The 72,089-nt window shown below is 37.0% G+C and overlaps 2 protein-coding genes, 1 long non-coding RNA gene, 1 other non-coding gene and 1 pseudogene across 8 annotated transcripts; all 5 read left to right on the plus strand.

Moving 5' to 3' along the window:
* Nucleotides 1-15,666: 15,666 nt before the first annotated feature.
* Nucleotides 15,667-28,192, plus strand: LOC114290390 (labd-13Z-ene-9,15,16-triol synthase, chloroplastic-like). The gene is made up of 4 exons (XM_082895628.1): nucleotides 15,667-16,149; nucleotides 16,220-16,526; nucleotides 24,749-24,894; nucleotides 27,806-28,192. Exons 1-4 carry the CDS (start codon nucleotides 15,667-15,669, stop codon nucleotides 28,190-28,192), a joined length of 1,323 nt encoding a protein of 440 aa, XP_082751754.1.
* LOC114269627 (uncharacterized) lies at nucleotides 19,983-21,518 on the plus strand. Of its 3 annotated transcripts, XM_082896007.1 has the most exons (3): nucleotides 20,010-20,349; nucleotides 20,442-21,103; nucleotides 21,188-21,510. In XM_082896007.1, the coding sequence occupies exons 2-3, from the start codon at nucleotides 20,687-20,689 to the stop codon at nucleotides 21,263-21,265; spliced, it is 495 nt and encodes a 164-aa protein (XP_082752133.1). In that variant the 5' UTR covers nucleotides 20,010-20,349; nucleotides 20,442-20,686; the 3' UTR covers nucleotides 21,266-21,510. The 3 variants fall into 3 exon arrangements, with proteins under 3 accessions (XP_082752132.1, XP_082752131.1, XP_082752133.1); XM_082896006.1 differs by having other exon boundaries at nucleotides 19,983-20,349; nucleotides 20,678-21,518; XM_082896005.1 differs by having other exon boundaries at nucleotides 19,996-20,349; nucleotides 20,442-21,514.
* Nucleotides 22,398-24,369, plus strand: LOC114258979 (uncharacterized). 2 transcript variants are annotated; one of them, XR_014344910.1, is made up of 3 exons: nucleotides 22,398-22,850; nucleotides 23,307-23,522; nucleotides 23,620-24,369. It is a non-coding gene; the product is annotated as an uncharacterized LOC114258979 (long non-coding RNA). The 2 variants fall into 2 exon arrangements; XR_014344909.1 differs by lacking the exon at nucleotides 22,398-22,850 and adding an exon at nucleotides 23,110-23,229.
* Nucleotides 25,190-26,902, plus strand: LOC114278858 (uncharacterized). The gene is made up of 2 exons (XR_014344908.1): nucleotides 25,190-25,777; nucleotides 25,990-26,902. It is a non-coding gene; the product is annotated as an uncharacterized LOC114278858 (transcript).
* A 22,808-nt stretch (nucleotides 28,193-51,000) lies between the features above and the next one.
* Nucleotides 51,001-53,427, plus strand: LOC145802839 (uncharacterized; annotated as a pseudogene). Its single transcript, XR_014344639.1, has one exon. The product of XR_014344639.1 is annotated as an uncharacterized LOC145802839 (transcript).
* The last annotated feature ends 18,662 nt before the right edge of the window (nucleotides 53,428-72,089 follow it).

Raw genomic sequence — 72,089 nt, forward strand, 5'->3', positions numbered from 1 at the left:
GCTTGGGCCTAATTTTTTGGCCCGTGGGCCGGCCCGGGAAAGGCTCGTTTGGGCCCAGGCTCGAGCCTAGTCCGAGACCCTAGGCTAGGGCCTGGGCCATCACTTTGAAGCCTGGCCCGGCCCGGCCCATTGGCCCCGTTAAGGCCCATTCAAGGTTCGGTCCGAGGCCCGACCCGCGCTGAGGCATAGTATCTTTTTTTGTGGAAAATAATAAAATTTTGGTAGAAAAAATTACAAAGAATTAAAAAAAATGGTCAGGCCCGCTCCGGGCTGCCCACGGGCCATGGCCGAGTTTCAGACACCCACAAGGCACGGGCTAATTTTGCACTCCTATCAATGTGAATATTAACATGTCAATGTGAATATTCACATTGTCAACGGGTCGGGTCGGGCCGGGCCCGCCTTGGGCCGCTGGCCAATTTTATACTCTTATAAATGTGAATGTTAACATGTCAATGTGAATATTCACATTGTCAACAGGCCGGGCCGGGCCGGGCCGTCCACGGGCCGTGGACGGGTTTCGAGCAGCCACGAGACGCGGGTTAATTTTACACTCCTATCAATGTGAATATTCACATTGTCAACGGATCGGACCGGGCCCGCGCCCAGGCCGTGGACGGGCTTTTGGCCGCCTATGGGCCACAGGCCAATTTTATACTCTTATCAATGTGAATGTTAATATGTCAATGTGAATATTCACATTGTCAACGGGTCGGACCGGGCCCGTCCCGGGCCGTCCATGGACCGCGGGCGAGTTTCGCGCCGCCACGGGACGTGGGCCAATTTACACTCCTATTAATGTGAATGTTAACATGTCAATGTGAATATTCACATTGTCAATGGGACGGGGGCCCGACTCGAATTTTTCCGGGCACTCATGGGGATCGACATGGGCCGGTCCCTACATATGGACGATATGAACATTCACATTGACGATGTGAGCATTCACATTAGGGGTATTTTGGTAATTATGTCACCCATAGGACTTATTGGAACATAAGAAATTAATGTGAACTAAATGGAACATAAGTAGATGAAAAGGGTATTTTGGTCTTTTTATCTCAAATAGGACCTAATGGAATAGTCAAAAAAAATATGGGTTGGATGGAATAAAACTCTTAGAAAGTGAATTTATCAAAAAAATTCTCATTTCATTTTTTCCGAAGAACTCATAATAATAAATATTGTGAATAATTTTAATTTTTAATTAAAAAGTTATTTAACATTAAAGTTATTTTAATGTAAGAAGTTATTTTACATAATAATAAAGTTATTTTACATTAACTTTTTAATGTAAAAAGTTATTTTACATTAAAAAGTTATAGCAAATAATAATATTTAAATGCAAAAAAGACTTCTTGTTGAAATTTTGTCTTAAACCTCAATTCAGGATTGAGCTTTCCCTATTTCATATATTGAATATTATTTCAATTTTAAATAAAAGTATATATTTTAATATATTTATGTACAATAATTTCTGCATCCACCACTACTTGCTAGGTTGTGGATTGTACTTCTCCTTTTTCTTTATTGATATATAGTATTTTTTTTTTTTTTTTTTTTGGGGATTCAACATTGATAAGTATTGATTATGAACTGAATGCGTCACAATGGTGTTTTTTTTTACCTTAAGTAATAGTACATTTTATAAGGATAGGTTAAAGTAAGTTACACTAATAGATAATTTATTATTATTTTAGTGAAATAAATGTGGTTCAATATTAAATGGGTCAGGAATAGTTCCACAATTTTTATGTTTTTAATAATTTAGATATCTTTTAAATTATTTGGCATTTAAAATAAAAATTCCACTTAATTCTTTTTATTATTAATAATTGTTACTATTATAGACTATATAAGGTTTGTAGGTTCATCAGTAGTATTCTAGAAAAATGAAGAAGATATGCTTACGATGTTCTATGCATGGTCTCTATTTGAATTGAACCGTAACCAATGAGACTAGACGAACTAGGTTCTTATCTTTAAGATAATCTCCATTCGAATTGTGCCGTAACTAGTGGAGAAAAGTTAGGGATTATAAAAAAAAATTTCATGAAAATGATCATGAAAGTTTTATAATCTTTGGATTACGTTGATTAGTGTATGGTGTTTTATTCTATGTGTAATTCAAGAGTCACAAAACTTTCATGATTATTTTCATGAAAATTTTTTCATGATACCTAGCATTACTGCAACTAGTGGGTTCTTATCTTTGACACTTCAATCAAAAAAAGAAAAAATTAATAAAAATATTTTCTTAAATTTTACAAAATAAATTAAATGGATTTATTATGTGAGTTTCTATAATTTTTTAATTAGATCACTTATGAGGTTAAACACATTGAATAATATTCAAACTTTGATGCAGTTTTTTATTTGTTTATAAGATTAAAGTTGATAATTAGAAGATCAAAAATGTTATAGACCCACACAAATTATTAAATATTTTATCAAATACTCAAATGGGTGTGATACCCATTGTGAATCTTATGTGGTGTGAGTTTCATATTGTGTGAACATTCTCTTTCTAATAACATGAATTGAATTTATTTGGAAAAAAACAATTCTAGAATTTGACCTTATAAGAAATTAAGCTTTGAGTTTTTAATTTTTTTTTTTATCAGCAAAAAAAGAATTTTATTGATGACATAACAAACAAAATTATATCAATAATGAAGGGAGATGCAACAGCAACACGGCAAATTACGTCAATCCCAACTAAGTTGGCACCGAGGAAAAGCTTGACCACAAGTTCTTAATGTTATCAATTTAAACCTTAAATTTTTGTTTTGTTGTCAATTTAAACCATTTGTCTATTTTGGTTAAGTAAAATTGATGATAAAAATGATATTTTAGTCATTAAACTCATTGAAAAAGCTATTTTAGACGTTTGATGTATACATATATTGAATTTAATGATTAAAATATTCTTTTTTTGTCAATTTTACTGAACAAAAATAGACAAATAATTTATATTGAAAACAAATAAAAATATTAAGATTTAAATTGATAAAATTGAGAAGTTTGATTTTATTTTGTTACAAGACTCAAATCTAAAAAAAAAATTAGGAGGAATTATATACAAGTGGGAGTTGGAGAAAAAAATTACAGACACATGAGGGTGCAAGTGTGTGTAAGAGGGGCTAATTTGAGCCCATTAAATTAATTAGGCTCAATAGTCCAAGATTGGTGGGCCCGAATTTATCACCATCAAACGGGCTAAATGGCTCTAAGCCTCGAAAGGGTTCGGATCCACGAACCTAGAGACTTACGTGGGCCCGGACTCGAAAAGGTATTAAGCAAGCCTAGAGATCCGAGACACTCGGACTCGAAAGGGTTCGGATCCACGAACCTAGAGACTTACTCGGGCCCGGACTCGAAAGGGGATTAAGCAAGCCTAGAGATCCGAGGCACTCGGACTCGAAAGCGTTCGGATCCACGAACCTAGAGGTCCGAAACACTTGGCTTCGAACGGATTCAGACGCAATCTAGAAGTCGCTCCATTAATGAGTCCCAGAACACTTGCGGGCTCGGAGCTTTCCGGGGTCTACGTACCAGAACCATGGGCGTAATGGAGTCCGAACAAAGGACCCGATCCCGAGGACGGTGAGTGGAGATAAATTCACTCTTCGGTTAAACTAGCCTATACCCGGGTCGAGGTGGCACGATCTAGGGGGTCCCTGAGACTCGGCAATATTTGCGGCAGGGCGTTCTCTTGAACTACCCCTGACCCTTATGCGGCAGGACGTCCTCTGGGACTACCTCTGACCCTTTGGGATGATTGGGGATCATTGGTTAGGTGTGGCTAAGAAGAAGGGTTCGCCGAGGGAGTGATCTCCTCTTCGGGGTTTTCTCATCCTCGGAGAGGTCACCTCCTCGGACAAGGTGGTTAGAGAGAATATCCCCCATGTGCCTTGCACATGGGCTCCATCCTACATCATGAGGTGCCTATAAATAGCACCCACCCATAGCTTTACAAGGGATGAATTTTTGGAGAGATGACTCTTGGGAAAGAACTAATTTCCCATCTCCATTATCAACCTTGAGAGTGAAAGTGGGAGATCCCTGGGAGAGCCTTGCCATTATTCTATTCTCTAGCCATTTTGCCTTCTTCTTCACCCAATCTCTTATCTCCATCATCTCCTTTGTTGTTGTGTTCCTAAGTTGAGATTATTGAAGAATCTAAGCCTCTCATCATATTCTAGAGAATTCGATCTTCGAATTTTCCAACTCCTTTCTTGAACCCTCTCCTACATTTTGGCGACTCTGCTGGGGAGGCGGATTGGTTAATGGTCTCAACGAGATCTGGAATCCACACAACTCCAACAAGGATGGCGGGAGAAGATGAAGTTCACCAACAAGGATCCTCTAATGGTGGTGATGACAGGACCATGGCTCCAGATCAACCACTTTTGCTTGAAGCCATTCAAGGACTTCAGAATACTCAGCAAGAGATTCTTACCACTCTTCAGAATCTCACTCACACCATGTTGGTGATGAGTTCTAACTTTGCACCGGCGCCAAACGGAAATCAAACTGGTGGTGGAGTTATTCCCGCCGGAGCGCAAAATCAAATCCAAGGAGAAGTAGGCCCCAATCAGCCTATGGCTCATGGCAACACGGCCACAGTAACACATGCTCAAACCACAGTAGGCGGCGGCAGTTTGCCCATACCCGAGCTCCATGGCGTGCCAAGCCAAGATCCAATGGTGACTAGGGGAGTTTCTGGTGTAATGAATGGTGCTCCGGCGACTGTTGGTGTCCAGGAAAGCATAAGGAGCATGATGGCGCAAAAGGGAGCTCTGCCCGTACCTAATCTTGTCACGCCACCAGTAAATGTTACCCAAGCACCAAGCGGGCCTCCTTTGGTGCCGACAACAAATCTGCAAGCACAACCCGATATAGCGGCGCCGTGCGGTGGACTCTATGGGCCTCAATTCAATATCCCATCACCAACTGGCTTCTCTATAGGCGCTGATGGCCAGTATCATCAAGTGTCCTCACCAATGATGAATTCGCAGCACCAGAATGGCCAAGTCGCCCCTAGCTCAGTCTTCGAGTCCATAGGCCAAGTCCCGGGAATACCACCATCAAACTCTCTCCCTCAACAGTTTCTCACTCTCGCCGATGTGCAGGCCATGTTCGACCTCGAACGGGGCAAGAGGACCTTACCCTCTTTGCCTGATCCAGACGTCAAGCCACCTTACCCCATTGAGATGCTGAGCTATCCATACCCTGAGGGGTATACAGTGCCAAAGTTCATCAAGTTCGACGGCAAACAAGGAAATGCCCGAGAACATGTTGTGCGATTCATCGAGACTCTGGGTATTCACGGTTCAAACCACGTCCTTCGACTGAGAGAATTCTCTAAGTCCCTCACCGACCGAGCATATAGTTGGTATGTTAATTTGGCCCCAAACTCTGTCCGAAGTTGGGAGGAAATGGTTAACAAATTCCACTCCAAGTTCTTTCAAGTGGCGGAGAGGGTGACCACACTTACATTGTGTAAAGAGAAGCAACAAGAAAGTGAAGACATCCTTGACTACGTCAAAAGGTTTCAGGACAAGGCCGTAGATTGTCATGAAGCAGTCGAGGAGAGTTATCTGGTTCAAATCTGTCTAGAAGGGGCATTGAGCAGGTACAAAATGTTTCTAGTTAATCACAAGCTACCCACCTTCTCGGCATTAATGGAAGCAGCTCGGAACATTAGCATTCCTCAGGCTCAGGAGTCCGGATTTAAGGCCAGTTACAAGACTAGTTTCAAATCATCTCGTGGACCTATTGTTGCTGCTGCCTCTGCCCCAGATACCCGAAATTCACAAGGAGGAAGTCATAGAGGCCAGAAGAGAAAGCAATATAATGGTGAAAAGGGGAATGTTTCTTATCCATGTGGAATCGAGGAAGTGAAAGCTCTAGTTAAGGAATGGGTAGTTGACGGAGAGCTAAAATTGCCTTATGTTGAAGAAATGCCATCAAAAAAGGACCGTGAGAGCCCTGAATTCTGTGTCTACCATCGTATATTGAAACATCCGACAGAGAAGTGTTGGACTCTCAGGAAAATCTTCAGAGATAAAGTCGAGGCAGACGAATTGAGGTTCAAAAAGCAAGGGACTCAAGACATCCGAGAACAACCATATCCTCAACACCGAGACAAGGGCAAGAATGTTGCTATGATAGCTTATGAAGGCCCGATGATCGAGGCTATCGCCAACCTCGATGACGATGATTGTTATCTGGACGACATCCTCGAGCCAGAGGGTGAGCAAGTTTACTATGGAAGTGCTCTCGATCCAGAGGGCAGAACATTTATGACTCATAGCGAAGATCCCTTTGATCCAGAAGGAGGAGCAGAGTACTACGGAAGAGGAGGACACCATGTTTATGTGGCATCGTATTTTGAAGAGACCGAGGAGATGGTTAACTACGAGCCTCCAAGAGTGGAAAAAGATCCGGATCACTATGCCAAAACCTTGCAAGACTGTGTAAAGTTCAAGCAGTTCTTTGACCAGCTTGGACTTTCCAGGGAGGCAAGAACGGAAATCACCAAGACTATCATTAATATAGCCGAGGCACACCATGAGGAATGCATGTCGACTGAGGGGTCTATCCCAAGGAAGGCAAAAGAGCAATCTAGTGCCATTACTTTCTCCGAGGCTGATCGGAGGTATCCTTTTTCTCACAATCGCTCGCTTTATGTGATTGCTTTTATTAACGGGGTTGAGTTCAAAAGGGCCTTTCTAGATAGTGGAGCCTCTATCAACGTTATGACTCGCGCTACTCTAGAAAAGACCTGAATCTCTGAAGAACGCATTGTGAAGCAGCCGATAGTCATCACTGGCTTCGGTGGAGAAAGGAGAGTTACTATCGGATGCGTAACAGTTGATTTAGCCGTTGGAGAGATTCGCTCGGCCACCAAGTTCCATATTATCGATTCTGAGACAAATTATCACATCATTCTAGGGAGAACCTGGATGCATAGATATGGGGTTGTACCATCGAGTTATCATCAGTGTGTTAAGGCAAAATGGGGAAAGAAGACGGTGACAATTCAGGCTACAGAAAGGCCTTTCGAGATCCATGAAGCTCATTATTCTGATGCCATCTACTTCACCGAACTGGCTGTTGAAGAAGTTCCCACCACCTCTAAGCCTCGATGGGTCAAAATTCCTCGTTGAGAGGATATCAAAGATGACAAGGAGCCGATGGCAGAATCAAGTAAGCGGGCGATGTCTGGACCAGAAAGTCCGCCTATTCTTCGGAAGGTGATGAAAGTTCGAGAAGGAGGCAAGATGGTGTACTATTTATGAAGGTGCGGGGAGTCGGTTTCTTCAATCACCGACTCCGAGTCAAAAGAAGAGCCTCCTGACAATGATATAGTAATAAAGCCTGAAGTGGCTCCATAATGTATGCAAGATGGGCCGAAGCCTCAGCCCGAACAACTTATTGAAATAGATCTGAGTGATGGACAAGATGCACCGAGGCCGGTATTCGTAAGTTCGAGCCTTAGCCCAGAGAAGCGGGAACAGTTGTTAAAGTTGATAAGCCGATACTCAGATGTGTTTGCTTGGTCATATAAGGAAATGCCCGAACTAGATCCTGACTTAGTCTCCCACTATCTTGATGTGTTCCCAAACTCCAAGCCAATTAAGCAAGCTGCTCGAAAATATCATCCAGATCTCGAAGAGAAGATTAAGGAGGAGATTGAAAAACTTCAACAGGCTGGTTTCATCCGGCCAATACAGTATCCCACGTGGTTAGCAAACATCGTGCCAGTAAAGAAGAAGAATGGCCAAATCAGAGTAAGTGTAGACTTTCGAGATTTGAACAAATCTTGCTCGAAGGATAAATTCCCTCTTCCTCACATCGACACCCTCGTGGATACTACATCGGGACACCAGATGTTCTCATTCATGGATGGATTCAATAGATACAATCAGATTAAGATGGCTGAAGAGGACGCAGAAAAGACTGCTTTTAGAACACCTCTCGGAAACTTCTTCTATACAGTCATGCCTTTCGGACTCAAGAATGCCGGTGCAACTTACCAAAGGGCTATGACTGCAATCTTTCATGACATGATCCATCATAAGGTGGAAGATTATGTTGATGATCTAGTGGTGAAACCCAAGAAAGAAGATGACCATCTCCGAGACCTTGAGAAGGTATTCAAGAGGTGCCAGAAATTCAAAATGAGGATGAATCCTCTCAAATGTGCTTTTGGGGCGATGGCCGGGAAGTTCCTCGGGTTTCTTGTACATAGGCATGGTATCGAGGCAGATGAAGACAAGGTCAAATCTATCAGAGCAATGCCTCCCCCGCATTCTCAGAAGGAGTTAAAGAAGTTCCTCGAGAAGGTGTCTTATATTCGGAGGTTTATCCCAGCACTGGTAGAGATCTCTGCGCCTTTCGGCTCTTTGCTAAAAGGAGATGCCAAGTTCGAGTGGAACCAAGAGCACCAAAAGGCCTTTGAGAGAATCAAGGCGGCCTTAACCTCGCCTCAGACCATGATAGCCCCGCAGCCCGGGGTCCCTCTAATGATTGTACTTAACTTCAACTCCCAAGTCCATAGGGGCATTATTGGTCCAAGATGTAAATGGAGCAGAACGCCCGGTGTATTACATCAGTCGGAAGATTCGAGGAGCAGAAGTCCGATATACTCCAGTAAAGAGACATTGTTTAGCTTTGGTATTCACTGCCCAAAAGCTCAGACATTACTTCCTAGCACATCAGATTCAGATTGTTACTAGAAGTGATCCAATCCGATACCTCCTCAGCAAGCCTGCTCTAACCGGGAAGGTGGCAAGATGGTTGTTAGCACTGGGTGAATTCGAGATCACATGTGTAGCCCCCAAGGCGATCAAAAGCCAAGCCTTAGCTGATCTCCTTGCCCAATTTCCAAGTGGTGACTATGAACCAGTGAATGAAGAATTAAGAGGAGAAGTGCACACAACTATGGCTTCCGAGGAAAGCTTCTGGACATTGAGCTTTGACGGAGCAGCAGCCGGAAGGAAGGGAGGAACCGGGATAGTCCTTACAAGCAAAAGTGGGGAAAAGTTATATTTGTCTTATAAACTGGATTTCCATTGTTCGAATAACGAAGCCGAGTATGAGGCTCTTATTTTAGACTTGATAGCAACTGAGAAGCACAGTATCAAGAAGATTTGGATCCGGGGGGACTCAAAGCTGATAGTGAAGCAAGTTTCAGGACAGTTCGTCTTAAAGGAGCCTGCCTTGGCCACATATCGAACAACAGTCCAAAGGCTTCTTGACAAATTTCAGAAGGTCGAAATAGAGCATGTGCCTCGCTCCGACAACAAGTTTTCAGATGCCCTCGCAACATTAGGGGCAAGAGTTGACATTCCAGAGGAAGAGGCAACAATTGTTATCAAGAAGAGAACAGAACCTTCAATAATACCCGAAGACAAAGGCCTTCCGGAGGACTGGAGAGGAGAAGTCCTCGAACAACTCAGAAGCAAAGTTGGAAAACTGACTATGGCCAAGCTTGCCCAATTCACAATTATTCAAGGTGAACTTTACTTCCGAGGAGGTACCGGATTCCTAGCCCGGTGTGTTGGCCAACAAGAAGCAAGCTTCCGACTACAACAGATTCATGAAAAAATCCTGCGGGGATGGGGATATCAGTCTGTATAGAAAGATCCAAAGACATAGCTATGATGGTATATGACGGCCACAACCCGAGCAGCTAGTGAAAGCTTTCCAAATGATCTTGCAACTCTAGGGGCAAATGTCAACATTCCGTAGAAGAAGTCTACCTATGACATTTATAGTTTGCATTTACTGCATTGTCCATGAAGTTCTATCTTTCTTATGTTATGAAGAAATTTATTTCCTCCATATTATGTATCTCCATTAAAAGTTATTTTCTCTACATTGTATATCTTCATTGTGTTATGTTACTTGAAACAGTTTTCAATTTTTGTTGCCTCCCAAAGAAGAAAAAGGAATGGTAGACTCAGTTACCAACCTGAAGGGAGTTTTCTTGACACAGTAGAAGTATACTTCCACTCGGACCTCCGAAGAGCAGCCATGGCTTCCATCAATGCAAGCTTCGAGGGTCTCTCTTATTGAAGTAGAGTGTGTGTTCCCATCTCGACTTCCGAAGAATAGCCCTTACTTCTGTCAGTTCAAGCTTTAAGGATCTTTCTTGTTGAAGTAGAGTATGTGCTCCCACTCAAACTTTCGAAGAACAGACCTCGCTTCCATCAGTGCGAGCCTCAAGGATCTTTCTTGCTGAAGTAGAGTGTGTTCTCCGCCTCAGACTTTCGAAGAACAGATCTTGCTTCTATCAGTGCGAGCTTCGAGGGATAGCCTTTGCTTCCATTAGCTGCCGAAGTAGAAGTACGCATCCACTCGGACTTCCGAGAGACAGCCTTGTTTCTGCTCAGACTTCTGAGGGAGAGCCTTCCGAGGGACAACTCTTGCTCTCATTAGTGCAGGTCCGAAGAACAGCCCTTGATTTCATCAATACGAGCTCCGAGGATCTTTCTTTTCAAAGTAGAGTGAACTCTTACTCGAACTCCCGAGGGATAGCCTTTGCTTCTATTAGCTGCTGAAGTAGAAGTGCACATCCACTCGGACTTCCGAGGGACAGCCTCGTTTCTGCTCGGACTTCTGGAGGACAGCCTTGTTTTCACTCGAACTTCTGAGAGACAATCTTTACTTCTGTTGGTGCAAGCTTGGTAGACTCGGTTATCTTCCAGAGGAATCTTTCTTGCCAAAGTAGGGTGTGTGCTACCTTCGGACTCCCGAGGGACAGTCTTGCTTTTGTTCAGGACTTCCGAGGAACAGCCCTTGCTCTCATTAGTGCGGGTTCCAAGGGCCCCGAGGTCGTGGATTTCAATCAAGAATTCATTTGCCTGAAATAGCAAAGCCAACAAATGAGACAAACAATATCAATTTCAGATCATGATTCAGGCATTATCAGAATGAGGCAACATCAACAAATAATAATTATCTATTTAAGCTACAACAATTTTATTACTCTGAGCAAGTTCATGAACAACAAATATATATATATATATATATATTCAAGAATGGGTTTCGGCAATCTGAAATAGCAACACAAAGAGGATGGGCCGATGACCGATGCCGCGTTGAGAGGGCGGCATGGTCGGCATTGGCTAGATCACAATTGAAGACAGTAGGTCGGCGGTGGCACGAGCTGTGTAGTGCTAGGCAAGACCACACACGTCGCGTTGAGTGGGCGGACGTGTGTGGTCAATGTCGAACAATCCGAAGCCGGAGGCAGCAGTGATGTTGCAGCGGAGTTGGTGACCACACACGACGCGTTGGAAGGGCGACGTGTGTGGTTGGCACTGGAACAACTAGGCAGACCGACACCACGTTGAATCGGTGGTATGGTCGGCGTTGGCAGGTCACGACTAACAGTGATGGATTTCAATGGGCGAGAAGGCATATCGACAGACCGACGCCACGTTGAGTGGGCGGCGTGGTCATCACTGGTCAGTTGCGGTTGGGCACGAGACAGACAAGCCGCGTGAGTTGAGGTGGTCATGCACAGAGCAGCGCCGTGGTGGGTTCGCACAGAAGCCGACGGTGGCACTCGAAGGGTTCAACATCAGACCTGTATGCACGTCAAAATTATTGTCAAAATTATCGGCACATGACAAGTTTCAAAACATGAATTTCAAGACTACATTTATCATGCAAATCAAGATTCAAGTGGGTCATTCTCTCTCAGATTACAGTATTCAATATTACCCAGTTTATACAAGACTTTGACTCTAAATAAACAGAGTAAGTTAGAGTAACAAATTTCAGGCCCAAGATCTCAAATATTTTTTTATTTGGATATTATATTTCTCAGTCATACCAATTTCAAGAATATCTCTTCCAAATCAAGATTCAATGGAAGCTTCAGCTATCTCAAGTTCAAAATTGGTATACAACAATGCTCACAAATCTCAAAAGCCCAAATCAAATTTCCAGCAAGGCTCACAAATTCACATTTCATCAAAACAAGAGGTTAGAGAGTGGGTTTCGAAAAATATACTTACAGATATGAAGGCCACACCCGTGAGAGAGAGTGGCAAAAAACAGTACAAACCCAAATAGGGCCTTGGTTTTTTTTTTTTTTGATGAAAAAAGGCTCCCTTTATCTTCCTCTCCCCCTAGTATGGTGACCACTGTGTGGGCTGAATCTACTATCTGCAGCAAACAGAATAACCAGACGCTTCCTTACACCATTTTTCCGACTATGAGCCTTGGAAGTTTGTGCCAGAGGGAATCATCACCGTTGATTTTTATTGTGCCTTTCTTTGACTACGCGCCACACTGCTACTTCTATCAAATGAAGACGGTGGCATGTTAACAAGTAGCAAGAGATGCCCGTTATTATTGGAGAGATGTAAGAATGTGAAACAGTTGAAGCAATCTCATGCACAAGTAATCATGTGCGGGCTTGGAGATAACAACTTTGCCTTGAGCCGATTGTTGAGCCGATTGAAGTCCAAAGATCAATAAATCTGAAACAGTGAAGGGAATGGAATTAGTTGAAAGGAAGACCAAGGCTCACCAAAAATGAAGGTCCAAAAATGGGTTTCAGAGCAGGTCGGTGGAGGCGCAAGCAGCATGCGTAGGGCCAGCACAGGCAAGACCGCAAACGTGAGACGCATACACCTAAGGCCGACGCCGAGCTAAGCAGTGCTAGGCAGGCCCACACACACGTCGCGTTGAAAGGGCGACGTGCATAGTTGGCGTTGGACGATCAAGTCCGAAAGCGGCATTGGACGATCGAGTTCGGATGCAGCGATGGTGCCGTAGAGGAGTTGGTGTCGGCCTCTGTTAATTGCAGAAATAGAGCCTCTGGTTTGTTGAAGGAGAGCACCACAGTTTGCTCTAGTATTGTAGAAGCAAAGCTTTCTTGAGGATGAAGCTGGGTCTCTCAATGTAGAGAGAGAGAGAAAGGTATACCACTGGTTTCAAAGAATAATAAAAGAAAGAGGAAGGTTAGTGATTTCGGCGGCTATGAGCAAAGAAAATGGGTGAGATTTAGGGTTTTACACCTGCCCTTAAATAAATAAAAAAGGGAGGCCTGATGCTAGAATATTCTGAGAATGTACTATTTATATATATACATATATCCATATATGGATGGATTTGTTGGGTTGCCTAACCAGAAAAGGAAAGGTGTGGTTTGGGGTAGCCTCTCAAAAGTTTTTTTTCTCTCTTTCTATAACGGTTTGCTAAGATTTGTTTGGCTGCCATAAAATGGGTTCACGTTGCTAGAGAGAGAACATGTTTTGGGTGTGTAAAAAAAAAAAAAAAAAAAAAAAAAAAAAAAAAAAAAAAAAGGAAGCTTGCTTCGTTTATGGCTCTCAAACTAATATACTCTCTCTCTCTATATATATATTTATATATATAATGTGTCATTGAATATGCTTCCTGGAGAATCTACAAATTTGAATTTGTGTACATTAAGCAAAGCAAAGTCATGTTTGACTTTTAAAAAAAAAAAAAGGCCTTATGTTTTTAGAATAAAAAATGAGGGTGCGTGTGCTTCATTTTTATTTGGAGTTGAGTTGTTCTATATTAAAAAAAAAAGTTAAAAAAAAAAAAATGATTTATTTATTTTTTTATTATTTGTCGATTTTATCTGTAAATTACGGTGAATCTTCAGTTTTATCCTTAGACTCTGTCAAGATCAAGTATTCCCGAAGACGTAATGCGGAGCATGGCTAACAAAGTGAAATTATGCATGTTCGAGAAAATTACAATTTCTCATACATGCAAGGGGCAAATGTAAGAGGGGCTAATTTGAGCCCATTAAATTAATTAGGCTCAATAGTCCAAGATTGGTGGGCCCGAATTTATCACCATCAAACGGGCTAAATGGCTCTAAGCCTCGAAAGGGTTCGGATCCACGAACCTAGAGACTTACGTGGGCCCGGACTCGAAAAGGTATTAAGCAAGCCTAGAGATCCGAGACACTCGGACTCGAAAGGGTTCGGATCCACGAACCTAGAGACTTACTCGGGCCCGGACTCGAAAGGGGATTAAGCAAGCCTAGAGATCCGAGGCACTCGGACTCGAAAGCGTTCGGATCCACGAACCTAGAGGTCCGAAACACTTGGCTTCGAACGGATTCAGACGCAATCTAGAAGTCGCTCCATTAATGAGTCCCAGAACACTTGCGGGCTCGGAGCTTTCCGGGGTCTACGTACCAGAACCATGGGCGTAATGGAGTCCGAACAAAGGACCCGATCCCGAGGACGGTGAGTGGAGATAAATTCACTCTTCGGTTAAACTAGCATATACCCGGGTCGAGGTGGCACGATCTAGGGGGTCCCTGAGACTCGGCAATATTTGCGGCAGGGCGTTCTCTTGAACTACCCCTGACCCTTATGCGGCAGGACGTCCTCTGGGACTACCCCTGACCCTTTGGGATGATTGGGGATCATTGGTTAGGTGTGGCTAAGAAGAAGGGTTCGCCGAGGGAGTGATCTCCTTTTCGGGGTTTTCTCATCCTCGGAGAGGTCACCTCCTCGGACAAGGTGGTTAGAGAGAATATCCCCCATGTGCCTTGCACATGGGCTCCATCCTACATCATGAGGTGCCTATAAATAGCACCCACCCATAGCTTTACAAGGGATGAATTTTTGGAGAGATGACTCTTGGGAAAGAACTAATTTCCCATCTCCATTATCAACCTTGAGAGTGAAAGTGGGAGATCCCTGGGAGAGCCTTGCCATTATTCTATTCTCTAGCCATTTTGCCTTCTTCTTCACCCAATCTCTTATCTCCATCATCTCCTTTGTTGTTGTGTTCCTAAGTTGAGATTATTGAAGAATCTAAGCCTCTCATCATATTCTAGAGAATTCGATCTTCGAATTTTCCAACTCCTTTCTTGAACCCTCTCCTACAGTGTGTCTATGATAGACTGCAAATGAAAGACTGTGGGAGGTGCAAATGTCGCTTGCAGCCCTCCATTTGTTGATAATTTTTTTTCCCAACTCGCTACTAAATGTAGTTCCCTTTTTTTATTTTTTATTTTTTATAGAGCATTGTTATTCAATATTAAAAATTAGGATATTAACGGAAATACTCTCTCTTATCTTCTCTAATTATCAACCAATCATATCACTTACATATCATTAAATTTAAAAAATAAATTTGTGTATCATTTTTATTTTTTATAATTGTCCCATTTTATTTTGACTGCCAATTAGGCCACATGAAAGTAAATATAAATGGAGCGATTCTCCACAATCTTTACCAAGTAGTAGAGTTCTTTTCAATCTATTTCCTAAAAAACATATTGTCATTAGCTTTATAGTTCTAAAAATCGGCTGATACGCTATGTAACGGCCGATATGTATCGAAAAAATAAGGCACTGCGACGAATACAAGCCAATATATCGCTAAGATTGAAAATCGCAGGAGAATCGACCAAGTCCCAGTACGTATTAGTCTTTAACCGTTACACAAGTTATTACACAAGTCGCGACGGGTCGATATTCACCGGTTCGAACCAGTACAGGAAAGAAAAAATTGAAAAACCTGTGAAATGATTTTTAAAATTTCACCGTTGCGACACCTAATTCTCGATACGTACTGATTGATACTACTAATACCGATACTCCGCAATCGATATCATTACGTTACCCAATATCGCGATTTAGAACCATGGTCAGCTCGGCAACTATGCTTTCACTTTCAGAACCCAGCAACGACTTCTCAATTCTCATACTAGCCATCTTCTGGTACCTATGGACATTCACGAACCCAAAAAAGGGAACAACAATGGTGGCTGCACTCCCACCAGGACCCCGTGGCGTACCGATACTCGGATCCATCCCATTCCTCGGCACAAACCTGCACAAATCGTTCTCCGAATTGGCTCACCGGTACGGCCCAATCTACAAGCTCTGGCTCGGGGAAAAACTGTGTGTCGTGATAACCTCACCATCCCTGGCAAAACAAGTGGTCCGTGACCAAGACACTGTTTTGTCCAACAGAGACGCTCCTATTGCGGCGCTAGTCGCCTCGTACGGTGGAATTGACATCGCGTGGTCCCCCAGTGGGTCCCACTGGCGAAACATGCTTAAAATATTTGTCAGAGAAATGCTCAGTAATAGCAGCCTGGACTTCTGTGATGAACCGAGATTCGCAAGATAGTTACAGAAGTCCAAGAAAAGACTCGTCGATTCGCAAGATGGTTACAGAAGTCTAAGAAAAGACTTTTGTGACAGGGTTTAACGCTGTTTTGAGCATGTTGTGGGGGAGCACATTTGACAGCCAGAGGGTTAGTACTACTAGTGGTAGGCTTGTTGCCAAGTTTCGAGCAGGGACTGGGAAAATTATGGAAATTCTGGGGAAGCCGAACGTTTCGGAATTCTTTCCCGTGCTTGCTAGGTTTGATTTTCAGGGATTTGAGAGGGAGATTAAGCTGGTGCTCGTCGATGTGGCGCGGATTTTTGATTCTGTGATAGATGCGAGGGTGAAAATGGGTACGGGGGATAGTGATGAGGCGGTGGGTGAAGAATAAAGGGAAGAAGGATTTTCTGCAGATTCTGTTTGAGCTCAAGGAGAAGGAAGATGGAGCAGAACCAATGACTATGGCATATATAAAGGCCTTGTTGATGGTATTTTGCTTTCTCTCACAAGATTTTTATGATTTTATGAGTTGTTTGGATGATGTTCTTATTTATTCCAATAGCATATCACGTATACGTTTTTCAAAAGGAATAGCTTGGTATGATGATTGTAGCTAGCCAAGTGATTATGATACCCATACACTTGATCCAGTAGATAGGATGCACAAGCTTGGGTTCACCCTTTCCATGCAATTCCGCTATGATACTAGTATCTCATTATTTTTGGAGAAATTACAAAAATAAATTCGGAGTTTTTTATTTTTTTGCAATTTAAGCTATAATATTTAGATTTGTTTTTAATTTAAATCATTCATCTATTTTTGTTAAGTAAAAAATTGACAGAAAAATGATATTTCAAGTATTAAACTCAATGTTAGGTATACGTAAAATGTCTAAAATATCACTTTTCATTGAGTTTAATGGCTAATTTTTTTTTTCTAGTCTGTTTAACTTAACGAAAACAGAAAGATAGTTTATATTGAGAATATTAGGTTTTAAATTATTAAAATTAAAAATTCAAGATTTATTTTGATATAATAATCAAATTGTAAGATTGTTTTTATAATTTTTCCTTTATTTATTATCACCGTTTTGTATAATAATTAAATTTTTTAGAGATAATTATTAAAAAATTAATGCATAGAAATAATGCTTTACTATTGTTGAATATAAGCCAAAATAAATAAATAAATAAAAAGAAAAAAGGAGGGAGAAATTACAAATCAGGGTTAGTTTAAGAAAATAATTACAAATTCATGAAAAAATATATATATAATTTTAATTATTAAAATTTATAAGATTTATCCTTGATTAATATTTATTTTTTATGTGATATTTCTCTCCTTCTAAACAACAAAAAAAAAAAAATTATATTGAGGACCTTTTGAAAGACCCATCATGATAACATTTCCATGGGTGAAGGATAAGCGGCCATGATTTTGGTGAAAAGATAGAACTCATTACGGTGCTCGCGGTTGGTTGGATTTTGAATGATTCGGTTTGTGATTTGGACGTGTTTGTATATGTATAATTTTAAAAAAATTGAATCCGTAATCGTCTCAATGCGAAATGTGTTTTGTGCGAATAGGATTGGCGGATGTATAGACAGTTTGCGGATTAGACTTTTTTCTTTAAACATTTATTTTTCGGCCTTTTCTTTTCTATTTTGTAAATATTTATTTTGGACTATTTTTCTCATATTTTCTAAAATGCTCAACATTAATAATTAATGAATTAAAAATTATAAAATTAAAAACACATCAAAATCAATAGCCCCAATAAAAGGAACAACTCTTCAGATTTCAACATATAGGGAACAAGTGAAAAATTGGAAAGAACAAAATCCATATTTATTTTTTTTTTTTGCATTACCTTAAGTTCCGATCAACTTCTTTCAATTCCGATCATCGGTTGCCAGAGAGAGAGAGATAGATGAACGAGTATGAACAAGAGTGAGAGAGCGAGATGAGAAGAGAGAGGCTACTCAATGCTACTCTTGTTAAGAGATTAGGGTTTGGTTTGTTGGGGCAAAAATATTTAGGATAAGATGAATATAATCAACTGTCCAAGTTGTAAAAAAAAAAATTAAAAAGTTTAAGTGTGGGTGGGTTCTTGCAGGTTGCGAATTACCCGCAATAATGTCATATTTCAAACTGCATCCACCCTCATTATGTCTGTAAAATCACCCATTTATATGCGGATCAGTTCGAATTGGACGGGTTGTGCAGTTTGGATAACTTTATGCCTGGCCCTAAAACTCATGAAGCACAATTACAAAGTTAATCTAAGTAGTGAATTTAATTTAATTTTTTTAAAAATTTTAAAATGCCATAACTTTGTATTACGATGTCCATTGTTTACAAAAAATGATACTGTTAAAATTCTCTCTTCTGAAAAAAAAAAAAATCCACGTCAATTATAAAATTTTGAAAACAAATATATTAAAAAACATGATAAAATTTTATTATTTAACGTTAACATAAGACAATAAAATTTTGCGGTTTATATTTAGCATTTAAATGTAGAATTCCAAAACCATTACATTGAAAATATTAAAAGAATATTTTATTGATAAAATGAAATTGCAACCAAAACATATTAAACTTATTTTTTTTTATAATTTTTCCCTTATTTATTATCACTGTTTTGTATAATAATTAAATTTTTAGAGATAATTATTAAAAAATTAATGCAAATAAATAATACGTTGCTATTGTTGAATATAAACCCAAAAAAATAATAATAAAAGAAAAGAAAAAAGGAGGGAGAAATTAAATCAGGGTTAGTTCAAGAAAATAATTACGAATTCATGAAAAAAAAAATATATATACATAATTTTATTTATTAATATTTATAATATTTATCTTTGATTAATAATTATTTTTTATGTGATATTTCTCCCCAAAAAAAAAAAATTGTATTTAGGACGTTTTGGTGAAAGACCCATCATGATAACATTTCCATGGGTGAAGGATAAGCAGCCATCAGTTTGGTGAAAAGATAGAACTTATGAAGCACAATTACAAAATTAATCTAAGAAGTGAATTTAATTTATTTTTTTTTTAATTTTAAAATGCCATAACTTTGTAATAAAGATGTCCATTTTTAACAAAAATGATATTGTTAAAATTCTCTTGTCAATTATATAAAAAAAAACCACATCAATTATAAAATTTTGAAATCAAATATATTAAAAAACATGATAAAATTTTATTATTTAACATTAACACTAGACAATATAAAATTTTGCGGTCTATATTCAGCATTTAAAAGTAGAATTCCAAAACCATTACAGTGAAAATATTATTAAAAGAAGATTTTATTGATAAAATGAAATTGCAACCAAAAATATTAAATTTATTACCTTAATGTTTGCTTGGATAGTAAAATTTTACTATCTGAATTACATATTTAAAAACCAAATTCCACAACCACCACCACCACTAACCACCACACACTCATTGAAATTTCACAATTGCATATGAAATTATTTTCAGACAAATTACGGCAGTAGTCCATATATTTTGATTTTTATGTTATTTTAGTCCTTGCAATTTCAATTGGCTCAATTTTGACCTTGAATTTATGATGATTTTGTCTCAATTTGGCCCAATTAGTTATAATTCTTAACATTTTTTTTTTATGAAAAATATGCACATAAGTGTCTTGTGTCATATTTTTAAGAAAAAAAATTATAAATTTACCCAACTTAACAAGTTAACTGCAACCAACACTACAGGAAATAAGACAATTAACGGCGTTTAATTAACGGCGTTTTATTAAACGTCACGTTTGTTAATTTTTAACGGCGTTTTATAACCGTCGCATATTTTTTAAAACCAAAACGGCACCGTTTCCAATTGAAGGCGTTTAAAAGCGCCTCCGAATGCTGTAGCTACACGCGCCCCTTTATGAAACCCTTATTTTTTAATCTGAGTGCGAAGTGTAATAGCAATTTCGCGCACATCTCTCTCTCTCTCTCTCAGCGACGAAGAAGACGGAGGAGATCAATCGGCTGTTCTTGAAGCTTGAATACGCACACATCTATCTATCTCTCAATCCGTATACGCACACATTTCTTCATCGAAGCTCCATCTGCACCTGCGATTTCAAAGATTCAGAGCGATTTCGAAGCGATTTCGAAGATTCAGATGGATTTCGAGATTCAGAGCGATTTCGAAGCTCCATCGCCACCGTCATCTGCACCGGCGAGGTAGCGAGCTCCACCGTCTCTCTCTCTCTCTCTCTCTCTAGATCTATGAAATCAATGTTTTGAAGGCATTCTTACTTGAACCTCATTTGCAGAGATTCAGAGAGAGGCATTCTGACTTGATCCTCATTTACTGAACTTTAATCGATACTCTCTCTCTCTCTCTCTCGAATTTTACTGCATGTATAACATTTGTATACATCAATATTTGTTGAATTGTTGAATTGATCTGTTAGGTTCTTTTTTGATCTCTCTATATACATATACATACAACACACCCTATCTCTCTCTCTCTCTCTCTCTCTCTCTCTCTCTCTCTCTTTTCTGGAAGTTCATTTTGATGGCGTCTGAAACCCTAGAAGACAAGAAACAAGAAGAAATAGCTAACGTCGAAGACAAAGGTGAAGTGAAAGAAGAAGGGAAAACAGAGGAGGGTGAAGAAGAGAAGGAAGCGGAAAAGAAAGAAGAGGATACGGAAATGGCGGAGAAGGAAGAAGAAGATGAGGAGAAGGAAGAACCTGAGGTGAAAGGTGAAGAGAGTAAGGAGGAAGCAGAGGAGGTAAGCAAGAAGGCGAAGAGAGGCCGAAAGGGTAGTTCGAAGAAAGCTGCAAAAGAGGAGAAGGCGGCGAAGAGTGGGCCCGGCTCAAAAGAGCCTGTTACGCCAATTGAGAGGCTGATCAGGGAGAGGAAGACTGCCGAGCGGTATTCGGAGCCTTCGACTGGGAGAAGTGCAAGCAAAGCATTGTCCATTGAGAAGGTGTTGACAGTAAATTTATGCTATACTTTTTTTTCCCCCTTAGTAATTGTGAATTTTCTCACATTGTGTTTTGTAAATATGCAGGGTCAAGGCACACAGCTTAAGGATATACCAAATGGTATGTGTTCACACATAAATTGTATGGGTGTATTAGAAGCTTGAATAATATTTTTGCCTTGAACATCCAACAATGCACTAAAATGTGGAATTATTTTATCTGCACTATTTGAAATGTCCAATCATTTCAGTTGTCTGACCTGCCTATTGAAAACCAAAAAATTTGTAGTGAAGTGTATAGTTGATAAAATCATATTGTGAATCAAAATATTAATTTTGCTAATTGTGAATCAAATTGAAATGAGAATTGTAAGATTTGACACAAAATATAAAAATGATATTAAATAATCGGATATATGAAAAATTAAAATAAATGGATTTTGGTAATTTTGGAGCTTTGTGATTTAAAGTTGCCAGATGTTGAAAGCAAGTGGTGCTTTGTAATATAACTCTGGTATAACGGTGTTACCCAAACTGTAAAATAGCTTTTGTTTGGACTTGTACTTACTGTTTAGATGTGCACTACTGTATGGCTCAAGGAAAGAGGGGGGGGGGAATTCTGCGTCATCTAGTGATAATTGCCTACAAGCCTTGATGCATTGGAAGCAGTAACTTTGCCGGAGGATGAGGCCCACAATTTGATGTTAAAACTACTCACCAGAATTACGTTAGAACTTTGTTTACATATTTACATTTGCAGTGATCCCTTTCATTTCAGGGGAGAAAGGAACTGGAAAAGGAGGGGGGGCTTTGCTTGTCTGCCATTGGAACTTATCTTTTCATTCTTTCGGCGTCCAAAAGCTGTTATCACTCGTTCACAGTATATTAAGGTACCTTTTGCATTGTGCTTTATGTATCCATATGAAATTACCTATTTATGCCTTCTGTATCAACGTAATGGTTATTTGCATGTTCAAGTTAAGTTCATCTCTTTTCTTTTTCTTAACTCAATTGTGACATTGATGTAGCCGTAGGTGTAACAATTTAATCGCAACTGTTCAGCTAATTTTCAGAGTTCAAGAATGAGAGTGTGAACCCTGCTCTATTTCTATTAATTTAATCGCAAACATCCTAATCTCTTTTGCTTTATGTTTGATTTTAAACCTATGAATTACTGGTTTGGCTTCTTTGTTTACTTCATTTCTATATCCACTGCAAAGTCTCTGTATGGTTCCATGTGGAAGAGTTTGCAAAATAAGCTGTGTAAATTGCATTCTTAATTAACCACTAGAGACCATCTATCAAGATATAAACAGAATCCTCTCTCCAGTTCAGCAGGATTCTTCTAGTATAGAACCTCAGATACAAAAAGCAGATTCACACTCGGAAATGCCAACTGAAATTGCAGGACCCAATTTGCTGTCAACACTGCAGGGAGACGAACACAAGTCTGGTCCAGAGGCAACAACAGTGAAGTCAGGCCCTGAAACAGAATGTAGTAATAGATCAACACCAGGGCCAGATTTTGAAAAAGGAAAGAGTAATTCGCCTGCTTGTGAAGTCGTTCCTGCTGCTGCAGATTCATTTCCACCTCAGACTGAACCTATATGTTCAACCAATGGAACTGGAGAGTGATGTGGAAATGAAAGAGTTGTGTGATGCTGATTCAAGTGCCGATGAACCAACTGAAGAAAGAGCCGATAAATCGGACCCTGGGGTGATTGTTTTGGATGATTAAAACTAATACAAGGTTACTAGCTAAATTGATAAACTTTTATTTCTTGTTTCTTTATGATGATAGTGATTAGTCTGTTTCAATCTAATTAACTAGAAATGTTCTAAACTCCTAAAGTATTGTTTTACAGCTGAATTTTTTTAATAGAAACTTAGTTTCCTTCAATTTTTAATAGAGAAATCATTCCTTCTGTGTTCTTGCCTTCCATCTCCAATTTGAAAGATTGCTAATTGAAGTAGTATTGTCTAGCCTAATTGGACTAGTCTTCTCTAGCCTAGTTACCTGATCGAACCAGTCTTGTCCAGCCTAATCTCTGGGACTTACCTGATCAGTTTTTGTAAGAGTAATGCTAGGGATAAGAAACTCAAACAAAGAAAAATATGAAGAAACACAGGTGTGGTTTAGTTTTTAAATTATTAAAACTAAATTGACACTTTCCAAATTTAATTTATTCAAGTTCTTGTGAAGCAGGTGCTGAATGCTGGCAAAAATAAGCTTAAATCAATGGATGAGGTCATCATCCCTTTAACTAGGGAATAGATGTTGTTGATGAAGATGAGGATGAATCACAGACTACCCTTGCTTTAGTCTGTGGAAACTCTGCTACTAACAAGAGAACCAGTCCCAAACTTCTCTCTCTTCTCTCCTGCTGCTTGATTTTTGTTCGTTCAGACTTGTCTCTCTTATGTAAGCTCTTCCCTCTTCCATGCCTTTCCTTCTTTTTTCCCCTTGATTTCTCATCCTATTTCTGTCTCCTCATGTTTTTTTCTTCTGGGTTTTGCAGATTCATTTGGACACGAAGATGCTAGCATTGTTGCTGAGATCGATGTAAATGCTCCCCTTTGTTCCTTAATCCCAAATGGTTTGCTCTCTCTACCCATCACCATTAGCTTCAGGGATTTTAGGACTTCCTTTTTCCTCAGCATTCCAAAAAGTCACATTTGCCTTTTGTTCTCTTGGTCAAATAAGTAGTGTTTGAATGGGGAGCATCGTTATTGTATTATATCTTTCACAAAGTTTTCCTTTGATTTTTGTTTCCATGTATGAACCGTTATGCAAATATAATAGTCTGGTCTCATGCATGCAGTTTCAACTTGACATTTGTTTTTTATGTATAGCTTGAGTTATTGTATGCTTATTGCAGCCTAGACCCTGACTCTCCAAACTTATTGCTGCTTTACTCAATTCCATGAAACAATTATTTCAATGTTTCATCTCTCCATCATGAGCAGATTTTACAGCTGATCGCAATGTCAATGAGGAATCTTGAGACACACACAATGTTTTGCCTTGCAGCTGCTGCATCTAACTTCTATGTTCCATGGAATAGTATGGTAACATTTAATTTTCTTGAAATGTTGTGATTTTTCCTTTTATTGTTCAGAATTTGGTACTTGATATATTTTGGTGGCGGTTTATGAAAACTTGCTACTCGTGTTTGGAGCGCAAGGAAGTTGATAACTCTTGTCGTGGTAATTGGGATCATCACTATGTGTTGTGTTCCTTTTAGGAGAATAATTTAGGTTTTGCACATGTATTCATCTCCTATTATGTATTATCTCATTCACACTCATGCACTATATGATGATACACACCTCATCTAATAGCTTTATCCTTTTCCTTGATTTTTCCGTAGCTTATGTAAATGGAATCTGAGGCTGCTTTCAGAGGCAATAGGAAGTAGATCCAGTATTTCAAACTTCACCCACTAGCAAGCCTAAGCAAAAAAAATTTGATAATGATTTCATACTTGTTTGTTGGACCTTTGTCATTTGCTGTCATATATGATCTCTACTTAAAATTGGTAACCATATGTGAAGATCACTCATGACACAGAGAGACATCCAACCTTGTTCGTCATGAAACTGGAAAATATAGTTTAGTTATTTGAGTTAATCGTGGTGTCATTCCAGCTGGTGCTTTTCTAAATGTCGAACAGGTGGAACATAAACTTCAGTCTGGATCCGGTCCTTTGGATATACAACTTGTTCAAGTCCCAAAGACGTTTTCCGTGTTGAGAAATGATTGGGCTCCCATGGCGTTCTTCATATCATTCAAGGTTAGATATTTTGTCCTAATTGTTTAGATGAAAATTGCTACATGATTTACCTGCACTGTTAACATATATATACAATGTATTTATGAAAACATTAAAATTTGCTAGCACTTGTTTATGCATAGATGCACTCTAGGTGTAAATATCCACTTTTGCTAGTCTGACTGTGGGATACATTCACCTCTATCTCTCTCTCTCTTAACAGCTTGAGACAGATTCCAATATTCTTCTACAGAAGGCTGACATGGCCCTTAAATAGCACAAGATGCATGTGGTAGTGGCAAACTAGCTTTCACCTAATTAATTTGTTCTTGCTCACTTCATTAAGGAAGTTTCAAACACTTGCATTTATAATCAAAGTTTCAGTTGAAATTACGTTTTAGTATTAATTTGTGTGATTGAATCAAGTTTCACAAAACCATTGGATCACTCTTTTTTGGTTCTTTGATTAGGAGAGAGAAGATTCGCTTGAAGAGGCTTTATCTGATATGTCGCATTGGGTGTCTGGTTTTGAAGGTTTGTCCTGTAAAGTTCTGTTCTGAGATGAATAGGTTCTTAACATTCATACATGTTTTTTTTTGTCTTGCTTGTTATAATGTGCTTAACAAGGAAACATCTGCAACTGGTCACGAGGGCCTGGATCAGTCATCTGAGGGATGGCTAGCTGATTGCTTCAATAATGATGAGATGCATTGCAGCCCTGATGATCTGTATATATCTCTCAACTTTTCAATTCAGTCTTCTTCATCTTCTCCCTTATTTTATTAAAAAAAAAAAATTATGTTTCTTTTTTGTTTATTATGTATATAAATTATGATTCAACCACTATAATATGTGGAACACAGAAATCTGTCTGGGCCATCCGATGTTCAAATTGATATTTCAGGTAAATGAAGTAGTATTTTCCATTCAATGTGTTGATTATTTTTTAATTTCTATTTTCCTTGCACTTTTATTATTAATAATTCTAGATTATGTTTAAATAAGTCCTCAATTTATTATTTTTTTTATTCTGCTTTCAGTGCAAGCCTTTTCTGGTATTTTTTATGTAGTCCTCTTTGCAATTTAAAATCACTGTTAAATTGTGAATTTCTTCAGAATGCAGTTGGTTCTCATTTATACCCTCAGAATCCAGTCCTCCGCCTTGGAGTCAGCTCAACTTCAGTGTAGAAGGTTGGTGTATGATAAAATTTTACATTAATTTTTAGTTGGTCACAACTAAAACTCACAAATCCATTTCGGAAATCTAGATCTAAAAGACAACATTGAATTAATGTTTAAAAAGCCATACTAATTGTATATGTCAGGTAGAAATCTTAGTCTGAAATTGATGAATAATTCAAATGCTATTTTTTTTTGTCTGAAATCTATACTAAACCATTGGAACAGCTTAGCTCAGCTAACTCTAATCCTTAAGTTGGATATGCCCAGTAGTTGCAGGAATGCCATCAAGGATTTATCCGTTGGGTTAAGCTTGAAAGCTCAAACATTGAGTGTTTATATTTAAGAGCTTCTTCCTTCCATGCTATTGGAGAATATAGAGAAGCGGTATTAGGGATTCTTTTTCTTGATTTTCCCATTTAAACTACTGGGCATCATGCTCAATTCTTCTTTGCTTTGGTTTACTAAATTTCATTTTATGATAAAGGTGAAGGATTATGATGCAGAAAATTACAAATTATATGAAGAAGTTGGAGAAGGTGTCAGCGCCACTGTTCACCTGGCTCTCTGCATTCCTTTGTGTTGACTGGGATTTGGGAATGTATCCTGCTCAAAATTGTCTTTGTTGTACATGAACCTATTATGATTAATTGAATACGAATCCCTATTCTGCAGTGTAATGATGTGTAATATGCTTGACTATTCCATTGCATCTGCATGTGCAAGCAAATGACTTAACCTATTTTTTCTTTTTATTTTTTGATTGTGTTTGTTGTTTGATTTTGGTTCAGACACAATCATGTAATGTTTATTTAGTCAATATATTGAAGTAGCTGTAAAATTTTATTCATATTATTGTTATTTTTCAGCTTTATTACAGGTATGTTTTTTAGTTAAATATAACAGATTCAGAACAATTTTTTTTAAAAAAAAAAAGAGCTATAACGGCGTTTTTTCAAAACGCCACTACAGTGCCAACGGACATTTTTTTTAAAATAAAAAAATCTATCACGGCGTTTTAAAAACGTCGCTAAATATTGGATGACGTCATTTTATCATTATTTATCGCATTTAGCGGCGTTTTTAAAAACGCTGCCTATACTAATTTTACGACGTTTTTAAAGCGTCATAAACTTATAGCGACGGCCGCGTCCTCGACGTTTGGTGATAAGCGTCACTAAAGGAATTAGCGGTGTTTTTCATACATATAGCGGCGTTTTTAAAACGCCGCTAAAAGTCATTTTTCCAGCAGTGCAATTTAATGATTTTTTTTATTAAAAGACACTTACGATGTAATCAATTGGACAAAAATCAAGTCAATTGAAAGTGTAAGGACCAAAATGATACTAGGAGCAAAATACAAGGACCACCAAAGTAATTTGCCCAATTATTTTTTTAAATAAATATTTCAATTGATTGAAAAAAAAAAATATTCCATTAAACTTTAACAGAATTCCTCCACCACCGACACCATTCCTACACTACAATGATCACAGCACTTCTAGTTTTTCGTATTAAATTTTTTATAATTTAAATATAATATTAAAATAAACAATAGTGAAAATTGATTAAAAAATCAAAATTAAGAGTATGTCAACCATAATCGAAGATGAGAAATTTCAAAATTGAAATTTGTAGTTCAACTTTTTTTCATGCACTACAATTCTTTCGATCACATTATTTTGGACAAGTGCATTCTTCGACTGTCAATTAGAGTTGCTTCAATTAGTGTGATATATATCTGTTTCTATAGCATAAGCCAGAGGTAATGAAAAAAGTCCAAGAAGAATTATCAGATATTGTAGGGATTAACAACATTGTCGAAGAGTACCATTTGCCCAAATTACTCTTCTTGGACACAGTCATGAAGGAAACACTTCGTCTACAAACTGCACTCCCTCTTCTAGTCCCCCGGTCTCCTAACCAATCTTGCATAGTCGGTGAATACACCATACCAGAGGGTACCAAGTTGTTATTGAATGTTTGGGCAATGCATAGGGAATCTAAAGTTTGGGACAATCCATCAGAGTTCAGGCCAGAGAAGTTCTTGGGTGACCACAACAAATGGGACTACACCGGTAACAATTTTCAGTATCTTCCATTTGGATCTGGGCAAAGAATTGTTGGAGAAAATCGATGATTTCCCACAAATAAATCAATCAATGGGAATAAACATTAATGCGGAAAAATTAAATCAACAGCAACACAAGAATTTTTACATGATTCTCTCAATATGAGGTATGTCCACAGGACCGAAATCCGATTCCATTATCAACCAAAAAGTTTCCAAACGATTACAAACGAGACACGAATGGTCTCACAAAATCAACCTTAGGTGAATTTCAAATATTCACAAATAATCAAAAGGAAAGACTTCACCAAATAGACGAACAAAAAATCTTCGAAACAAAATTATAGAAGATCCAAAATAATAACCCGAATCAACTTCCAATCAAACCAGCCGAAGATGCACAACAACAATGGAACCCACCAATTGAACTTATGCAGCAAGCTAGTTTACCAACTGAGAAAGATGTATATCGAAAAGGTGCTGCACCACCACAAAGCCAAGCTCACCGAATAATTGAATCTACTACTAGCCCCTTCGGAAGAAAACAATATATATATATATATATATATATATATATCAATATATTATTTAATCTTGGGCTTTTTAACAAAACCTTAGTTGCTACCAAACATATTATTAAATACCTATTGGGCTTCTAAAAGTTAGATATAATATATTAAAAATATATTATAACCAACACCAAGCAAAACTAAATATTTTAATAAACCAATTGGATCCCATACTCCACTAAGGAGTATATCCAACAATTCTCCCCCTACCGACTTAGGTGGAGACATCAACCATACCGGTCAAAGTTCGATATTTTAAATGTTTGTCCCTCGACAAAGTCTTAGTCAACATATTTGAAATATTATCATCTATGTAAACCTTTTCAAATTGTAACAATTTTGAATCTAACACATCACGAATACAATGGTATCTTATATCAATGTGTTTCGATCTCGAATGAAAAATAGAATTTTTACTCAAATGAATAGCACTTTGACTATCACAATAAAGCACATACCTCTCTTGCTTCAAAACCAACTCTTGCAAAAATTTCTTCAACCATAACTCTTCCTTGCAAGCTTCCGTAATGGCAATAAATTTAGCTTCGGTAGTTGAGAGAGTAACACATTTTTGTAATTTAGATTGCCATGTCACTGCTCCCCCTGCAAAAAGTCATCAAATACCCCGAAGTAGATTTTCTAGAATCAACATCACCGGTCATGTCAGAATCCATGAATCGATCAAACATCGGCTTACCATCCCCAAAACACAAACACACCTTCGAAGTCCCTCGAAGATACTTTAGAATCCATTTTACTGCTGCCAATGTTCTTTACCCAGATTAGAGAGAAAACGACTCACCACACCAATGGCGTGAGCAATATCCGGCCTTGTAAAAACCATAGTGTACATCAAAGAACCAATCGTTGAAGCATAAGGGATTTTCAGCATCTCTTCCTTGTCTTTCTCACTTGTAGGATATTGATTCAAACTAAGTTTGAAGTGACCCGCAAGTGGACACCCAGTCAGCTTTGCCTTATCCATATTGAACCTTTCAAGAACTTTCTCAATGTAGCTTTCTTAAGACAACCAAATCAGTCTCTCTTTGTGATCACGAACAATTTTCATACCAAGTATTTGCTTTGCCAGTCCCAAATCTTTCATAGCAAAAGACTTGCTCAACTCCAATTTCAACCTGTTAATCATGGTAGAATCTTGATCCACAATTAACATGTCATCAACATAAAGCAAAATAATAATAAATTTCCCATCTGAAAAAATTTTCACAAACACACAATGGTCCGAAATGGTTTTAGAAAAACCATTATCCTTCATGAAAGAGTCAAATTTTTTGTACCATTGTCGCGGGGCTTGCTTGAGGCCATACAAACTTTTCTTCAATTTGCAAACAAATTTATTTTTCCCTTTTTCCACAAAACCCTCTGGTTGCTCCATATAAATTTCTTCTTCAAGATCACCATGAAGAAATGCGGTCTTCACATCAAGTTACTCAACTTCAAGGTTCATACTTGCGGCCATGCCTAGTATAACCCGAATGGAAAACATCTTCACAACCGGCGAGAAAACCTCATCAAAGTCAATACCTTTCTTTTGCCTAAAGCCTTTCACAACAAGACATGCTTTCTACCTCAGATTCTTGCCATCATTCTTCAATTTGAAAACCCACTTATTTTTAAGAATTTTCCCCCCCTTAGGCAACTTCACTAAATCATAAGTGTGATTTTCAAGTAAGGAATTCAACTCCTATTCCATGACCTTTTTCCAATCACCTTTCTTTGCATGCTCAATTGCTTCTTGGTAGCTCTCAGGCTCTCCTTGATCGAAAATCAACACAAACTCATTCGGAGGGTACTTTCTCGAAAGTTGCCGGTCCCTTGTAGATTTCCTCAACTTAAGTTGTAGTGGCGGTTCTTGAGTTGGATGTTCTTCCTCTATTTTTTGCTCAACTTCATTAGGATTAGCATCATCTTCTACATCTTCAATAGGTGGTTGCGCATCTCCCCCATTTTCATCATCCACTGAAGATGAAGAAAATGGATTCATGTCAATGAGATCACTACTTTTTGGCTCTGGTTAATCACATTTTCCAAAATCTTCAATTGTTTGGTCTTCAAGAAACACAACATCACGGCTTCGAAGGACTTTCTTGTCGACCAGATCACACAATCTATAACCAAATTCATCACGCCCATAGCCAAGAAAATTGCATTGTCTTGTCTTGCTATCAAGCTTGGACCTCTCATCATTTGGAATGTGGACAAAAGCACGGCAACCAAACTCTCAAGTGCTCATAAGACGCATCTTTACCGGTCCAAATTATTTCAGAAATATTACCATTCAAAGGATAGGAAGGAGAGAAATTGATCACGTCAACTGCTGTCCTCAGTGCCTCACCCCAAAAGGATCTTGGCAATTTAGCTTATGAAAGCAAACACCTTCACTACAACAAAACTAACTATTTACAGCATTATGTTTACGACATGCATTAAATGCATGTCGTAATTAGTACATTCTACGACATTTTTTTTTTTGCAAGCCGTTAATGTTTTGTCAAATACGGTATACATACCATGTAAATCGTTAATTCATATATTTATGGTATACAAAAGTATGCCGCAAAAAATATATGTTTTTATGACTTACAAAAATATGTCGTAAAATATTTACAATTAAGACGACATACATTTCATGTTGTAAAATATTATAACATTACACGACATGCTAATGAATGTCGTGAAAACTTCTACAAAAAAAAAAAAAAATTCCATCTGATTTTTTTATGACATGCAAAAGTATGCCGTAAAAAACGTATATTTTCATGGCATACAAAAATATGTTATAAAATATTTGCACTTAAGACAACATACATTTTATGTCATAAAATATTAAATTTTATATTTTTTTGAAACTGTTGATTTTTTTAGAAAATAAAAAAATATTTTCCTTCTAAGTATATGTAAATTATTTGAATTTAAAAAGTTACAAAAAAAAAATTTATTTAAAAACTTACGCCACACTTCTTTTCGTTCTAGATCCATACCTGTTTTTGTCCCAAACCATCTCATTGTCTAGATAAATTATATTTTAATTATAAATAATAAAAAAAATTCTAGATGTTCTTAAATATTTATAAATTTCAAATAGATTAAAATTAACTATTTACCGCTTTACGTTTACGGCATACATCAAATTTTGTCGTAGTTAGTGTATTCTACGATATTTTTTTTTTGCAAGCCATTAATACTTTATCAATAACGGCATAGATGCGATGTAAGTCGTTGATTCATATATTTATGACATGCAAAAATATGTCGTAAAAAAAATATACTTTTATGGCTTGCCAAGCCATTAATACTTTATCAATAACGGCATACATGCCATGTAAGTCGTTGATTCATATATTTCCGACATATAAAAATATGCCGTAAAAAAAATATACTTTTATGGCTTGCAAGAATCGTTGTGCAATATTTATACTTAAAACGACATGCATTTCACACCGTAATACATCATAATTATATACGACATACATTTGCATGTCGTGAAAACTTTAATTAGAAAAATTAAATTTAACACCAAATCAAATAACATTTATCACCAAATAGTAACCCACTAAATATAATAATCCACTTTTGTAAAATAGGAGCGTCCTCAAAATATTGAAAGTCAGCGTTTTTGGTATTCTTTTCATTTCCTATTTACTATTTTCAAAAAAAAAAAAGAGGAAAAATTTTGCTCAAAATAACATGTTAAAATATATATATATATATATATATATTTTTCAAAAAAAAATTGTAAACAATAAAATGAAGAAAATAAAAAAATGTATTTTTTTTTATGGCAAAAATAGTAGTTAACATGCCTAAATATTCAATTCATATTCTCCAAGATATGATTTAACAATTCAAACATTATTTATTTTTTAAAATTAAAAGCACTAAAAATGAAATAAAATTAACGAAAAAAATATTACAAAATCAATCCCAAATACCCACTTAATCATCATCACATCATTGGGTTAAGTTTGACCAGGTAATTTAAGCCAGTAGCAAGCCAATGAGAGATGTATTATATATACCCACCTTATTTAGGCACGATGAGAGGTAGTTAGGCCTCCTCTCTTCACAGACAATGAACAAAACAAATCACTATTTAGATAGTCCTCCATCTTCGTCTCCATCAATTATTTAGACAGTGCTCCATCTCCGTTTCCGTCTCCTTCTCTGTTTCTATCTCCGTCGCCGATTGGGTCTCTCTTGCTCTAGATTCAAGTTCGTTCTTTTTCTCTCCGATCCTTGATTAATTGAAGAGCAAATTATATTGACCATGTCCATGTTTTTTTTCTATAAATCATGAACATCTTTGCCAAGAAACCCACAGCCAAAGGCTTGTGCCCTAGTTTTCTTCTTCCTAATTTATAATTCATATCAATTACGCGAATGTATTCATTCAATAAGAATGGTTTAGATTCAATTACTCAAAATTCTTCCTGCTTTTCTTGTATATTGACTTGGTTATCTTGAACCTTATGTAGAAAGATTTGTTCTATTTCTGTGTTGTTTAATTGTCTTGGTGCACAATAGCGTGTTTGTTTCATGTAATATCTGTGCATAAAATTATATTGAGAAAAGCCTCGTAGCTCGAGAAAAGAAGGGCTCGAATGGCCCGACCCCCCCTTTCTCTCTCTTCTCTATTCTCACCCTCTGCCTTGGTCTTCTTCTTCTTCTTCCTTCTCAACTGCAACGGTGGGCTCTCTCTCTGCGATGGTGGGCTCTCCCTCTCTCTCTTCCATTTTCTCTTTATTTCGCCTCTCTGTTACCAGTTTCAGAGAGGGGAAAAAAAATTGCCAAATGTTTGGTTTTGATTTTGGGTTTGGTTTTGATTTTGAGTTTTGATTTTTTTTTATTTTATTTTGTGGGTTTTGGTTTTGATTTGATTTTGGATTACCCTTCTCTATGTGTATACGCAGATCTGTGTATATACACACACAGATGTGTTCTCCTTTCTCTACTCTCTGTTCTTTTCTTTGTTTGTTTGTTTGTTTGTTTGTTTTTTTTTTTTTTTTTTTTGCAAATCTGTTCTTTCTCTTTTCTTTTCTTTTAAATTTGTTGGTCGAATCTGTTCTTCCTCCTTTCTTTCTTTTAAATCTGTTGGCCGGCCGGAAAAGTAAGGAAAAAGAGAGGGGAAAGGAAGAAAAGGAAGAAGAGATGGGGAAGGAAAAATAAAAAATTAAAAAAATTGATTTTGATTTTGATTTGAGTTTGGATTCAGAACGGAGGAAGGAAGAGAGGGGAAGGAAAGAGAGAAAAAAAAAAGAAAAAAAAAAAAAAAAGGTGCCAAAACGACGCCGTTTTGGCACCTTGATCCATTTGGGCCTTGGTAAATTCGAGCTACGAATCGCTATTGAATTATATTACTCTATTAGTTTTATTTGTTCTATGAATACTCTATTGCCTAGGGGAAAACAACATAAGTCTAAGATCTGAATAGTGAATAGTAATCAAGCATTCTTACTTGCTGATTCACATCTAGAAAGTAGCTATTTGGGCCATTTTGGAAAGTTGGCCATGCTTTGCTATCTTACAATCTTAGTACTGACCATCTTAATTCAATGGCAAGATCACAATTTTTTTCATGATTTTGCTTTTAGATGAAGTGGAAAGACCTAAAATGAAAATGCTATCTAATTAGGTGAAGGATCATCTTTAGTTATAATGAACATTAAACATAAATTTGTTTCTAGATTAGGTCACCCTCAAATTAGTTGCATGATTTTTTAAATCTCAACCCCATGCCATTACTATTTCGATTCTTCCACCTCAATCTACAAACAAAAGATAAGCCTGGAAGAAAATCTGTTTGTGATTTTTGGTCGTTTGCAACTCTCAGACACTTCCGATGATTTTTCAAACATTTTAGTATTTTACGTAGGCAGTCAGGGAGGTAACAGGTTACAGGTGTCCACGGACTATGATTGCCATTCTCAGGTTTCCATTTCTCTTCTACCCCATATGCTTTTCTGGTTTTTATGCAGATCTCGAGTAGGATTTCTTTCCGAACAGATGTAGCTTTTGTATCTAGAACTGGCTTAAAAGATTCAAGACTTAAATAACGTCTCAGCAGCCTTGCAGGTATCTTCTGTCAAGTTCTGTGCATGTTTCCTTTATCTTGATTGTGGACATTATGTTTATAAGATTACAAGTGTCTCATTCTTTATGAAACTTCCTTATAAGTAATACTGGTATAACTTATCAGATGCACAAAAAAACAGGCCGCTTGTTGGTATTGCCAAACAAGAAAGATTGCAAAATTAGATTTGAGGTAAATAACCTCTTTTCAATATGAAAAGAGGCAACCAAAAAATTTTAGCAATATGCTAAGAAGTCATGAAATCTAGAGGGGACTGCATATAGGATTACATGAAAAACTTCACTTACATTTTTTAAGTAACTTGGTGGACAAGTTTAGTGAGGTAGGAAAAAGATCAACTTAATAGACAAAGGAAAGTAAACGAGCATGCTGATAAAAAGAGGGGGGAAAGAGACAACTTTGGGAATGATTGTTGTCTAAAAAGACCTAGAATAAAAACTTCAAAGAATTGTTACAGAGATGGGATTCAGGTCAATTCATAACGTTCATTAATTTGATTGAGTAGAGGAAATGGAAGAGTGAAGTTGTTAACACTGTTAAAAGAAGTGAGCGGTGTAGTGCAGTCATTCTCACGGGAGGGTGTGGAGATAAGATGGGTGTGCTGTGATCAAGATTTTAAGTCAATAGGCAATGTGATGATGTCAATGTCATTAACAAGAACTCAACATAATGGCACCATTTTCCTGACCACGTATCCCAGTCCTCCGACCAAATTTCCCTGTTTATTTTAAATTTAAATATTTTTTGAACTTTTTGCTCTTTGGGGAATTGAAATATCTTCTGAATGTAGGATCATATTCCTTTTGCATAAACAAGTTGAACCCCCCCTCCCAAGGTTATATTTCTTTTTTTGGTACGCAATATTACAATCCTTTTTGTATGGACACATTGACTTATACCCCAATTTCTTGTAACTTTTTTTTTTTTGTTTATTTTCAATAGTGCAAGCTCTTTTTTTCAGCTTTGTAAGTTGTGATAATTTTCCTTCATACTTTTAGGTATCTTACTGACTAGGCAACTAGATGAGAAGGAAAAAGAATTTGATGACAAATTAAAAAAATGCTTTAATTTGGCTGATGAGGTATCCATTCATATGAAATCCTTATATTTTTTGTCATTGTTTTTTGAAATCAAATAACTGTATGCAGAATTTTTAAGATCATGGCATGTCTTTGATAGTTTTGTTGCAAGTAACATGCCACTTTAAGCCTAGTCACATTGGCGACTGCAAGAAAATTATACATTTCCTAAGATACAGTTTATTATTATTATTATTTGAGAGGGTAATTTATACTTATAAATTGGGCCGAGTTGGGTTATGGGCCGTTATGAGCCACGTTGGAAAGACTGAGTAAAAAGGCCATGAAGTTACTCCGGCCTAAGAGAGGTGTAAAGTTACTCCGGCCTAAGAGAGTTATAAAGTTACTCCGGTCCGAAAGAATCTTGAGGTTACTTCGGTCTAAAGGAAGCTTTGAACATAGCCCGGTTGCCGTACTCAAAGTTAGCCCAGTCTTGGCTTATCGAGGTTATCTCGGCCAGAACCTTGCTGTTTGATAGCTCGGTCTGATCACACCATGGTTGGCGCTAGGAGAAACCTAGGTAAGAGCAATGAATGGAAGAGCCGAACTAAAGTTAGCTCGGTCTAGTTTGCAGCTTAGCATAAGCCATGCTTACCTCGGTCATAGTGGAATCCGACCATGGTAAAACTATCTCACTTGGTTTAAGCAGTGAGGAGGGTGTTGAAGGATAAGCATTATCTTTCAGGAGTATGAATCCTAGGAGGACTCTACATGGAGGAGTAAGAGTCCTACTTGGATTGTGCCACACGGAACCTATAAAAGCTCACAAACATCACCTATGGAGAGGTAACACACGACTTTGATGCACAGAGCTTTTTGTCTCTGTCTATTTTTCTGACTTAGGCATCGGAGGGGTTTCTGGCACACACCCGCCGGCTAGCTCACGTTTGTGTTTTCAGGGAGTGAAGCGACGACGTTTGGAGGAGCGCAGACTTGATCAATAGGATTATACGAGAAGATTTATTTCTTTCCCGTACAATTGGCGCCGTCTGTGAGAATTCAGACAAGAACAAAACCTCTTGATCAAGCTTTTCCTCTTTAGAAGCAATGGCGCACAACGAAGATTTGCCGCAGTCCGCCATCGACGGACAAACACCATAGGGGGGTGCAAGACGCGAAGGCCTACCTTTTATCCCTCCCATGGCGGACTTAGAACCACAACGACAAAATCCCAGGAGGGATATGAGGGGGAAGAGGCGGACTAACAGCCCCCGTCACTCTCGTTCACGAAGTCCTGACAGACAAAGGCGGAGGATTGATCCTCAAGTTCTGGAGGACCGCGTGAAGGAGCAAGATGAATTAATAAGGAAGATGGCGGCGGACATGGAGGCCATAAAGCGCCAGATGAAGGGAAAAGGAGTGGCGACAGGAGAGGAGCTCAAAAACAAGACGCCCCCTCGCCGCTCAGAAGACCGTGGAAGGCATTCCACACCATCACAAGCAGAGAGTAGAAGCCTCAGGACAGGCGGTACTCAATCCAGAACCTCCAGAACTCATTTCTCCAGGTCTGAGAGAACGAGATCATTGAGGTCTTATACAGATCGAAGTACCTATCGACCCTGTCGCTCGCACCAGACATCATCCAGGCAGACGGAGTTGCCAAGATCGTCTGATTTGCGGAACATGTTGGAAGAAAAGGCACGAAGGAAGGAGGATACTAGGGCGCGCAACCCTCGCAGGGTATCTGCCCTTCAGTGGTTGGCTCCTCGGACGCATGGAAGCGTTGAGGTCGGAATGCTGTTACCACGCCCTGCCTACGAACCAACGGACAAAGCATTAGCAAGGCTGCAGACATCGCCGTTCGTTCCGGCAATTGAAAACGTGCCCTTTCCTACAGGTTTCCTTCAACCTAAATTCACCACGTACGAAGGGAAGACGGACCCTTACATTCACCTAAGCCACTTCCGCCAGGTTATGGCAGTATATCGGCGAAACGAGGCTTTGATGTGCATCCTCTTCCCATCAAGCCTTGGTGACTTAGGCTTGACTTGGTTCGAAAAACTTCCAGAATGCAGCATAGCCTCCTGGGCACAATTGGCGGAGGCGTTCGTCACCAGGTTCAGAGGTGGAAATAGACCAGTTACTCTCCATCGACATGGGCGATAAGGAGACACTAAGATCCTACAATAGTCGCTACTGGGAGACATTCAACCAGATTGGGGACTGCCCCACCAATCTCGCCATTGCACAATACAAAAAAGGCCTTCCAGTCGGAAACAGACTGAGGGACTCAATCACCATGACACCGCCCCTCACCATGGAGGCCTTGATGGAAAGAGTGCATCAGTACATCAGGGTGGAAGAGGATGGCGCCCGTGCCAAAACAAAATCTGGCACGACCGCAGTACCAGATAAAAAGACCACAGCAAAGATCAACGCGGTAGAACGTCCAAACAAAAACAAATGAGGCAGGCGAGACAACGGAAAGGACCAGGATAAAAGATGGTTGAGAATCCGTACTGCCATAACCACGGTATTCAAGAAGCCGATCTATCGGATTCTGAGTGAAATACGCGATGAGCCTTTTGTCAGATGGCCAGCTAAGCTAGGGGAAGTACAGAAAGACTATGACGAAAGACTATTATAACTCAATGCCAAAATTTTTTTAATAAACATATTGTAAATAGCTATTGTAACTCAATGCCAAACATAGTGTAACTCAATACCAAACAACATAAAGATGTTAGGAAGCTATTGTAACTCGATGCCAAACTTCTTTTAATGTGTTTGGCATATTACAATAAGTTGTTGTAATATTGTAATAGCTATTGTAACTCAATGTCAAACATATGGTTACAATATGTTTGGCATTGAGTTACAATAGCTTATTACAATATGTTTGGCATTTAAGAAGTTTGGCATTTATTCACACATATTTATTACAATAGCTTATTATAATATTGAGTTAATAAAACATGTTAATAAATAGCTTATTGTAATAACATATCGTAATATTGTTTTAGTAAACATATTACAATAGCTTATTAAAGGTGTAGTTGAGGATGTTCTTATGCAAATCAATGATTTAGTTTTCCCTGCTGATTTCTATGTGCTTGATATGGAAAATGGTGATCAAACTGCTCCTATTTTGTTAGGAAGACCATTCTTAAAGACATCCAAGACCAAGATAGATGTTCATAGTGGCACACTTACCATGGAATTTGATGGTGAAATTGTTAAGTTCAATATTTATGATGCCATGAAATATCCTAGTGATGATAATTCTGTTTATTCTATTGATGTGATTGATTCTTTAGCACAGGAAGTTTTTGAACTTGATGGAAAAGATGGATTGGAAGTTGCCATTAGTAAGCATCTTGAGAAAGAGAATGAAGAGTTCACCTTGAGTGCTAATTTGCTGGAAACTGTTGCAGCGTTGAATGGTTTTCCAAAGTTACAGCAGTCAGGTAACATTCCTTATATTGCGTTACAAATTTCTAACGAGAGGCCTATACCCTCTATTTTACAGGCCCCCATTCCAAATTTGAAGCCTCTCCCAAATTACCTCAAGTATGTGTTCCTTGGAGACGGAGGAACGTTACCAGTGATCATCTCTAGTAAACTTAATGCACCGCAAGAAGAGAAGCTTGTGTTGGTCCTTAAGGAGCATAAGATGGCTATTGATTGGACAATTGCAAATATTAAAGGAATTAGCCCATCTACATGCATGCATCGTATCTTATTTGAAGAAGGAGCAAAACCTTCTCGTCAACTGCAAAGAAGATTGAACCCGCCCATGATGGATGTAGTAAAGAAGAAGATCCTCAAACTTCTTGAAGTTGGAGTGATTTATCCTATTCGGATAGCAATTCGGTTAGCCCGGTTCAAGTGGTTCCTAAAAAGACTGGAATAGCTGTTGTGGAAAATCAGAATGATGAGTTAGTTCCTACCGGTGTTTAGAATGGGTGGCGGGTTTGTATAGATTATAGAAAATTAATGCTGTAACTCGCAAGGACCACTTCCCTTTACCTTTTATTGATCAAATGCTTGAAAGGTTAGCTGGTCATTCTAACTATTGTTTCCTCGATGGGTATTCAGGTTATTTTCAGATTGCAATTGCTCCAGAGGATCAAGAAAAGACGACTTTCACATGCCCATTCGGAACTTTTTCATATCGCCGCATGCCCTTTGGCCTCTGCAATGCCCCAGCCACTTTCCAAAGGTGTATGGTTAGCATAGTTTCAGATTATATTGAGCATATCCTAGAAGTCTTTATGGATGATTTCACAGTTTATGGAGACTCCTTTGATAATTGTTTGCATAATCTTACACTTGTTCTTCAAAGATGCATAGAAACTAGCCTTGTATTAAATTCTGAAAAATGTCATGTTATGGTTGAACAAGGTATAGTTTTGGGTCATGTTGTCTCATCTAGGGGAATTAAGGTAGATAAAGCCAAAGTTGACATTATTCAATCTTTACCTTATCCCACTAGTGTGCGGGAAGTTCGTTCTTTTCTTGGACATGCAGGTTTTTACCGAAGATTCATCAAGGACTTCTCCAAAATAGTTATAGCGATCCCGGGTTTACCCTTGTTGTACAGTGATCCGGACATGTGTCTGTGGATGTTGGTAGTTGATTATTAACTTTTTTACATCCTTTTACTTCGTATTTAAGTTATAGGATGTGTTGGGCAGGTTTGTTACAAGTTGGTTGAGTTTAGAAACCAAAACTAGTTGCCCAGATTTTGACCTGTACGCTCGAGCGGGGGTTTTGGCGCTCGAGCGAGAATTGCACCCATCCAGTATTTCCTGTGCTGTGTTGGACGCTCGAGCGTGGTATTGGCCGCTCGAGCGGGGTTGTGTGAGTGCCGCTCGAGCGGGGAGTTGGAAGCTCGAGCGGAGACCTGATTCTGTAAAAGTTCTGGGAGTGTGTATCCGCCGCTCGAGCAGAATTGTTGACGCTCGAGCGGGAGTTTGTGAGTGACGCTCGAGCGGGGTGTTTGACGCTCGAGCGGGTCGACTGGGTTTAAGTTCCGTGTTTTGACTTTTCAAATCACTTTTTCACTTTCTCTTCTCTCTCCTACTTTTCCAAAACCACCATTGTTGTGCCTCTCACTCTAGAACTCTACCCTCTCTCTAGGTTTTGATCTAGTAGGAGTGATTTGCTCATCTTTGGCCTTTACAAAAAAGTTGTTGATCGTCGAGGGCTACATTTTAATCTGAAAATTTTGAGATTTGGAGCACGTTGGGTTTTGTGATCTTTTCCCTTGGAGCTCCGAATTTGAGGTAGGGATATCCTACTCCTCTTTATGAATTTTGTATTTAAATTTTGGTATTTTGAGAGGTTGGGGTTGGTTTGGTGATTTTGTGAAAGATTGGGGCTTTTGTGTTATTTTACAAAGGTTGGGGTTTTATTTATAATAAACCTAGATGTATGTTTGGTATAGAGGAATGGAATAAATGTTGAATCATTGATGAAAATGGGACCCAAGGGTTGTAATGGTAATTATGGAAAATGAGCTAATTACATTGTTTGATTAATTGAGATAATTAATTGTGAGAAATGAGGAAATGAAATGGAATTGTTGCGATTGGGAATGTATGGGAAAAAAGGGTGTAGTTGAATTATTTATCACTCACCGAATTGAAATGTCGATTGAATATCCATTGTGCATTTATTTTCTGTTTAGAGATAACTGCTTTGGGCTATCGATGGAGGATAGTCGTGATTGTTGTAGACAATGCATGATGATTAGGCAAATGAAAACTAATCAATGGAATGTGTCATGGAATTTGACGGTTGATAGAATACATTAACTATATGTATTGAGTGATTATATATAGAACCAATGTGTTTGTATACGTTATGTGTAGAGGAGGAGATGGGGGATGTACTCCGCGGTTTAGGGGAAGATAGGGGATGTACCTCTAAACCGAATAGTATTGGGAGAAGATAGGGGATGAACTCCGTAGATACAGCTCATATGCTTGTCTAGAGAAGTGAAGATAGAGCTCTTATGCTTATCTTTGTGAAGTGTGGATATAGCTTATATGCTTATCTGTGAATGTGGGATATTGTTGTTATACATAACTGTTGAGAATGTGGATATAGCTTATATGCTTATCTGTGAATGTGGGATATAGTTTTTATACATATCTGTTGAGATGATGATAGAGCTAATATGCTTATCTGTTGAAAAAGGGAAAATGAAAAGTAACTTGGACTCATAAGTCGTATGACATAAATATGTGATTTATGTGAATGTATCAGTGTTGGCCATCTATCAATTGCTAATCTTTTAGTCATTGTTCATGGTTGGTTTAGTGTATTTCTACTGGGCTGTGGCTCACCCTATATGGGAATATCATTTTCAGGTACAGGTAGCATGCCACCTCCAAGGACATAGCTTGGGAGGCTAGAGGCGGACATACTTTTGTCATTTTATTTTTGATGTATTACATGTAAATTCAAGCCAAGGGCTAAATATGTAAATGAGTTAGTACTCTTTTGTTGTAACCAAGTGTTGACTTGGAAAGCTGTAAGCCCGTAGGGCATTTTGCTTTTGTTGTTAACATGTAATACTTTTGTAATGAAACTCTGATGAATGTAAGGTTGTGGGACTTTTATATATCAATGCATATTTATTTGATGGGTTTAATGTAGTTATTTTGAGGGCGTTACAACTTGGTATCAGAGCGTACCGGGTTCGAATACTTTGGGTACGTGGGAAGTGATTTGGATCACAATGGGTTTGTCTCGCTTGATAGAGACTTAGATGTAGTGTCATATGCTATGTGCTTAATTGATAACATGTTTATGTGACTATGTGGGTATGGGATTTAATTTCTAGGATGTTGATTGGATCCTTGGGTTTCTAGGAGTCTTGTTGGAAAAGCACTTGATCAATGCTGTTTCTAACCGGAACTCTAGTAACGCCTCGGGACTATCATTATCCGGAAATGAAATTCGTAAGTGCTTATGTGTTTATGTGCTTACGTGGAGTGAATTACAGTTGTCCATGCCTTAGGACGTGAGTGTTTAGTTTCGGCACATTTATGAATGTGCTAACGTTCTGTATTACCTTTATTAGGATGTCAGGACGAGGAAGAGGTGCAAGGCGTGGTAGACCTGCGAGGCAGGAGGTACCGTTACTGGAGGAGGTTCCGGCAGTGCAGGAGGGAGTTGGTCAGGCCAATGTGGCCGAGCCAGTGGGTCAGCAGGCCATGGGTGCCTTGGCCAGAGAGATAGCAGGAGCTTTGGGTATTCTTAGAGCTGGGAATCAGGCAGCTGAGGCAGGGCCTTCTTTCTTGAAGAGGGAGTTTTTCCGGTCTAATCCAGATGAGTTTATCGGGGATCCGAAGGAGCCACTGAAGGCTGATGAGTGGCTAGAGCAAATGAGTAAGACGTTCGAGATGCTTGGCATCGAGGACGGAGCACTGAAAGTGACCTTGGCATCCTTCCAGCTGAAGGGAGATGCGGGTCAATGGTGGAAGTACGAGAAGGCTCGTGTTGGTGGTACATGGGAAGCGTTTGTGAATGCTTTTCAGGAGAGGTTTTTGTCTGCAGCAGCTAGGGAGAAGCTGAGGGATCAGTTTAGCCGGCTTAAACAGTAGGGCTTGTCAGTGGCCAAGTTTGAGGCTACTTTTACCAGTCTGTCCAGGTTTGCACCTGAACTGGTGGCGTCTGAGGAACGCCGTTGCTATGAGTTTGAGCGGAAGTTGAGGCGGGGCCTCAAGTTGAGAGTTGGTGGGTCTTACATCCAAGAGTATAGACACCTGGTAGATGCCGCTGCTCATATGGAAATTACGATGCAGGAAAAGGAGGAAGAGCAGAGGGGCTCCAAGAGGAGCCAAGATGGCCAGGGTGATGGCAGGAGGCAGAGGGGTTATAACCCTCAGCAGTCTCAGGGAGCAGTTTCTAGATCGACCTTTCCAGTGCCAAGTGCAGGCTCCGGGAGAGGCAATCAAGGGGAGTTGGCTTGTTACAAGTGAGGCCAGCTGGGTCACAAAGTTTCAGTTTGCCCGCAGAAGGGTGGGGTCAGAGAGCTGCTTCTTCTTCAGCTAGACCGCAGAGTCAGAGTTTGGGCAGGGGGCAGCCCTTGTCTTGTTATCAGTGTGGACAGCCTGGGCACCTGAAGAGGTTTTGCCCGCAGTTGAGTGCCACTTCGGGAGCGTCGAGTTCTAGACAGACGTAGAGTTTTCAGCCAGCTCAGTCTGTGCAGGCCTCGAGGGCCAATCCGGGGGCTTCGTCGTCCTAGTCAGTGCAACAGTCGTATGCTCCTAGAGGTGAGCAGGTAGACTAGGGGCCTACAGGGCGCGTGTATGCTGTTACCGCGCATGATTTAGTACCGGCTCCATCGGTAGTGAGAGGTACTTTTCTGTTTTGCAACTCGGTTGCTAGTGTGTTGATTGACACGGGTGCATCTCATTCTTTTGTATCTGCTGCATTTGCATCTGTTTTAGAATTGGAGTTAGCACAGTTAGCATCTCCTATTTGTGTAGTGTCACCTCTTGGTGGTGAGTTGATCCTGAAACAAGGTGTTAGAGGTTGTGATATAGAGGTCGCCGACCATAGGCTTCCTTTTCCGTTTGTTGTCATGCCCATGAAGGGTTTTGATGTTATTTTGGGTATGGACTGGCTATCGTCATACCGGGCTGTTATCGATTGCTACCGCCAGAGGGTCACGTTATGTACCTTGAGCGGGGAGTGGTTCCATTTCTTGGGAGACCGAGATGGTAGTGTTTTGCCACCAAGGTATGATTCGCGAGGGCGAAGTGAGCTTAGTGGTCTACTTGCTAGCTTTGAGAGTGGTGAGTGTGATAAGACCCAGATTGTATTGCCGAAAGTGGTTTGTGAGTATTCGGATGTCTTTCCCGAAGATCTTGTTAGTTTGCCACCTCACCGAGAGATAGAGTTCTCTATTGATCTAGTGCCCGGCACGGCGCCGATTTCTATGGCACCTTACCGTTTTGCTCCAGCAGAGTTGGTTGAGTTGAAAGTTCAGCTCCAGGAATTGCTAGATAAGGGTTTTGTTCGCCCTAGTGTTTCACTGTGGGGAGCGCCGGCCCTCTTTGCTAAAAAGAAAGATGGTGCCTTGAGATTGTGTATAGACTACCGGAAGTTGAATCGGGCTACGGTTAAGAATAAGTACCCTATGCCCCGTATAGATGATTTGTTTGACCAGTTGAAGGGTTCCCGTTGTTTCTCTAAGATAGACTTGAGATCGGGTTACCACCAGTTGAGGGTCAGGGAAAAGGATATTCCGAAGACGGCATTCCGTACGCGGTATGGCCATTATGAGTTTCTGGTGATGCCATTTGGGCTTACCAATGCACCGGCAGTCTTTATGGACTTGATGAACCGGATTTTTCGGGAGTTCTTAGATCGATTTGTGGTTGTCTTCATGGACGACATTCTTATCTATTCGCCTTCTGAGGAGGAGCACGAGGAACACTTGAGAGTGGTGCTTGAGTTGCTTAGAGCCCATAGGCTGTATGCCAAGTTTGGGAAGTGTGAGTTCTGGCTGAGGGAAGTCAAATTCTTAGGCCACGTAGTATCCGGGGAAGGTGTGTCTGTTGATGCTTCCAAGGTAGAGGCAGTGCAAGATTGGGCACAGCCTAAGAGTGTGTTTGAGATCCGCAGTTTTCTGGGATTAGCTGGGTATTACCGCCGGTTTGTGAAAGATTTCTCCAGGTTAGCGTCACCGTTGACTAGACTGACTCGGAAGGGAGTCAAGTTTGTGTGGAGTGAGACTTGTGAAAAGTCGTTCCAAGAGCTAAAAGTTAGATTGACCACCGCTCCGGTGTTGATTATTCCGGAGAGAGGGTTGGGTTATGCGGTTTATTGTGATGCCTCACGAGAGGGTTTGGGTTGTGTGTTGATGCAAGAGGGGAGCGTAGTAGCTTATGGCTCACGTCAGTTGAAAATACACGAGAAGAATTACCCTACACATGACCTAGAGTTAGCGGCTGTGATCTTTGCCTTGAAAATCTGGAGGCACTACCTTTATGGTGAGAAGTTCGAGGTGTTCTCGGACCACAAGAGTTTAAAGTATCTGTTTACACAGAGAGACTTGAATTTGAGGCAGAGAAGGTGGATGGAGTTCATTGAGGATTATGATTTTGAGCTGCATTATCATCCGGGAAAGGCCAATGTTGTGGCCGATGCCCTTAGTAGGAAATCCATTAGTGATGTAGCTAGTATAGCCATCCGAGAATGGGAGATGTTGGGAGCACTTGGGGAGTTTGATTTACTTCTGAGTGAATCCGTTGAGGCTGCGGCCTTGTTTTCTGTTGTTGCGCAGCCTACACTTGTGACACGAGTGTTAGAGGCACAGAGAGGTGACCTTGAGGTAGAATCCCTCCGAGAGAAGATCTCCATTGGGAAGGTTGAAAAGGGTTTGACGGTGTATCCTGACCTGAGTGTGAGATACCGAGACCGTTTATTTGTGCCGGAGTCTTGCCGAGAGGAAGTACTCCGAGAGTTCCATCATTCGCGCCTTGCGGTGCATCCGGGAGGTACTAAGATGTATCAGGATTTGGGTCGCCAGTTTTGGTGGCGGGGTATGAAGAGGGATGTGGCTGTTTTCGTATCGAAGTGTCTTACTTGCTAGCAAGTGAAGGCCGAGCATCAGAGGCCAGCGGGTTTGTTGCAACCCTTGCCTATTGCGGAGTGGAAGTGGGAGCATGTCACTATGGACTTCGTTGTAGGTCTTCCGAGGACTCAGCGGGGTAGTGATGCTATTTGGGTGGTTGTAGACCGGTTGACTAAGTCGGCGCACTTCATTCCTATGCGCGTGAGAGATTCGGTAGATCATCTAGCCGACTTGTATATTCGGGACATAGTGAGATTGCACGGGGTCCCAGTGACGATCGTCTCAGATAGAGATCCTCGTTTTACCGCCAGGTTGTGGCAGAGTTTGCAGAGTGCCTTGGGCACTAAGTTGACCTTTAGTACGGCTTATCATCCTCAGACTGACGGGTAGTCCGAGCGTACTATTCAGATCCTCGAGGATATGCTTCGGGGTTGTGTCCTAGACTTCAGTGGGACGTGGGAGAGGCACTTACCCTTGGTAGAGTTTGCCTACAACAACAGTTTTCAGTCTAGCATCGGTATGGCACCGTTTGAGGCCTTGTATGGCCGACCGTGTAGGTCTCCAGTATGTTGGGCCGAGGTGGGTGATGCACCTTTGTTGGGTCCGGAGTTGGTTAGGGAGACGACGGAGAAAGTCGAGCTTATCCGTAGGAGGCTTGTTACAGCCCAGAGTCGTCAGAAATCTTATGCCGACCGTAGGAGGAGGCCTTTGGCGTTTGAGGTAGGTGATCATGTCTTTCTGAAGATATCACCTAGGCGAGGCTTGATGAGGTTTGGAAAGAGTGGGAAGTTATCCCCTCGGTTCATTGGTCCTTTTGAGATTCTTGAGAGGATTGGCGAGGTTGCTTATCGGTTAGCCTTACCGCCGTAGTTGTCCGGAGTGCATGACGTGTTTCATGTGAGTATGCTTCGGAAGTATGAACCAGATCCATCGCATGTGTTGGATTGGACCGATTTAGAGGTAGATGAGGATGCCTCATATGAGGAGAGACCGGTTCGGGTCTTGGATAGGCGGGATCAAGTCCTGCGTGGCAAGACCATTCCTTTGGTGAAAGTCTTGTGGAAACATCACGGAGTGGAGGAAGCCACTTGGGAACGTGAGTTGGAAGTCCGCGAAAAATATCCGGACTTGTTTGTTGATATGCAATCTTGTATTTAGATTTTGAACTATTGTTGAACTTAAGAGCTTTTATATATGTCTTAAGTTGTGAAACATTGAAAATGTTTGGTTTATTGGAAGTATGTTTTGGGAACTTGCCTCATATGGAAGTTGAATGTAACATTATATATGTTGAATATATTGTTGAAATTGGAAAGGAAATGCGTAATGTTGATGCATGTTGAAAGTACATATGTTGTTTACATATTGTGAAGTGCCTCTTGTTAAAGGGAGGGGGTGACCGGTAATGGGTCGAATTGTTGAATGTTAAAATGTAACATTGTTTAAAATGGAGGAAAACTTATTTTTGAAAACTTGTGCTTAATTTCGAGGACGAAATTCTTTAAGGGGGGGAGGTTATAGCGATCCCGGGTTTACCCTTGTTGTACAGTGATCCGGACATGTGTCTGTGGATGTTGGTAGTTGATTATTATCTTGTTTACATCCTTTTACTTCGTATTTGAGTTATAGGATGTGTTGGGCAGGTTTGTTACAGGTTGGTTGAGTTTAAAAACCAAAACTAGTTGCCCAGATTTTGACGTGTACGCGCGAGTGGGGGTTTTGGCGCTCGAGCGGGAATTGCACCGATCCAGTATTTCCTGTGCAGTGTTGGACGCTCGAGCGTGGTATTGGCCGCTCGAACGGGGTTGTGTGAGTGCCGCTCGAGCGGGGAGTTGGAAGCTCGAGCGGAGACCTGATTCTGTAAAAGTTCTGGGAGTGTGTATCCGCCGCTCGAGCAGGATTGTTGACGCTCGAGCGGGAGTCTGTGAGTGACGCTCGAGCAGGGTGTTTGACGCTCGAGCAGGTCGACTGGGTTTAAGTTCCGTGTTTTGACTTTTCAAATCACTCTCCTACTTTTCCAAAACCACCATTGTTGAGCCTCTCACTCTAGAACTCTACCTTCTCTTTAGGTTTTGATGTAGTAGGAGTGATTTGCTCATCTTTGGCCTTTACAAAAAAGTTGTTGATCGTCGAGGGCTACATTTTAATCTGAAAATTTCGAGATTTGGAGCACGTTGGGTTTTGTCATATTCTCCCTTGGAGCTCCGAATTTGAGGTAGGGATATCCTACTCCTCTCTATGGATTTTGTCTTTAAATTTTCGTATTTTGAGAGGTTGGGGTTGGTTTGGTGATTTTGTGAAAGATTGGGGCTTTTGTGTTATTTTACAAAGGTTGGGGTTTTATTTATAATAAACCTAGATGTATGTTTGGTATAGAGGAATGGAATAAATGTTGAATCATTGATGAAAATGGGACCCAAGGGTTGTAATGGTAATTATGGAAAATGAGCTAATTACATTGTTTGATTAATTGAGATAATTAATTGTGAGAAATGAGGAAATGAAATGGAATTGTTGAGATTAGGAATGTATGGGGAAAAAGGGTGTAGTTGAATTATTTATCACTCACCGAATTGAAATGTCGATTGAATATCCATTGTGCATTTATTTTCTGTTTAGAGATAACTGCTTTGGGCTATCGGTGGAGGATAGTCGTGATTGTTGTAGACAATGCATGATGATTAGGCAAATGAAAACTAATCAATGGAATGTGTCATGGAATTCGACGGTTGATAGAATACATTAACTATATGTATTGAGTGATTATATATAGAACCAATGTGTTTGTATACGTTATGTGTAGAGGAGGAGATGGGGGATGTACTCCGCGGTTTAGGGGAAGATAGGGGATGTACCTCTAAACCGAATAGTATTGGGAGAAGATAGGGGATGAACTCCGTAGATACAGCTCATATGCTTGTCTAGAGAAGTGAAGATAGAGCTCTTATGCTTATCTTTGTGAAGTGTGGATATAGCTTATATGCTTATCTGTGAATGTGGGATATTGTTGTTATACATAACTGTTGAGAATGTGGATATAGCTTATATGCTTATCTGTGAATGTGGGATATAGTTTTTATACATATCTGTTGAGATGATGATAGAGCTAATATGCTTATCTGTTGAAAAAGGGAAAATGAAAAGTAACTTGGACTCATAAGTCGTATGACATAAATATGTGATTTATGTAAATGTATCAGTGTTGGCCATCTATCAATTGCTAATCTTTTAGTCATTGTTCATGGTTGGTTTAGTGTATTTCTACTGGGCTGTGGCTCACCCTATATGGGAATATCATTTTCAGGTACAGGTAGCATGCCACCTCCAAGGACATAGCTTGGGAGGCTAGAGGCGGACATACTTTTGTCGTTTTATTTTTGATGTATTACATGTAAATTCAAGCCAAGGGCTAAATATGTAAATGAGTTAGTACTCTTTTGTTGTAACCAAGTGTTAACTTGGAAAGCTGTAAGCCCGTAGGACATTTTGCTTTTGTTGTTAACATGTAATACTTTTGTAATGAAACTCTGATGAATGTAAGGTTATGAGACTTTTATATATCAATGCATATTTATTTGATAGGTTTAATGTAGTTATTTTGAGGGCGTTACAGCATTACCACTATGCAAGTTGTTACAAAAGGATACAACTTTTGAGCTCAATGAGGCGTGTAAAAAGGCGTTTGATAAGCTGAAAGAACTGTTGACTTCTACCCCTGTTATCCAGCCTCCTGACTGGAACGTTCCTTTCGAGATAATGTGCGACGCAAGTGATTATGCAGTAGGCGCTGTTTTCGGTCAATGAATTAGAAAAGCTTCTCATGCTATTTATTATGCTTCAAAGACTTTGAATGATGCCCAGAGAAAAAAGAACTTTTAGCTGTTGTTTTCGCTTTAGAAAAGTTTAGATCTTATTTGCTTGGTACTAAAATCATTGTTTATTCTGATCATGCAGCTCTTCGTTATTTGATGATGAAGAAAGAGGCAAAACCAAGATTAATAAGATGTGTACTTCTCTTGAGTGAATTTGATCTGGAGATCAAAGACAAAAGAGGGACAGAAAATCGCGTTGCAGATCATTTGAGTCATTTAGTTCATGTGGAGGATGAACTTCGTTTGCAAGAAACGCTCCCTGACGAGCAATTGTTCTTCGCGAATGTGACACTACCTTGGTATGCGAATATGGTAAATTATTTGGTTACGAATATGTTCCCTCCTGGTTTGTCTAAGGCTCAAAGAGATAAGATCAAGAGTGATGCTAAATACTACATGTGGGATGACCCATACTTATGGAAGCATTGTGTAGATCAAGTGATAAGAAGGTGCGTTCCTGAAAATGAAATTATTTCTATTCTCACCTTTTGTCATTCTTATGCTTGTGGAGGTCACTTTGGAGCTAAGAGGACGGCAAGAAAAGTGCTAGAATGCGGTTTCTATTGGCCGTCTTTATTCCGAGATTCATATTCTTTTTGTAAGTCGTGGGATCCTTGTCAAAAGACAGGTAATATATCCCAAAGGAATGAGATGCCATAAATCCCCATACTATTTTGTGAAATTTTTGATGTTTGGGGCGTTGATTTCATGGGACCGTTTCTTGTCTCTTTCGGTTATGTTTATATTTTGCTTGCTGTTGATTATGTCTCGAAATGGGTGGAAACTAAAGCTACCAGGACTGATGACTCAAAAGTTGTTACAGAGTTTATCAAGTCTAACATATTCTCTAGGTTTGGAATTCCACGAGCTCTAATAAGTGATCGAGGCACTCACTTTTGCAATCGAACTATGGAGACTTTGCTGAGAAAGTATCATGTGACCCACAAGGTGTCAACTGCCTATCATCCGCAAACTAGTGGACAAGCGGAAGTGTCAAATTGAGAGATCAAGTCCATCATTGAAAAGACCGTCAATCCAACAAGAAAAGATTGGAGTTTGCGCCTGGATAATGCTTTGTGGGCGTATAAGAGTGCATATAAAACGCCTATTGGTGTGTCACCTTATCGGTTGGTGTTTGGGAAACCATGTCACCTCCCAGTTGAGTTAGAACACATGGCTTATTGGGCTATTAAGAGTTTCAACATGAAAATGGATGAAAGTGGAGAACACAGGAGGTTGCAACTACAAGAGTTAGAGGAAATTCGAAATGATACCTATGAGAATGCAATGATTTACAAGGAAAAGACAAAGGCTTTTCACGATAGGATGATCTCTAGGAAGGAGTTTAATGTATGTCAAAAAGTTCTTCTATACCATTCACAGCTTCGTTTGTTTCCAGGTAAGTTACGTTCTCGTTGGATTGGACTTTTTGTAGTTACTAATGTTTTTCCTCATGGTGCAGTTGAAATTCAAAGTTTAGCATCTTCCAAAGTGTTCAAGGTGAATGGCCATAGACTTAAGACTTTCTATGAAGGCTTCCAAGTGCAGAATGTGGAACAATTGGACCTTGAGGATCCAATTTATACTAATAAAAGCAGAAAGACACTGCTTGGGAGGAACCCAAGGGGAGTTTGTTTTCTTATTCTCGCATTTATATTTTGGTTATTTTTGCCTTTTCTTTGCATATCACCTCACACTGGGGACAATGTAAGTTTGAAGTGTGGGGGAGGGGATTTAGGTTGTTTTAATTTTGTTTTTTTTTTTTTTAAAAAAAAAAAGAGTTTTGCTTTTTGTTTTTATGGTTTTCAACATTTTTTTTTTTTTTTGGTTATGTATGTCATGAACAATATTCAATTAAGCTTCAACAATTCATAACATGATTGAATAAGTAATCTTCCAGCTTAGAATTAATTAGTCTAGTTATTTTCCTTGAGAATGGTAGTGACTAAATTTGGTAGACAAAAGCCAGTGAGATTTTGAGCCTTTAAAGTGACGCAACCATATCAGTCTCACTATGTTCTTTCATGAGGGATATTTTTCCATGGATTTGTTTCTCTAGAACTAGCCTTGATTCTCTTCGAGGTCATATTGACACATGCATGCATAAACATGATTAAGGCTCTCTTTGTTATAAGCTACATAAGCCAAATAGCCTACCTTGTAATTAATTTTTCCCTTTGTTGAACCCCTTCGAGCCTTATTTTATTTTATTTTATTTTTTGTTTATTGTGAACCCACGTTACAAGCTTTAAACCCGAAAAAAAAAAAAAAAAAAACAACAACAACGTCTCTACCCAAGCCATAAAGCTAGTGGAGCATTGTTCATCATTATGATATATGCGGGTGTGCAAGTTATAAGTGTAGGGGGTGTCTGAATTTGTGGTATGGCTATGACTGGAGAAATGGAACATGTTCTCATTCTTAACTCGTGTGTTTGTCAAAAGAAGGAAAAAAAAAAAAAAAAAAAAGGAAGTGATGGAGGAAATTGTTTCTGATATTACAAACTGTCCATGTTCAAAATCCCTCCTAAAATTCCAATAAAGGGGTCTGTTTATACATGAAATATACAAGGTGGGAGCTGCTGCGAAGGATCGTCCCCTGCTGCAAACGAAAAGTGTTCTTTTTGAACGATCTCTTTTTCAATATGGGAGTTTTACATACTTTAAATGCTTTAAAGCCAAATTGAAGAAGCTGCTGAATGGAGTGATTGGTTTTACATGTCTTATACATTCGAGCTTGAGTTAATTCGTTTTTGCTCCACTAGTTTCGATGGCCTTTTGAGCAACACTCCCAAATATTTCCTGCCTTGATTGTAAACCCTGTTACAACCCTTGAAAAGTCCTTTTGATTCGTGTTATGCATGTGATCCCAGTGGTGGAGAATGAGAAGATATGCAAGCCTATGGTAGATCATTCCCTTTGGAATGAGTTTGAGCGAAACACATACCCTTCAAGCACATGAGAGTTGAGTATTTATTTCCGTGAGGGTCTACGTATTTAGTTTACTCTATCTTCGAGTGAAAATGCTTACTAAGTAATTGTAAGTTGTTTAAGAATGTTTGTTCATGATATGTTATGCGTTTTGAAGAGCTTGGTGGTTCTTTGTTGATGGCATTTCAACCTGGGTGTGTGTTCTTGGGAAAGTGAATTGAGTTTTGCCCGAGGACGAGCAAAAGATAAGTGTGGGGAATTTGAAGAGAATGCAAAATGTCATATTTTTCTCCCTTATGCTGTGTTTAGTTGGAGGATTTAAGGATGGATTTGAAAAGGGAATCGGAAAAGGTGTGTGAAACTATGTGAAATTTAGGCATATTTTATTCTCATTTCACCTACCTTTTTCATTTCCCTTTCCAAATCCCTCTTCAAATCCCCCAACCAAACATAGCATTAATGTTTAGTCTTTTATACTTATTTGGTGCCTAAATGTACTCATTATTCTCATATTTTGATTTAGGAAGCAAATGGAGGCGTTAAATGCAAAACAAAGCCAATTGGGCGATTTTGGACAGTTTTGACATCGCTTCGTAATCTGGGAATAAATCTCTCATCCGAGATCCGATTGAGATGATCCAAGATGCTATGGAACACCAAGAAAAATCTCTACAACTTTCATGCATCAAGGTCGACGTCGGGCTTGAAGTTGCTGCACCTGCACTGTTGTCGTTCCAGATCGTTTCCAGTACGCGAATCCGACGCGGTTTATTTGCTGAAAGTTTTCAGAGCTGGTGCACGAAAGTTCCAGCTGTAAACACCACTTTCGTTTTTATTTTAAATATCTTCTTTGCCTACGACAGTACACCAGTAAGCTAAGTGGCTTTTGCCCATTGAATATTTTTCAGAATTATATGAGCCATTTGATGCCAAAAATGCCATTTGGCTGCAGATTGTTTTCATTTGTCCAAAGCTTTTTGCTCTTGTAGTAAATTTCAAATTAATTAGTAGTATACATAACTATGCTACCATTGAATTTATTGCAGGCTCCGGTATATATTTGGTTGGGCTAAGTTGATGAATGACTATTTAATGATTCAATGAAATTATACTCAGTTAAAATTTGCTTTCATTATTTATTTACTTAGAAGAGTAGATATTTTGGGCATTATAATCGTGACCCTGTTTTAGATATTTTTTGCATTATAATTGGATTATGTAAAGAAGTAATTATAATTATGAGGACTTTTTTTGTTCCTTTTTGAATTCATTTTTGTTAACTTTGAATCCCCACAAGTTTCTCTTCAACTAGCAACTTATATAGATGAAATTTGAAAAGAGGCATATATCATTGATATGCTTAAAAGAAAAGTGAAGCCAAAGCATTGTAGCTCCTATCTCTCCACTATGAACAAAACTGTGCCCACACCAACATCACATTCAAATCTAATACCACTATTTGAAAGATTCACTTGTTAAATCAAACGTGCCCATAATCTGGAGAAGTTAGTCATTGATTTTGGAGTATAGCTAGGTAATGTCTCAGGTATGGATAGAGAGAATGGTGTTCACGATTTTGTATTGAGTGATTAAAAAATTTGAAGAGATATAGAAGTTTATGATTAGCCCAGAACAAGGCCACATGGTGTCTCAGGACTAATCAATAATTTTTCCATAGACTTTATACTTAGGACTTGTTTGAGAATTGGCTATTGTAGTTAATTTTTTGACTTTTTATAAAAAAAAAATATATATATATATATATATATATAAATAAAGAGAGTGATTGACAATTTATAATTGTATTTTGACGTTTGGACTATTTTATTCCCTTCCCAAATTATTATTATTTTTTTTCAATTGACAGAAGTGTCATGTGGTTCATGTACCTTCAAATAATTAATAATAGTTAATTAATTAAAATAAAACTTAACATGAAGGGAATTAGATAATTAAAATTTTAAATGTTTAACATTTTTTACCGCACTCGTTTTCATAAAAATTATTCATAGGGTTCTCGTTAATAATATTTCAATTATAAAAAAAGATAAATTATATTGACCTCCTTTAAAGTTTGAAGACATTACAACGAGTCTCATAATTTTGACATAATTGTATTAATCTTTCTTTTAGTAAGATTGAATAGACTAAAATTAATACAGATGGCATGAAAACATAAGGAAACGTAAGGTAAAATATACATTTCAATATAAAAGAAATGTATTATTATTTTTCATTCATACAACTGTTGATATTGTATTTTGTTTGGCTTTCTAAGACAACTAACAAATTTCAAATGAAAAGAGGATCAAGTGTTATATGAGTTAAAACTTTACAAGAGTCCAATCTAATTATATCAAATTTGTAAGATTTACTGTATTTTTTCAAATTTTAAGAGAAATTAGTGTAATTATCCAAACAAAAATGATTTTCTCATGGAAATGGGATATGCTGATAAAAATGATTTTTAGGACACAGGTTGATATTTTTAGACAATAGTAGTTATTAGAGTTGACTTATGATGAATCTGCTCCCAAGTATGATCAAGATGTGGAGTTTGACACGCTGGTGAAACATCAATACACAAACACTTGTACATTATAATTGTGCGCACAACAAAACATCTAATAACTGCTCACTCTAAAGACTCAATGACAATGATGTGACACTAGCTCACCACTTTGCTGAGAAAAGTTATTGATTAATTGAAGAGCAAATTATATTGACCATGTCCAAGTTGTCACTACAACAAAATTAATTATTTATGACATTATATTTACAGTATGTATTAATTGTATGTCGTAATTAATATATTTTACGATTTTTTTTTTGTAAATTATTAATGTTTTGTCAATAACGGTATACATACTATGTAAGTCGTTAATTCATATATTTCTGGCATGTATAAGTATGCCCTAAAAAATATATATTTTTACGACTTACAAAAATATGTCGTAAAATATTTACACTTAAGACGACATACATTTCATGTTGTAAAATATTATAACTTTACACGACATGCTAATGAATGTCGTGAAAACTTCTACAAAAAAAAAAAAAAAAAAAAAATTCAATCCGATTTTTTTATGACATGCAAAAGTATGCCGTAAAAAACGTGTATTTTCACGGCATACAAAAATATGTTATAAAATATTTACACTTAAGACAACATACATTTTATGTCATAAAATATTAAATTTTGTATTTTTTTGAAATTGTTGATTTTTTTAGAAAATTAAAAAATATTTTCCTTCTAGGTATATCTAAATTATTTGAATTTAAAAAGTTACAAAAAAAAAATTATTTAAAAACTTACGCCACACTTCTTCTCATTCTAGATCCATACCTGTTTTTGTCCCAAACCATCTCATTGTCTAGAGAAATTATATTTTAATTATAAATAATAAAAAAAAAAGTCTAGATGTTCTTAAATATTTATAAATTTCTAGTAGATCAAAATTAATTATTTACAGTTTTATGTTTACGACATACATCCAATGTTTGTCGTAGTTAGTGTATTCTACGATATTTTTTTTGTAAGCCATTAATACTTTATCAATAACGGCATACATGTCATGTAAGTCGTTGATTCATATATTTACGACATGTAAAAATATGCCGTAAAAAAAATATACTTTTATGGCTTGCAAGAATCGTTGTGCAATAATTATACTTAAAACGATATGCATTTCATACCGTAATGCATTATAATTTTATACGACATACATTTGCATGTCATGAAAACTTTAACTAGAAAAATTAAATTTAACACCAAATCAAATAACATTTATCACCAAATAGTAACCCACTAAATATAATAATCCACTTTTGTAAAATAGGAGCATCCTCAAAATATTGAAAGTCAGCGTTTTTGGTATTCTTTTCATTTTCTATTTACTATTTTCAAAAAAAAAAAAGGGGGGGAATTTTGGCTCAAAATAACATGTTAAAAATAAATTTTTTTTTTCCAAAAAAAAAAAAAAATTTGTAAACAATAAAATGAAGAAAATAAAAAAATGTATTTTTTTTATGGCAAAAATAGTAGTTAACCTGCCTAAATATTCAATTCATATTCTCCAAGATATGATTTAACAATTCAAACATTATTTATTTTTTTAAATTAAAAATCACTAAAAATGAAATAAAATTAACAAAAAAAATATTACAAAATCAATCCCAAATACCCACTTAATCATCATCACATTATAGGGTTAAGTTTGAGCAAGTAATTTAAGCCAGTAGCAAGGTAATGAGAGATGTATTATATATACCCACCCTATTTAGGCACAGTGAGAGGTAGTTAGGCCTCCTCTCTTCACACACAATGAACAAAACAAATCACTATTTAGACAGTGCTCCATCTTCGTTTCCGTCTCCTTCTCTGTCTCTATCTTCGTCGCCGATTGGGTCTCTCTCGCTCTAGATTCAGGTTCGTTCTTTCTCTCTCCGATCCTTGATTAATTGAAGAGCAAATTATATTGACCATGTCAATGTTTTTTTTCTATAAATCATGAACATCTTTGCCAAGAAACCCACAGCCAAAGGCTTGTACCCTAGTTTTCTTCTTCCTAATTTATAATTCATATCAATTACGCGAATGCATTCATTCAAAAAGAACGGTTTAGATTCAATTACTCAAAATTCTTCCTACTTTGCTTGTATATTGACTTGGTTATCTTGAACCTTATGTAGAAAGATTTGTTCTGTTTCTGTGTTGTTTGATTGTCTTGGTGCACAATAGCGTGTTTGTTTCATGTAATATCTATGCATAAAATTATATTAAGTAAAGCCTCGTAGCTTGAGAGAAGAAGGGCTCGAATGGCCCGACCCCCCCCCCCCCTCTCTTCTTCCTTTTCTTCCTTCCCCCTCTCTACAAAAAGGTCTTTCTATTTTCGTATATGGAATAACATCCCATAGCATTTTTAGTGATGGGTGTCAAAATAGGAATCACAAAATCAATATTCGTCTTAAATTTTGGTTGAAAAAGACAAAAATATTTGGTTTGGTTAATTTTTTTAGAAATGTCAATACTCTATATTTGAAGAAATTTCACTGTGTTCCTTTAAATATATTTACAAAAACTCCACAAAACTATAAAAATAATATGATAATTTTTTACCAAAGATTAAAATTTTGAAAAGACATACAAAACTTTCTCCAAGAGAGGGGGGGAGGGGAACTTTTCTAGCAATTATCGCATGCATAAGCATTTCTTAGATTCTAAAAAAACCATAATAACTATTATAAAAAATTATCAAACCCGTCATAATGGCATGTTAGAACTCTTGTCAAAGTTAAAATTTGGCAAGTTTCCCAAAAATATTGTCAAATTTTGGTGGCAATTTTGGTACAAAGTTTGGTAATTAACTCAATTCCGCATAACTTTTTCTTTATATTTCTTTCCTAATGGGTTCACAAATTACATTTTTATTTGACATTGTGCAAGAAAATAAAACAAATAGCATTTATACTATTAGAGCAACTCTAGTCATACTTTTTATTTTTTCCTAGCTAAAATACAAAAATGCTATATTCTTTATGGGCAATGGTTGAGACCCCACCCCCACAAGACCCCACAAGTCTGAACTACTCATGATGTGAACCCACACATACATGGAGGGTCAAGATCACTTTGGGAGTGTAGGGGTCACCTCCAAAGGGAGTCCCAAACATTTTCCATTCTTTATTTTTTCTAATTCATTTTTTATCTATGTATTCCAATATTACTCTTTATTTTAGTTATTTGTACACACAAGCTATTTAAAGAGTCTTTCAAAACTCTTCAAATGTAGTAAATCTTGAAGAATTTTGTTCAAATAGCTATTGTAATAGCTAGCCCCTTAAAGTGACTGCAATATGATGGTACTAGTTATAATAGCTAACAATTCTCGTTTAAATAACCTCTTAAAAATGCTTATGATTGTCAAATTATAATATTTTAATACTGTAATATATCAAATTTTAGCTTTGATATTATTATTTTGACATCAACTATTGGATATGCTCCAACATTGATTAAACAATGGCAACGTATCCTTCATGATAAACTCGCGATATTATTTATGCCCTATTCTTATACCAAACAAATTGTCAAGATTCACAAGCAAGATGTAAGGCTTATTTGAAGGGCGATTTCATTGAATTTTAAAAATTTAACTTTAGATGCTCTAATTTTTTTTTTTTTTTTTTAAAAAAAAAATTTGTAGAAGGAAATAACTTATATGAAATTATACTGATAAAATTCAAACTCAGATATCACGGTTAATAAGATAACACTTCATGTGTAGTAACTTTAGTACATTAGGTTTACAAGAGTGACTAATTGTCTTTATAGGAGCAACAATTCAATGCATAATTACTAATAAGGTCAATTTAATTAAAGTTTATGCCTCCATTAAAGCCCTACAAGTTGTTGCTTATGCTTCCATTAGTTCCAACAACTTACTTCAATCAATTTGATTACAACCCTCCCACAACTATTTTTTTTTTTTTTTCACCCCTTGCTTTTGTTGTCATTGCCAACTATGTTTTCATATTTTGCACTTTTGAAGTGTGAAGTACAGACATTAAACCATTATTCTTAGGGAGTTGTCTAAAGCAAAAAACAAAAAGAAGAAAGACATGCAATGATGTTCATTATAATATTACTAGAAGGTGTGCATATTGATAATTGTGTTATGAAAACTAATCAATTGATCTTTTATTGATTGACACAAAAAATTATAGATGAAGATTAAAAAAAAAAATGAAGAAATAAAAATTTGAAATTTAAAATAAAAAGTGAAGCAATTATAAGATAATTTGAGTATAACATAAATTAAAAATTAACACATATCATAACACATCATTGTAAGTCAAATTATGAGAGATTTTTAAGGGTATCAAACATTTTTTAATAGAATTATAGATTAGATAATATGAGTAGTCATATGCCCAAAAAAAATGCAAAATTTATATATAGGATAATGTGGTTGTATTGGAACTTATTATTTTAAAATAGAATGTCTGTTAAAAATGACATTTAATTACATGAATATTATTGTTATGTTGTTCTAGTGACAAATTATGTATGAATAGCTTATTTCTTAATATTTGTTAATTTCTTGTTTTTTTTGAATTGGGATTGAAGTGATAGTCTATGTCTTCAAACATTTAAGACAATAATAATGATTATCAAACACTGTTTAGCTTCTATTTAATCACTTACTTTGTGAGAAAAGGATACCCTTAATCATGCATTGTTTGAACGATAAAAAGGGTATGCTATATGTCCACACCTTTTACTTTTTGTTAAGGCTGCAAACGAATCGAGCCGAGCCGAGCTTTGCTGAGCTCGAGCTCGGCTCGTTTACTTATCGAGCTCGTTTATTGAGCTCGAGCTCGGCTCGATAAGGAACTGGGCTCGAGTTCGGCTCGGCTCGTTAATTTTAATAAAACTTGAACTCGGCTCGGCTCGGTTCGATAAATTTTTTTTAATATTATTTATGTTATTTAAATATAAATATTTAAATAAAAAATATTATTTATATTATTATTTTTATATATATTTATATATTATTTAATATATAAATAATATATTTATTATATAATTTAAATAAAGATAAACGAGCTGAGCCTAACGAACCGAACACATGCGAGCTCGAGCTCGGCTCGTTTACTAAACGAGCCTAATATTCGAACTCGAGCTCGGCTCGTTTAAACGAGCCGAGCCCTTAACTAGCCGAGCCGAGCTTGTTCACGAACAGCTCGGTTCATTTGCAGCCCTACTTTTTGTACGCTAGCTAGAGAAGTGTAAGTTTTACCAACTTCGTACACAAGGTTTAAAGAGGTTTGTCTTAGGGATAGAAATGGTAATTGTGATGTTTTTAGGTTTGATTCCATTTGATATTGTGCTTAGTCTTAATTGATATACACTTAGGCCAGGTTTGGCAAGTCTCAAAAAATTCAAAAAGTTAAAAAGTTAGACAAAAAGTAAAAAAGTCATTATTATTCATAAATAAAAATATTAAAAAAATATTTTATATATTTTTATAATACAAAAGTTTGAATTACACTGTCAGCCGTACTGCCCCAGCAGGAAGGCAGGTCATACACTTTTTGGGGAAAAAAAATTACATATGCAAAGTCACAAAGTTTGATGGCAATGTTGGGCCCTTGGGGTTCCACTAGGGTTCCGTTTTGATAATTCGAACCGTTCAATATGTAGAACTCGTCAAGTAATATATGCATGTAAAAAATCACATTGATCGGATATCGTTAACTATATGATCAAATCAGTTTTATAAAAACAAAACGGATGGTGTGATAGTTAACTGTTAAAAAAAAACTAATCCGATCAATTAGATATCGATATTCCATCAACGTGATTTTTTACAAACATGTAATACTCGACGACTTGTATATATTAAACGGTTCAAATTATTAAAATGTGACCCGTGGTGGCCCCCACGGACCAACCATCATTGTCCAAACACTTTGCCCCGAAGGAGACAATAATTTGCTGTGTAAGACACGCTGCCCAGCAGGGCAATCGTACAACCTACTCAACTTTCTTCCCCTATTCACTTTATTTATACAATTTTTTATTACATATTTTTTCGTAAAAAGATAACAAGTTAACCCAAACATCCATATTTTTTTCTTCAACTTTTTAGTCCAAAAAAAAAAGTGTACTTATTTAGAACACCCCAAAAAACCTCTTAATTTGTGAGTAACTGTAATTATATGATTCTCGGTTGAATTCAATGTGACTCTGCTACAACACAAATAAGATTTTAGGAGTGCTAAAATAGTCTTGAAAAGGGACATATTGGGCGGTTTTACTATTAAAGAAATATAGCAAACCATGCTTGTACCAATGTGATTCTAAGTTTTATGTAACACTCATGATTAGCAGATTAAGGTGTCTAAAAGTCTTAGTAGTCTTAAGATTATTTGACCTTGATAATGTCACATAAACTTTGTATTGGGATTATTTATGGTACCTCAAAAGTAATTTTATTAGAGACTAAAAATGTTACTGTCAAGGCACTAAAAAGTATCGTATGAGCACTTAAGTTTGAGCATTGGTAACCATTGTAATAAAAATGTAGTAAGGCATTTTAATTCATCGTTACAATAGACATGAAATGATTGAGGCACCTCGTCAATGAAAAAAAAAAACATACAGAGATTAAAGTAACACATAAATTTGTATCGACCTTCAACCTGTTTAGTCAATGTAATGTTCTGCATTCATTAATTTTATCATTGCATTTTTCATCGCCCCTCTCATAAGGCGGTGGATCCTTTTGCAAGAGAAGATGAAAAAATAAAATGATATTAAAGTTGATTTTTGTATTTTTTTTTTTTTTTTACCTATTCTTTTTAATAATGCCTTGCTCAGTTCATTTTAGATCCAGTCATAGAGAGCAACATAAAGGGCAAAATCTCCAACAAGATTCAAGTGTAAACCCTCAGTGCCATACCTCTTTTATTAGGATTTTGGACTTCATCAAACAATTAGATGCATGTTAATTATTATAATTTCTTTGTGAATTGTCTGTTCTAACTTCTACTTTTGGGGAAAGATAGTTAATGCCTTTGCCATTGCATGTATAAGCCAAAATTTTCACAATTTGTATACATCAAATGGATTAAGCACATGACAGGCAAGTGGCTTGTTGGCTTGACATTTATTGCTTTTGGTACACCACAATATATGGACAAATGTTGGTGCCACTTCATTGATTTACTGGTGTTATTTCACTTTTGTTTCAGTATTTTAAAATATTATTAAATTTTTAAAAATAATTATACATTTATTTAATAAGGTGTGTGTTACAAACAATGCATAATCAGTTTGAGTTTTTGTATTCAATAGCTTAGAGCCCTCTTTAACAATACCCCTTACTTATTTGGAATTTTCTGTTCTTTTCAAGTTTATATATAATTACAATTTATATTGTATTTAAAGGATGACAACAGGTGTTTTTTTTTTTTTTTTTTTTTTGCAAGTTTCACACATGAATTCTTAATTTTAAACTTAATTATTTGAGTGATACAATATCATTATTTATGATAATCTTGACAGTTTTGACCTATCTACTATATTCGACCCTATCCTATCAATGCTCTAAAAAAATTTTATATTAGAATCGTGTTGGGATAAATACAATCCAATTGGGTAATTTTCTAAACTAAAATTAGAATTTGAGATAAAAAGATCCACTATAAGAAAAAACACTTTTGGCGGCTAAATTTTTAGTCGCCAAAAGTCCTCTTTTAGTCGCCAAATGTAGAATTTTCACTTTTCCCGACTAAATATTTTAGTCGCCGCTGTGGTCGCCAATACATGGTCGCCAATACCTTTGCCGACTAAAGATTAGTTAGTCGGCAATATACAGGTCTTCAGCGACTAAAGTTTTAGTCGCCAATAGTCGATTCCATTTGTGAAATTATACATTTAGTGACTAAAGTTTTAGTCGCCAATAGTGTTTTTTTTTAATTATTTATACAATTGGCGACTACTTTTTTCGTCGGCAATTGTCACTCTTTTTGGTGACCCCAGTATTTTGTCGCCAAAAGCATTTTTCAAGCATTTTTCAAAAAAAAAAAAAAATTTCACACTGTGCGCCTCAACATCTCCCACGCTTCGAACCTGCGACCTCCAAGCTCCAAACCTTAAGGACACACGCCACCCCACTATGCCACTCAACCATCACATGAATATAATTGCAACTTATATTATTTATATATTACTTTCAACATAATATATATAAATTTAATTATATATATTCAAATATAATTTATGTAAAAAATAAATTATTTATTAAAAAAAAAATTTATCTCAGTTTTGGCGACTAAATCTATTATTTTGTCGCCAATTCTACAATTTTAGGCTAGTAATTAATTTTGCAGTCGCTAAAAAAAATGTTGCGCCTAAAAACACACCTTTTGGCGACTAAACCTGTTTTTAGTCGCCAAAAACGTCCCCTTTTGGCTACTAAACTGAATTTTAGTCGCCAATACTCAGTTTTTAGCTACTAATTTTTTTTTTTTTGTAGCCAAAAAACTTCACTTCCAGCGACTAATCTGGTTTTAGTCGCCAAAACACCTACAATCGGCGACCAATCTGCTTTTTAGTCGCCAAAACCAGCACCTTTGGCTACTAAATAGTTTTAGTCGGCAAAAACCATCACTTTTGGCGACGAAAATTGTGTTAGTCGCTGAAACCCATATAATAGGCGACCAAACTGATTTTTAGTCGCCAATACATATACATTGGCTACTAAATGGTTTTAGTCGGCAAAAGTCTTCATTTTTGGCGACTAAAATGGATTTAGTCGCCATTTGTGCAACTTTCAGCGACGAAATTCATTTTTTTAGTCGCCATTGGTGCTTTTTGTTGTAGTGATCTACACGTATTAATTAGATGAAATATTGAATCATGCTGATTAATATTAAAGTCTTAAAATATTTTTTACACAGCATTTTCATATATTTTTAAAAAAAAATGATTTGCAAACTCAAATTTTGGACAAAAAGTTTCAACCGAATAATTTTATCATAACATTTTATATAAGAAACAAATTTAATGGGCCTTTTAATTTAAAATGCATCAATACAAATTATCATATATTACGATACACTTTTTTACATATACTAATATATTTTTTAATACATTTACCCAAACTAGTGACGGTCATTATCATTTTCCTCAAAAATTTCCAATAACTTTTGCCCTAGACATGAGCATGCATTTGTGAGATGGGAATGAGCTGTAGATACCGAGACATTTACTTCTGAAAGAATAAAACCTACAGTTGAGTTCGTACGAGTAAGGGTAGAGATTTCAAATGTTTTATTAATATTTTTATTAAATATTTTATATTTATGTGAGACTAGAAATGTTAATAAATATTTGGAATTCCTAACATTTTCCCAGTTGGTATAAACTATCACTTTTTTTTTTTTTTGTTCTTTCCAAAATAACCTTGTGTAATTATAATTTTCTTTGGTATCCGACCTTTTAATCAACTAATGTAAAAAATTGAATTCAAATTATAATTTATAATTTCAACAACACACTCATCAGGTATGTACATACTATTAATATATATATATATATATATATATATATATATTACAAATATATTTATATACATGAATGATAGATGGGATTGCCTGCTTCTTAAGCAAAAAATCATTCTATCTAGAGAACACCACTATCACCAAAGATTCTAGGATTAATAATAATAATTAATGTCGTAAGAGTGAATGGATTCCATGCATGGTGTGTGCTTTGTTCGTCTGAAAACAGCACCAGATTTTGATAACGGTTGACCCTCCTCCGTGATCATCCAATTTTGTTTTTCCATTTTTCGAACATTGCATGTGTTAGGTTTTTATTCTTGGCAATCTCGTTTGACAAAACTCCTTTAAGTTATATTTGTTTTTGTACTTTTTATTTCAGTGAGACTTTGAGTGTTTAGATGTGAATCCAACCCGAATTATACCGTACAGAGAAGTTTGTGATGTTAATACTTTCAAAATTGTCACTTCGCTGATTATGACGGGGATCGAGCTGCCTGGTCAGTTCGCGGGAGTCCAGGGGGCAACGCCACGGCTGGGTCCAGGGGCAGCGCCCCCGAAGCAAAATGCAAAATTACATTCAAAGTTGCTTGTCCGCCCTTGCTCGCTCGAGCGAAGGAGTTCTCGCTCGAGCGAAAGCTGCATCTGGCAAAAAACCTAAAAGAGATGAATGTACGCTCGAGCGAAGGGTGCGTGGCTCGAGCGAAGCCACCTATGGAAAACACGCGTTTTTGGTTCCTCGCTCGAGCGAGAGAGTTTTCGCTCAAGTGAGCTTCACAGTTCCAGATTTCTATAAGTACGGGTTTCTGTCAGATTTTAGGATTACTTCTTCAAATCTTAGGATTACTTCTCCAGATCTTCTTCTTGGGTTCTATGGTTTATATCTGGGGATATTTTGCTAGTTTTCTTTGATATTTTGATTGAATATTCAACTCATGGTTTAAATAGTATACATCAAAGGATTATTTGTTTGTTCTACACAAAAGAGAGAGTTGTCCTTCGGTGGATTCTGAAGAATTTGAGCCTGAAGTTTTGGTGGATTCTGAAGTGGTTCATCGTCAAGACAATTCCGAGGTGAAGACGGGGTTGGAAGAGACACATAGAGATTGGTTCAATTCGGGCGTGGATTCGCTAGGTAATTGAAAGTATACCTGTGTAATTCTTTTATACCTTCTTAGTGGATTGTTTTGTGGCTGTTGTCTGTAATTTTTTTTATCACAATTGAAGGTGTCCAATTGTGATTTTTTCACGTAAAATCGTTGTGTCAATTTGTCTTAATTATTTGATTGAGATTGTTATATACTACTTAAAATTAATATATAATCACAAATCAACACCTAAAAAATTTCGAAATTTTTCAACATGATCACAGTTTTTTAGATGTTTGTTGGGTCCGCTTCCCCACAAACAATCCTTGTTTTGTCAACCCCTATACATTCTTTTTCTTTTTCCTTTTTTTAAATTTTTTATTTAATTTCTACATCTGCTCCATGTCCATGAAACCCTATCCTTTCCAATGAGTGCTCCATCCACAAAAATAGATAAAAGGGTTGGTGAAGAGAGGATGAACCTACCCCTCTCTATCTATATATATAAATAAATACATTTAAAAAAGTGTACATGTAAGAGAAGTTATGATTTTTGTGATAAAAATTATTAAATTTTTGATCGAAGTTATGGTGTGTACTCTTAAAATTTTAATACTAAACTTAGAAAAATACTAGGAACAACTCACCTTTACGGACCCCATATGTATTAGTGTGGTGAAATTTGAATTGATGAAATGTGGGATTCAAATATGAAATGAATCTAAGTCATGAATTTCTTCTTCTCATAAATTCTAAGTCGATAAGGGTGAGTTTGTAATATTATTATTAAAGGTATGTTTTTTATAATAAAAATTATACTTTTTCTCATGAGAAAAAGCCAATACTTTATGTATAAAGTATAAACTAGACCTTGTTTGGGAACAAAATATTTAGTAATTTTTTAGATTTTTCACTAAAGTATGAGATTAAAAAAAAAAATTAGTATGTTTCGAAAAATATATAAAAGTAAAGAAATAAGAAAATCTTTAGCTTTTTTTATATAATTTATTTATTTTTATTTTTATTTTTATTAACTTTTTGATTTTAAATTAAAATTGAAACTCCCCCATTGAGACCTAAACACACCTTTTTTTTGATGTGCATGTAACCTCTTCCACAAGACTAAACACATTACTAGGGCTGAGCAAGAAATCCGTAAAATCCGTAATCCGATCCAGTCCAGTCCAACCCGATAGGTTTGGATTGGTTTTTTGAATCCGTGGTTCGGTTCCGGATTGAAGAATTAAAAATCCGTAGTCCACGGATTGGTTCCGGATTAAACCTCACGGTTCCGGATTGGAACCGATCCAGACCGTATACAAATAGTCTATATTTTTATTATACATCCTCCCCATAGTATCTTCTCTTATTCTATATAAAATCTAAACTCAAACCTAAACCTCGTATAATATTTTCTTTTATTACTTTTGTTTTTTAGTTTTTAGTTTTAATTTGTAATGGTCTAAATACTTATGGTGAAATCAGTTTTTTTATGATTGTTTAAATTCTAGAACATTATGTCGCTATTATAGAAAAACATGTTGCTATTGTAGAACTAATATAGCGCTATGTTTATATTTTTATAAAATTAAAGTATTATATATATATATATATTTGTTATTTAATTATGTGAATCCGTGATCCTAAACCGACCCAATCCGTGTTGAAATAGATTGGTTCGGATTGGTTCCAAGATTTAAACGGATCGGATTGGTTCCGATTTTTCAGGAACCGTAGATAACGGATTGGTCATAGTTTTATCCCAATCCGGTCCAATCCGGACCATGTTCACCCCTACACATTACCGTCTGCCATGTATGGTGGGCAACAAATTTTGGTATGTTGCTTTTACGTTTTGATGATTATAATAATTGCCAAAGAGAAGTAAAAACTTTAGTTTTGCTGTGATTTTTAAAATTAAAATTGTGTGATAAAATTTCAAAATCAAGTGAGTTGTGTGTATTTTACATAATAGAATTGATACATGAAAAACGGCGATGGCCCAAGATTTTTGAAGACCTTAAATCAAAATGAGACCTTATCTAACTAGGTTTTGTTTGGAAAGAGATTTTTTTAGTAATTTTTTGACTTTTTGACTAAAATATTATATAAAAAAAATTAATATGTTTGTGATGACTTTTTGACTTTTTACGAAAAGATGTGCAAAAAGTATAGAGAAAATGAAATATTTGACTTTTTTATATAAGTTGTTAGTTTTTTAGTAACTTTTTGATTTTTTGACTAAAAAAATTACTTGCCAAACGATACCTAAATCTTTAAAAAGTTGAGGCCTTTGTTAATAAAAAATAATATATATATATATATATATATTATGGGTCTTTGGTAACCGCTTAAGTGACCTAATAATTGTGCTATTTTTGAAAGGGTCCAGCTTGTCTCAAGTTGAGATCAAGACTGGACCCGTCCAGTTCGGCTTATGGGGCTCATATTTTGGGCCTGTTTTGATAATCTGAACCGTTCAATGTGTAAAAATCGTCGAGTACTACATGCCTGTAAAAAATCACGTTGATTGGATATCAATAGCTATGTGATCAAATCAGTTTTATATAAAAAAAAATGAACGGTGAAATAATTAACGGTTGATAAAAAACTGTTTTGTTCACATAGATATTGATACCCGATCAACGTGATTTTTTATAAGCATATAGTACTCGACGAGTTCTATACATTAAACTGTTCAGATTATCAAAACGGGACCCGTGATGAGCCTCCACGAGCCCAACAGCACGATCCAATCCGATCTTAGACTAGACTAAAGCCACTGCCTTTTGAAAAATACTTCCAATCCTTCAAAATGATTGGAATATTGAGTCCACCTTCTTGAGAGTCTGTCACCCTTCTTGAGAGTCTACCACTAAGTTCTATTTTGATAATCCACTCTACTCTATTTATACTCTACTCTATTCATTGTTTGGTTTGTGTAGATCATTTATAAAAAAATTAGATTGATTAATAAAATATTTATATGACTATAATTGTCGAATTAGTGTGGTCTTTTTACAAACCATCTGCATAAAACCTTAGTTGGGTGTATCTTGAAATAATTCCTCTCATTAACGCCTAAGTGGGAGAAATTGAGGTAAATTGCGTATAAGCCACTTAAATCTGAAATTATTTACAAAAATGCCACCGTTTGTTAGGAGAAAAACACACATAATGTAAATTAGTAGAAAAATATTAAAAAATAGAAAAAAAATATTTAAATAAAATAAATAGTCGCAATTGTTTTATAAGTGATAATTTATTTTTTGTTAATGATAAAAAAAATTCTTTTATCTCGTGTATCGTATCGATCAACTACTAGTATAAATATATATACTACAAAATTAATAAATTAGGGAAATATTTTTTAAGATATTTGATATTAAGATTTTATAAGATAAAGGACAAACAATATTTTTATAGTAGTTAAAATCACTCAACATTTGTGCCCAACTCAAATAAATTTCCGTTTCGACACAAAGAAATTTCAATTTACACAAAGAAATTTCATTAAGGAACCTTAACTAATAAAAAATATATTTTAAATCTTTTCTACTACATAAAAATGGAGAGAAATATTTTACTAATTTTCTCAATAAATTAAGCACACTATTATGTGCAATTGAAACTGTCAATACATGATGATTATGAGAGAGAGAGAGAGAGAGAGAGCTTGTGTGTGAAATGGACAGTAGTATTTGATTGTTTGTTTTACTTATTGATTGTATATTTACACTTATTGATTGTATATTTATGTAAAAAATGTATTTATAACTTTGATTGATTGTATATTTATTTAAAAAATATATTTATAAATTTGATTGTATATTTATATAAAAAATATATAATCTTGCTATAACTTTTTTAGGAATCAAAATTGTATAGCAAACTTCATCGAAATGAGTTGTGCGCTTTAGAAATACATAATGTTATTTAAGACTGAGCTCACGTATTTGCTGTATTGTCCACGTGAATGGTTCCTTAATTTACTCCATAAATTAGTAGCCCACTCGATTTGAATATTAAAAAAATTTAATAGTTTGATTTATCTACACTTTCAATCAAGTCATGTTTCTCAAAATAAAAATGAAAAAATAAAAAAATCAAGTTGTGTGCTGGCGGACAAATGAACTCCCTAACTAATATCTCGATACTATAAATAATTGGCATTATAATAGCTTAATACTATAGCATAATTGGCATTATCATAGTTTGATACTATAACATAATTGGCATTATTATATTAAAAACCCATGATTCGATTTGTTATATAATTACTATAATTAATCTAATTGTGAAATCTTTATACTATTCTTCATCAAATCTCGATAATTTTAAGGCGCTTGCGCAACCGGTCCAAATTTAAAATAAAGTAATTATCTCAAATTCTAATCTTTCTTGTCCATAATGATAAAAAAATATTACCTCCACCTATCTATCTATTGACTCCCGGGTGGCAATTGATATTGTGTGTAAATAAAGAGAGAAAAAATAGAAAAAAGTACAAAAATAAAATCTAGAAAAGAAATGTTATCTAAAATAATGATTTATACTTCTCATCTGAAAAATCTAGAAATCCCCTAGATGTTGATTTGTGATTATGTATCAATTTTAAGCAGTAAACAACAATTCCAATCAAACAATCAAGACAAATCGATAAAACGATTTTACATGAAAAAACCACAATTGGACACCTCCAATTGTGATAAAAAAAAACCACGGGTAACAGCCACAAAACAATCCACTAAGAAGATATAAAGGAATTACACATGTATACTCTCAATTACCTAGCGAATCCACACCCGAATTGAACCAACCTCTATGTGTCTCTTCCAACCCCGTCTTCACCTCGGAATTGTCTTGACGATGAGCCACTCCGGAATCCACCAAAGCTTCAGGCTCGAATTCTTCAAAATCCACCGAAGAACAACTCTCTCTTTTGTATAGAATTAAACAAACAATCCTTTGATGTAAAATTCTAAAACCATGAGTTGAATACTCAAACAACACATCAAAGTAAACTAGCAAAATATCCCCAGATATAAACCATAGAACCCAAAAAGAAGATCTGGAGGAGTTATCCAAGTATTGGGAGAAAACCAACTACTTATAGAAAACCAAAGTAATCCTAGTTTTGGAAGAAAACCAATTCCTTATAGAAATCCAACATAATCCTAATTTTGAAAGAAAACCAATTCCTTATAGAAATCCAAGAATCTGTGTTCGCGCGGTCCGCTCGAGCATGGTAAATTCCGCTCGAGCGGAGGCTTCAAAATTGTGTGATTCATATAGGCTTCACGCTCGAGCAGAAGTTTCTACGCTCGAGCGTCGAATTACACCATCCAGTACTTTTTCAAGTGAAACAAAGATGCTGTGAGCTTGCAATCCTCGCTCGAGCGTCACTTTCCCCGCTCGAGCGGGACGACCAAAATTGGAAAATCTAGAAAACTAGATCCTGTTACAACCTCAGTTTTGATCCATGGAAATTGACAAAGGCATGATTTGGGTTGGACTCGCATCTAATAAACTCAAAGCCTCACCAAAATAGAAGGTGCGAAAACAAATACAACTGAAAGGAGTTTTGTCAAACGGGATTGCCCAGAATAAAACCTATACCAATTGAAAAATCTAGAAATCCCCTAGATGTTGATTTGTGATTATGTATCAATTTTAAGCAGTAAACAACAATCCCAATCAAACAATC

The sequence above is a fragment of the Camellia sinensis genome, chromosome 11 (assembly GCF_055761805.1).
Source record: "Camellia sinensis isolate YWXY chromosome 11, ASM5576180v1, whole genome shotgun sequence".
Taxonomy (NCBI): domain Eukaryota; kingdom Viridiplantae; phylum Streptophyta; class Magnoliopsida; order Ericales; family Theaceae; genus Camellia; species Camellia sinensis.

Coding starts and splice junctions, on each gene's coding strand:
- LOC114290390 (XM_082895628.1), top strand. CDS start 15,667: ATGGTCAGCTCGGCAACTATGCTTTCACTTTCAGAACCCAGCAACGAC. Junction 16,527..24,748: donor TGAGGCGGTGGGTGAAGAAT/AAAGGGAAGAAG, acceptor GTGTCATTCCAG/CTGGTGCTTTTCTAAATGTC. Junction 24,895..27,805: donor CGTTCTTCATATCATTCAAG/GTTAGATATTTT, acceptor CTGTTTCTATAG/CATAAGCCAGAGGTAATGAA.
- LOC114269627 (XM_082896006.1), top strand. CDS start 20,687: ATGGCGTCTGAAACCCTAGAAGACAAGAAACAAGAAGAAATAGCTAAC.